Source organism: Pinus tabuliformis, chromosome 7, assembly GCF_031772625.1.
Source record: "Pinus tabuliformis cultivar Carrire ecotype Pingquan chromosome 7, CPIR1, whole genome shotgun sequence".
Classification (NCBI taxonomy): Eukaryota; Viridiplantae; Streptophyta; class Pinopsida; order Pinales; family Pinaceae; genus Pinus; species Pinus tabuliformis.
The window spans coordinates 1,491,963,032-1,492,035,120 of record NC_142293.1 but is presented as its reverse complement, the minus strand read 5'-3'; the positions used below and the strand labels follow the sequence as shown (position 1 = coordinate 1,492,035,120).

The 72,089-nt window shown below is 36.7% G+C and overlaps 1 protein-coding gene across 1 annotated transcript; it reads left to right on the top strand.

Moving 5' to 3' along the window:
• Positions 1-14,034: 14,034 nt before the first annotated feature.
• LOC149253481 (uncharacterized) lies at positions 14,035-38,899 on the top strand. The gene is made up of 6 exons (XM_089454504.1): positions 14,035-15,336; positions 16,655-16,855; positions 36,908-37,825; positions 38,019-38,039; positions 38,214-38,282; positions 38,429-38,899. Exons 1-6 carry the CDS (start codon positions 14,035-14,037, stop codon positions 38,897-38,899), a joined length of 2,982 nt encoding a protein of 993 aa, XP_089310630.1.
• The last annotated feature ends 33,190 nt before the right edge of the window (positions 38,900-72,089 follow it).

Below are 72,089 nucleotides of genomic sequence, written 5' to 3'. Positions count from 1 at the left end.
TTGTGGCCATATTTCAAGCTTTCCCTCATGAAAGTCATGTCATCGCTGTCAAAATGTTTTTCAAAAATCTTCAAGGGATAGCAATTTATGGAATGTGGTATGATAAAAGCAGATAGTTTAAGTTGAAGGCCTACGCTAACGCTAATTGGGCAGGAAATATTGATGACAGAAAGAGCACCTCAGGTGCAACATTATTTTTGGGAAAGTTCTTAGGCTCATCAATTAGCAAGAAAAAGGCCTCCATTTCTTTATCCACTGATAAAGAAGAGTATATTTCAACTACCACTTGTTTCTTGAAAATGATATCAATGAAAGTAGACCTTAAAGGATATTAAGGTAGAGTTGACAGATCCTATTCCAATCATATTTCATAATACAAGTGCCATCAATATCTCTAAGAATCCTGTCATGAATTCTAAGGCAAATCACATCCCTATCAAGTTCCATTTCTTAAGAGAACAAGTTGTAGCCAATGTTGTTAATCTTGAATATGTGGCCACTAAATAAAAACTTGCCTATATGTTTACTAAACCACTGGAAATAGAACCCTTTGAATATTTCAGGCAGCAGATAGGGGTTATGACTCCTCATCCCAAATTACTCAACTATAGTGTGTGTTGGAAGCTACTCAACATACAAGATCAATTGAAGAGTAGGTTGCAGTGGTTTAGGGCAAGTGTTAAAGGGCATCCTTTTCCATTGATGCGAAAGGGGGAGTAGATTACGATGGAGAATAACAATAATGAGGAAGATCATGCCTAGTTTTATGGGGAGCTTATGTTGTTGACATCAATGAAAAAGGGGTATATTGTTCGACAATTAGCACTGTCTCGATGGATTGTGGCATTTGGTCTGTTGGCATTGATGCTAATCAGACTAGCATTGAGGTAGAGAGTTTTCAAGCATTTCTTAGGTAGAATATTGGCTCAAAGCCTATATCGGACCCTCTCCGCTAGAAATTGCACTAAAAGAGCATTCCAAAGGTGCGTTGAAGCCAAAAAATGGCCTCATGGATCAAAAGTTATTGACTGCCAAAGTTAGACCTAAGAAGGTCGTAATATGAGAGCAATATAACAAATCGGGACCTCAAGAGGATATAATATATGAGGTTGGAGTCCATTATAATTCTTTTGAGAAAAAACTTTGATTTGATATCAGAGGCCAGAGCACATCGAGAACCAATATTAGAACCTCAAAGTAGAGCATATATTAGAATATCAAAAGTTTGAGGCCGCTCGAACATCAAAGGTCAGAGCACATCGGGACCTGTTATCAAAACCTCAGAATATCAAGTCCATATGAACATCAGAACCTTGTAAGTCCTTATAAATTGCAATTTTTTGAAAGTGTTGAGGTTTGAGAAGGAGAAGGAATACAAGGGAAATCCTTGAAAAACCAAGAACCTATGGACCCTTTCTCTCCCGTCATAACTCCTATCTAATTGCTTTATATAAAAGTTTTGATCGGATAAAGGGGCACCAATTTGCAATGACACTTAGTTGTGAGAACCCAAAGGCCCAAGGGTGTAGGGAAGACCGAGGACCTAAGTGTTGTGCGATGCCACGTGGGAAGTATTTCAGAGAACCAATGGACCCTTTCTCTATCATCATAAATCCTGTCTAATTTCTTTATATAAAAGTTTTGATCGGATAAAGGGGCACCAATTTGGAATGACACTCAGTTGTGAGAACCCAAAGGCCCAATGGTGTAGGGAAGACCAAGGACCCAAGTGTTGTGCGATGCCACGTGGGAAGTATTTCAGAACTCGTCTATAAATAATTTTAAAGAGAAGTTACATTGAACGGGGCTTCGATGCGTTGGTGCACGGTAAAGGGGACTAATAGAACAAATGGAGTAAACTGAGGCTAGTACCTATGATTTCAAAAATCCACTTTAAATGAAATTTGAAGAAAGTTATGATGCAGGGAGATCCAATGTATGTTAGCATCTAGATGTAGAAACCCCAAAAGAACCATCAATGCAAATGGGGGATATTGTTGGACAGTTAACATTTCCTAGATGACTTGTGGCATTTCGTATGTTGGCATTGATGTCAATTGGACTAGCATTGAGGCAGAGAGTTTGCAACCATTTCTCAGGGATAATATGTGCTGAAAGCCTACATTAGACGCTCTCCACTACGAAGTGCTCTAAAAGATGTTTCCAAAGGCATGTTGAAGTCTACAAATGGCATCGTGGATCAATAGTTATTGACTAGTGAAGTTATACCTAAGAAGGTCGTAATATGAGAGCAAGCTAACCAATCAGGACCTTGAGAGGATAGAATATAGGAGGTTCGAGTCCCTTCTAATTCTTTTCAAAAAAATATTCGATCTAATATCAGGACCTAATATTAGAACCTCAGAGTAGAGGGAATATCAGAATATTGAAAGTTGGAGGCTATCGAAACATTGAAGGACAGAGCACATTAAGACTTGATATCAGAACCTTGGAAGATCGAGTACATTAGAACCTCAGAAGATCATAATTCCTTATAAATTGCAATTTTTTGAAAGTGTCTAGGTTTGAGAAGGATAAGGAATACGACGAAAGTCATTGAAAAAATAAGAACCGATGGATTCTTTCTCTCTCCTCTAATTGAACACATGCAAATAAGTGGTTGGCCCTAAGGAGATAACATAGCAAATGACATTAGTGTGATGTGGTTGCGTGGTGGACACATGGAAGTTTGATTCAATATTTTTGTTGGCCTATAGGGGTAAATCTGGGTGACATGTTTCCCCACTAAGGAGGTGCCACGTGGATTGATGACGACAATAAGACATCATCTCGGAGGTCGACATATTAGAGGTTGGAGTTTTCATAAGTCCTCTAGAATTTTTTTTTAGAAAAGTTTTGATTCAATAAAGGGGCCCCAATTTTGAATGGAACTCGTTCATGAGGACCCAAAGAACTAAGGGCATAGAGAAGACAGAACACCCAAGTGTCGCGTGATGCCATTTGGTATGTATATCAGAGGTTGAAACTTCAGAACTCCTTTGTAAATTATTTTGGACAAAATTTATGATGAAAGGGGATTCGATGCATTCACACATGTTAAAGGGGACTAATAGAACAAACGTCATAGAGCAAGGCTAACACCTAGGATTTCAAAACTCCACTTTAAACCAACTTTGAAGAAAGTTACTATGTAGGGAGCTCTGATGTATGTTGGCGTCTGGACGTAGAAACCAAAAAGGAACCAAAGGTGAGAGCTATACATAGGGATATAGTCCCCTGTCAGGAGCATAAAGGCCCTATCACCTAAGCACTAAGTTAGTGGTCTCAAGCAGCAGACATATGAGAAAGAAAATGAGAAAGGGGCTAAGAACTAAGTGGCTAAAGGCATTGTAATTGTGTGATTACGTAACATTCCTTTAATATAAGTTATTATGAGTTATGGATTTGATACAACAGTAAAGAGTGTTAAAGGATGAATGGGTTAACAACTAGAGAGTAAATTGAAATCTAAGGAGTTGGTTTATGGAGTGAATGGTCATTATCCAATATTGTTGGGTCAACGAAATGAGTACCAAAACATCTAAGAGTAGATAATGGAGTTGGTTTCAAGAAGAAGTAAGGGATCTTTGATCTTGTTTGCATGATTCACAAATTATGGGAAGAACATAGTCATGTGAGAGTAGATTCTAAGCTCTGTTATCAATTTAATAAGCATGGGGAGTCTTTCCAGAGTGTAAATGTGGACTCGGATTACATGATTAGCATGGAGTATCACACTTAGAGTTAGTGAAGCACTCAGGAGCCCATACACTGTTTAATACAGTGACAAAACTAAAGCAGTAGATGCAACAGTAGTATGGAGGTGTCATACAGAAGTACACCTGGGTAGTGTGGAAAGAGACATCAGTTACAATGTTGAGTAGAGGACAACCAAGAAACAATACCTGTGATTTCCATTGAGCAATGGGGGGGAATACAATAGCGTTGTATATGATGAAGAGAGTAGAGGAGAGTGCATGATAGATGTCAAACTAGACCAAGTTGTTGGATTGATGCAGAGTGGTCCAGAGAGACTATGGAACAAAAGGCCAAGAGAATATGCAGTAGTGAGCAAAGGATAGGGTGCTACCGTGTCAGGCCCAGAGAGGTTGTTCTTTGTATATGTATTTGCCTATGTTTTTAGTTTGAAAGTTGCATGAAAGGTAGAATAGTGGCTAGAGAAGATGGTGGCCTACATTCGTAAGAGGTTGGTGCCTCTTGGAAAGTAGGTGCTTTCTATATTAAGGGGGTCAGTGCCTCCTATGAGTGGGTGCTCACAAATAAACTAATGTGATTAAGTAGGTGCTAAATTTACATCATAACAATAATAAAATTGGTGGTTTTGTCCCTTTGGGTTTCCAAGTAAAAATACAGGTGTTAATATTTGTATGTTTCTCATGTGATGGATTGTATGTACATGTGAATGCCTTATATTGGTGTTGATTTGTATTATGTATGAATGCTCTCATAAGTAACAAACAATAGAGGAAATAACTAAACACATACTCATAAAAAGTTTTAAGAACCTCACTATTATTAATTCACCCCCCAACTTAGTAATTCCTTATTTCAACAACATCCTATTCAACTGTGAGATGAAACGAGAACATGTGGAGTCTAGAAAAATGAATGATATTGTGATGAGCCAAGGTTGACATGCTGGAATGCATAGAAAGGCATCCGAAAAATCATATGAGGGGAATTGGTATGGAAAATTTAAAATTAAAAAATGATTCATTTATGCCAATAAAAATTATGATGTTACTCTGTACGAAGAAGAAGGAAATTTGGCCAAGTATGGGTTTATAATAGGGTGTAAACACAATGAAAATACAACCTGTAATTAAAATTTGTGGCACACTTAGGAAGAATCTACTATGAAATGAAGAACCTGGGTAATATGAATGACATATTTAAATTAATGCACTATGAATATTGTTACCTCATTAAACCATAAGAGCATAGCATGGGGAATTTGTTACAAGAGAGATAACACTATGAATTTAACCCTAAACCAAATTTACAAAGAACCGAGAATTTAGAAGCAAGGAAAACCCTAATTTACAAGTAATACCAAACTAATTTCAAAACCCTTTGAATTTAAAAAAAAAACCACCATAACCAAGATTGCAGAGAACACACAATTTAGGAGTATCAAAAGGCATAATTTCCAAGAAAACAACAAACAAATTTACAAAAATAATATGAGTCTTACAAAATCCAACGTCGTAACCAAATTTACAGAGATCTCACAATTTGGCATCATCAAAAACCTTTATTTACAAGCATATAACAAACAAATTTATGAAAATTTACAAAAATGCTCTGAATTTTTATAAAAACCCCATGAGTATTTAGAGAAACCACCGAATGGAATAACATTCCGAGAATATGGGTGGAATGTGTTGACAAACACATAGATAGTGGGTTGGTAGGATTAAAAATCCTACCAGAAAACCATTGACAAAGCCATCAAGTCGTGCCTTTGCATCACTGTTCAACACCCTAACAACTTGCCATACATGACTCCTAACCAAAACCCAATAAAAGTGCAACACAAAACACAAAAGGTGTAAAAAGACCTCAAAATAACATGTAAACAAATAGAATTCCTATGTAAACTTGGAGGTGTAGCGAAATTGCCATCATATTAATCCACTAGAGCACGAAACCTCCATATCCACCTTTGAAGTGAATAAAACCTGTAGAGGGTTGACAACAAAAAAGTTAAGCAAGCACTACTATGCCATGGGTATGAAAAACTAATTTAGAAGAGGCTAAACCATGTGCAACAATAAACTAAACCCTAAACAACCCACAAACTAGTGCTCACAAGAACAAATACATGGCAAGGAAAATGTGGAGTAGCAGCTGAACAAGAAATGGAGGTCGGCCTAACAACTGTCGAGGAGAAGAACATCCACATACCAGCCCCAAACAAAACAAGAATGAACCCCAAACATTGGATGACAGAAACCCTAAGTCACGGACGAGAACGACCCTTTCGACGTAAATCTTTATTACCCACCTACAATAATAGGTGGGAGGCCGAGTCAACCACGTGTTATACAACTGATGTGGCAACTAAGTGGCCTATTGGGATTACGTCCAACAACTAACATCCCTCCCCTAGTTACAATTTAGATTGAAAATTCCAACATCGAATTCCCATTTAAATTCAAAATTCAAGGGAATATCCAATTATTGGGATTTAGAGCTCCGTCTATGAATGGTTGACTACCACTTGTTTTTGGAATTGATGAGATATCAAAGGCTCGTTAAAGCTATGTCTTTGAATGGTTAGGTTCTACTTGTTTTTTGAATGGATGAGATTTTAAAACCTACTTAATTTCACCAATCCTAGTTAATTTCTTTAAAATATATATATATATATATATATATATATATAGAAAATAAGTATATAATTAAAATTTATAATCTTTAAAATTTTATAAATTCATTTATGATAAAAGTTATGTGATTGTTGTAGGTAATATTTAAAATTCATATTTTTTTTTTAAATCTTATTAAGCAAATAAGGCCAAAATTATAATGACCACATTTTATTTTTCTTCACACAAGTAAAGGTGGTAAGATTTTTCCTCAGGAATAATTATATTCACAATAGATAAATCTTTTACAATAAAAATATCTAACTTGAGATTTTCCATATTTTTTTTATCAATAAAATTAATAAAAATATTTAACTTGAGCTTTTTCATATTTTTTTCTCAATAAAAATATTTAACTTGTGATTTTCCATATTTCTTTTCCATATTCTCTTCTAAGAGATTGCACTTACCGGGATGGAAAAAACATCTGCAAGTACAAGTAGCGCTGATACAATTACCGTTAGTGCCAAGGTTTTATGTAATGACGGCCCATCTAAAGGTGAAATTACCACTGTTCCCGCCAATGATATCCACTTGTTGTCACCGGGAGGCATTGAAGCTCACCCTGTTCTACAGTGCCTTGAAACGGCGTTACTTTTTCTTATATGAATGTATAATTTTATAAATGAGATATATAATGAAAACAGTTTTTTAGGGAATGGTATATTTTTTATTTTAGTACATGTGTATAACATATATGTGTGGGGAACGAGAGTGAACGACTATGGAGATATGTAATTTAGGAAAAAAATGATTTATTGGATAGGGGGAATAATGAAAATCTTAATTTTTTTTAATTTAAAATGAAAAATATTTATAGTTTTTTTTAGGAATTTGATCAATAATATTTTTTAAAAAATATTAATAAAATATATATATTATAAATTAAATATTTAAAAATTAAAATTTAAAATATATATATAAGGACTGTTAATAAATTAATTTTTATCTTTGAATATTGTAATCACAATTCACACTTATTAAATTCAAAATTAAAATAAATTATAGAAGAAAATTCGAAATTAAAAAAATTAATACTTACAAATAAAAATCTTCAAACAGAAGTCCCTAATTTAGTTCCAAATCCTCCTTGATATCTTTGACGTGTTGCCTTCCCTTCTTTTCCGAATCGATGAGATTACGAAGCCTGGCTACTTTTTCCTAATAAATGGGGGAGAGCTTTAGTTTTCTTTGATTTTTTTAAATTAAAGAAGCCACGAGAGATATAGGTTTTACTATATTTAAAAAAATAATAAATTAAAATAGATTTATAAAACAAGATAATTATAAATTTATAATAATTTTTTTCATAAAATAAACTAGCAATTGTTCCAAAAGGTACAAATAGAGGCCGATAGGATTATTAAATTGGAATTGTTGAATTTTTTTAGAAGAGATATTGGTTCAATCAGCCTCGTCGCCTACACTGCCACAACTCTTCCCGGTAAACCCTGACAACGATTCTGCTTTTATGAAAAATTAAAATTTACACCAGTAAACGTCACACATATACCTATACAGCTGGATTTTTGATTGATATCTTTGGACATTGAATAATTTAAGGTAAATCTATTCGCTATTATGCATTTGTGAAAAAATGAAAATTTGCACCAGTAAGCATCACAAATATATACAGTTGAATTGTTGATTCATACCTTTGGACATGCTCGATTAATGAATAATTTAGGGTATAATCTATTACGTAAATAAAGGATCAAAGGGGGAAGGGGTGGGGTTTGTGTACTCGATCAAGCCTCTGAGATTCATGGGAGAAACGAAGGAAGAATCCCCGCCCAAAACCTCCTCTGCAATCATCCACTGTACCCTCTCAGTTGGATGAAATTTGTCCCAGTAAACATATTCCTTGGGATCCTTGCAGATTGAGCACCCTGGATCCAACCCACACCCTACATGGCCATTGTATGGACCATCTCCACAGAAAACCTATTGACCCACCCCATACCTCCTAGTCTTCGTCATCCAAAATGAGGTCTAGTCTGCAGCACCCTAGGCCGATGGCCTAGGCTGCCCTGGTTCGAGTCCTCCTGCCGACAGAACCGTCATCGCTCTCTTTTTCACATCCCCCCTCAAGTGAGAAAGGATTCGTAACCCTATATAATCTTATTAATGAATATTATTATATATAATATTATATTAATATTAAGGTTTAATCCTATTCATATTACCAAAAATAATTTAAGAGTCATAAACTAAGCAATATGGGGATTAACAAAAAAAATTATTTAATTAATCTATAAATAAATAAAAATAAATTTTTAGGAAGAAAGCGCAGGAATCTAGCATCTGTTGATACTCCAGCCATCATCTCTATTTAAATTAACAAGTCTTTTTTTTCAATTTCTAAGGCCTCTCTAAATTTACGATAATGCAAATGGTCAATCCTCGCAATGACCATAGCCTCTTCAATGGAGATGTGATGATTGGTTTTTTCTGCATGCTCTACCAAAGTGGAGCGAGACCTTCCATGCCTGATGTCGGCAACATGTTCACAAATCCTTTGGTTAATGGATTGAACGGTCTCACCAATATAAGGAGCTCGACAAGAATAGGGAATGATATAAACGCACTTCTAATCCTTGGGGTTAATCGGGTCCTTAACAAAATGAAGAGAACTTCATATAGTGTTAAGAGGTCTAAAAGAAGAATGAATCTCATGCTTCCTCAAGATCCTAGCAATTTTATTCGTGGTCCCTTGAATAAAGGGAAGATGAACACCGAAAGACCAATCCTTGGGGTCAATCTTACTCTTAGGACCCTTTTTAGCATTTTGAAAAGCCTTAAGACCTTGAGACCTACTATAACCATTCTTATTAAAAACTTCCAGGAGGTCAGTTTTCTCATCTTCAAGGTGATTTTCGTCATAAACTTTGCAACGCCTGCCGAAGTAGCTAAGGTGTTGAGAACGCCTATCTTTTGAGCAGGAAAATGATGGGAGCTAGCATGGAATTAAATTGAATTTAATTATTTTAGAGAGATGTTACAATGTTTAACATTTTGACTTAGTCAAATTAAAATTAAAATATAAAATATAAAATTTTCCAACCCATGGTTTTTCCTTATTATATTTTAACCTATGGTTTTTTCCCATGGTATTTTTCTCTAATGTGAGTTATTTAAAGGTTAATATTTAAACTAATCTAAATTCATTTTAACTCTACATCTACCAAATGCCAAAAAAAATCAAATCAATTTTCACTCTTAAAAAATCAATACCTCAAAAAAAAATCCCTCTTAACACATAATAAACTTACAACTAAAAATAAATCTAAACTAATTTTTAAATTTTAAATTTAAAATTTATATTTCAATTAAATAATAAAAATAAATTAATAATACATTGCATTTAAAAAATAAAAATCCTTAAAAATCTTTGCTTTTCTGAGCTTTTTTCTTTCGATCTTTGATTTTTATGATCTTTTTCGTGCTTTCTTGATTTTTTTTGCATAGAATCTTTTTTGAGCTTTTGTGCTTTCTTGACTTTCCGTGCTTTCTTGATTTTCTATTGTTTTGTTTTCTGGTTTAGATCAACCGTTGTAAGTGTTTCATAAGTGTTTCATCTGATCTAACGGATCAAAGTAAAAGTGTTGACGAAAAGTTGATGCATAGGAAAGGCCTATCGGCCTAATAAAAATCCTCAAAAATCTTTGCTTTTCTGAGCTTTTTTCTTTAGATCTTTGATTTTTATGATCTTTTTCGTGCTTTCTTGATTTTTTTTGCATAGAATCTTTTTTGAGCTTTTGTGCTTTCTTGACTTTCCGTGCTTTCTTGATTTTCTATTGTTTTGTTTTCTGGTTCAGATCAACCGTTGAAAGTGTTTCATCTGATCTAACGGATCAAAGTAAAAGTGTTGACGAAAAGTTGATGCATAGGAAAGGCCTATCGGCCTAATAAAAATCCTCAAAAATCTTTTCTTTTCTGAGCTTTTTTCTTTAGATCTTTGATTTTTATGATCTTTTTCGTGCTTTCTTGATTTTTTTTGCATAGAATCTTTTTTGAGCTTTTGTTCTTTCTTGACTTTCCGTGCTTTCTTGATTTTCTATTGTTTTGTTTTCTAATTCAGATCAACCGTTGAAAGTGTTTCATTTGATCTAACAGATCAAAGTAAAAGTGTTGACGAAAAGTTGATGCATAGGAAAGGCCTATCTGCCTAAATATATTTATAAAAGGAGATAATTATAAATTTATAATAATTCATATCATTATAATTTACAGAATCCAAAATTTTATAAATTCATTTATGTGGATAAAAGTTATGTAGTTGTTGTACGAAAAAAATAATCATATAAGATCCAAGAGTCTAGTTTGGAGTTTGTGTTCAAATTTAATTTAATCAAAAGAGGTTATGCCTAAAAAAATTGGCTGCGGTGATTATAGAGGCCCGTGACTGAGATTGACCTAGCCCCTGCGCTGCCCCGTGCTGGCACTGCGATCGAAAGCTGCGGCTCTTGGCAGCCATGCCCAGTGAAGGGGACGCGGATCCTTCCCCCCTCCCTCCAGAAGTTATTGAATTTCAAAAAATTATTGATGCATACAACAAACGCCCACCATCTGCTCAACAACAGAAATTCGTTAAGGGAAAAGAATGCATTCCCTCGGTTGCCCTCCCTGAGGAAGAAACCTGCTGCTCAGCTCTGAATCTAGCTGATAGAGGGCTCATAGGGCAGTTTACCGGTCTCTGGCCTTCGCCCAAATCTGCAGAAAACTGGATCAAGAGAAAATGGACCCCTCTGATCAAGGAGGGAATTAAATCTTATTTTGTAGGCAAAGGTTTCTTTGTATTTGTCTTTGAATCAGCAGAAGATCGAAGTCTCATTTTCAGGAACGGGCCATACTTCATGGGGCCACAGGGACTATATTTAAACAAATGGTCTCCAGATTTCGACCCGAACCAAGATGTTCCTTCTGCGGTTCCAGTTTGGGTGCGGCTTCCCCATCTTCCCCTGCACTGCTGGAGTCAGAAATCTCTCCAAATCATCGGCAACTCCCTTGGCAAATACATTGATCAGGCCACAAGGAAAGATCAATATTCCTATGCTCGAATATGTGTGGAAGTAGATCTGGAAGAAGGCCTACCCGAAGCAATAAAACTTACTGTGGCAGGATGGTCACATATCCAAGAGCTGGATTACGAGCAGATCCCCTTCAAATGCAGACACTGCCACGACTATCGCCACTTTGCAAAAAATTGCAAGAAAAACATAGAAGATCAGAGCCACCCCCACAAAGGAGATCAATGGACTACAATTCATAAAACGGGTCATGCAAAAGCAACAGGGAAAGTAGCCACAAAAGGGAATGATCAAGGAAAAGCCAGCAAAGAAATTGAAACACAACAGCAACCGAATGAGATCCCAAGCACTGAAGAAGCCTATCCATCAGAACCCCCAGAAATGGATAAGAACAATCCAGCACAGGTCGAAGATCCACAGACAAATAAAGAGTGAGGCGGAGATGCATCGCCCGACTCTCCTCAGGATAGCCCCTCCAGGCTTTCGTATGCAAATATAATAAAGAAGAAAAAATTTCCAGATCCTCCAGACTCCTCAGATGAAGAGACCTATGAGAGACCCTCAAAGAAAGCAGGCAGGAAGACCCACAAAGCAGCCAGGGAGGAGGAGGCAGAGCGACTCTAAATGCAAGGAAGCCAGTCCACAATAGAGATGACTATAGGACGAAATACTAGAGGAAGATCCACCAAGGGAGGAATCCCAAATCCCTCGCCAGGTAAATAATACGTATAGTCTCTTGGAACTGTAGAGGCCTGGGGACCCAACCAAAAATTGAAGTCGTCAAAGATCTGATGAAAATAGAACCCTCAGACATCCTCTTGCTCCAAGAGACCAAAATCGATGGGCAAGCCCTCAAGGATATCAGCAAATCTAAATGGAAGAAGAACGATGGCATAACAGTCAGCTCAAGGGGAACCTCAGGGGGCGTTGCAACTCTCTGGTCGGAAGATCAGTTTCATCTGTCAAACTCCCATGAAACCCAGCACTGGATCTTCATGGAGCTCAAGCATTTAGAAAGTAAGTTAACTATAGCTTTATTCAGTTTATATGTTCCAGTAAATTATGTAGAAAAAAGAGACTGTTGGAATACTGTTTCGGCCTTCTTAGATCAACACTCCCTAAACAACATTGTCCTGGGAGGAGATCTCAACTTAGTCATGAAGCCAAAAGAAAAAAGGGGGGGAAACAGCAGCAGAGATCAGTTGCTCCCATTGGTAGAGGAAATAATGCAGCAGAGGGATCTACTTGATTTTGCCCCGGTGAGAGGAAAATATACTTGGACCAACAACAGATCTGGGTCTGACCACATCGCTGCCCGGCTGGACAGATTTCTGATTCAAAGTTCCCTGCTGATGGAAAAGATTCTCATATCAACAAAAATTCTCCCCAAGCTCTCCTCGGATCACAAGCCAATCCAACTCCTTCTGGCTCCTGAAGAAGATCTTGGCCCCATTCCCTTCAAATTCAGTCCTCTTTGGATTGAAAAAGCAGGGTTCAAGGACACGATCCAATCAGCTTGGAATATCCCCATCAACGGATCCCCAAGTTTTGTTTGGGAGCAAAAATTGAAAGCCACCAAAAAAGCTCTAAAAGAGTGGCTAAGGAAAATCCATAACCCCACCAGCCAGCAGAGAAAACTCGATGTTCAGCAGCTGGAAACCTTGCGAATTGATATGGAAGGGCTCAACATTACCCCGGAAATTTTAAATAAAGAAGCGACCTTCCAAAGAAACATCCACCAATCCTGCAGAAGGGAAGAAGAGCACTGGAGACTTAAATCTTGCAGCCTCTGGCTAAAGGAAGGAGACCGAAATACTACCTTTTTCCACCGACAATACAAAGCCCGCCTATCTCGGAATCATATCACTGATATTAAAAATGATGAAGGGCAGATCTACAATAAATTCAACCAAATAAAAATTGCAGCTGAAAACCATTTCAAAAATCTATATGGCACAAGGCATGAAGGAAGCAAAGAAGACATTGAGGATCTTCTCTCTCATATTCCCCACCTCATCACCCATGAAGACAATCAGGCTTTACTGAAACTAGTTTCTGAAGAAGAAATCATCAAGATTATTTGGGAAATGGAACCAGATAAGGCCCCTGGGCTAGATGGTTTCACAATACATTTCTTCAAAATCTGCTGGGACATCATCAAAATAGACTTGCTGGAAATGATACAAGGTTTCTTTGGGAATGCCAAGATTGGGGGAGGCACCAACTCCACCTTTCTCACTCTGATACCAAAAGAGGCCAACCTAGAAACATTCAGCAGGTTTAGGCCCATCTCCCTATGCAATGCCTCCTATAAAATATTGTCCAAGATTCTGGCAAACAGAATTAAACCCCTTCTGGACAAGCTGATATCCAATGCCCAAGGGGGTTTTGTCAAAGGCAGACATATCTTGGACAATATCATCCAAGTGTAGGAAGCCATCCATTCCAGCAAACAGAGGAAAGAGAAGGGGATGCTGATCAAGCTTGATATGGCTAATGCATTCGATAGAGTCAACCATTCCTTTCTTCTCAAAGTCCTACAATCCTTTGGCTTTCCTCCTCAATTCATCAATCTTATCAAAGCTTGCATCTCATGCCCCTGGATCACCCCCATGGCTAATGGACGCCCAACATCCTTCTTTCAAGCTCAGCGCGGATTAAGGCAAGGCTGTCCACTCTCTCCTTTCTTGTACATTCTCATGGCAGATACTCTTAGCAGGAAGCTGGCTGCGGAAATGAACACAGGAGAACTCCCAGGAATCCGAATCACAAATGATCTAAACCCAATAAATCATCCTTTATTTGCAGATGACTCCATTCTTCTAGGAGGAGCCTCTACTAGAATCGCAGCCAATTTTAATGCTGTTTTAAAATGTTACTATAGAGCTTCAGGAGCCGTTATAAATAACAGAAAGAGCTCAATCTTCGGATGGAATGTGAGCCAACATAATCTCAATAACATAGCCCGGATCCTTGGATTTGAGTGCTTCGCACAATGGGACAGCATCAAATATCTCGGCTTGCCCCTTACAACCGGAGTCAATAACAGATCTTTGTGGCATGACATCATAAGCAAAATTAAAGACAAGATCACTTCCTGGGGAGGTTATTGGCTAACCAAGGGAGGAAAAATTATCCTTCTTAAATCCGTCTTATCTGCTCTTCCCATTTATCAAGCCTCCTTTCTTCTGGCCCCGAAACACATTACGGATCAGATCTCCTGTCTTCTACGAGACTTTCTCTGGAAAGGAGGCAGAGGGAATCACAATAAAATTCATATGGCAAACTCGGAACTAGTCAAGCAGCCAACTCTCGATGGTGGGCTCCAGATCAGAGATCCTGATGTCTCTAATCTGCTACTTGGATGCAAGCTTCTGTGGAAAATATACTCAGATCCTTCACATCGGGTCAGTGAAATGTTCATCTCAAAATATGCGCAGGGGATCTCCCTCAGGCATCTGTCAGCAAATAATACTTCAGCAGGCACTCTCACCTGGAATCTCTGCAGGAAAAGCATAAGCAGTTTCAGTAAACATCTATACCGCATCCCGGGCAATGGGGAGAAGACCCTTCTCTGGAAAGACCGCATCATGAACAGCCCTCCTCTCAACTCCCATGCAGAAATCCGGGACATCAGAAACTGGCTTCAAGATGCAGGAATAAGAAAGTTGAATGATATCTCTGAGTGGGACAGCAAAGGAAATTGGATCGAATGGGTGATCCCTCCAGTGCCAGCGCAGTTTCATCATCAAACTGAAATTCTCAAATCGCTGCTCTTAAATGCAACACTGATACACTGCAATATCGCTGACAGATGGGGGTGGGGTGAAACTGGGTTTTATATGCCATCCTTGGGTTACTCTACCCTGCAGATCAAAAAAGAAAGACTGAGAACGCCATCGTTCTGGAAACAGGTATGGAGTGCCAAGGGACTTCCCAAAGTCAATTTCTTCTTTTGGACCCTCTTTTAGCTACCTATACCAATAGGTTTCATATTTCATGATTGGCTATGAAAGGACCAAATATGCTCTGCTTTCATAACCCAAAGATCACATATTTTCAAGAGAATCCAATCTATGTATATAGCTAGGTATGGACTTAAGATTTTGATGGATGGTCCAACAGTCTAATCTGGATCATTCCATGGTTTAAATTTGCAGTTGTAGAATAGAGAAGAAAGTTTGTCCAAACTGTTTAATCTTGGCAGACAAGTAGTTCAGGTAGAGAAGAAAAGGCTCCCAACAGCTTAATCTGGGACCTTGGAAGAGATAAGGGTAGAAGTAGATAGAAATAACAAAGAAAAAGCCAAAGAAAAGAAAAGGCAAGTAAAGGGTCTGCAAGTCCAAGTGCACCCTCCAAGAAGAAGTAAAAAATGTTAGGCAAATACTGGGGTAAGTAGTTGGGGTTTGCAGAAAGGTTATCTTTATCATTACAGATGTGTGAACTGTGTTTTCCAAGGCAAAGTTTATCAATTGACAAGGTGTTCACCCTCATCAAGTTACAACAAGGAGCATGACTAACCTCCCTCTCCCCCTTCATTCCATTGTTAACATCCCCTTATCAGCTGAGATTCATGGAGGAAGATCATGGTTTCATGGTGGTTCTTGTTCACTCAAAAGCCACATTTCTTGTCTAAAAAACTTTTCATTTTGATCTACTCTCTAAACTAAGTAAGTTTCAAACAAACTTAGTGGTATTCCCCTCACTTACCCTCCTCATCCATATTAACCTCTAATTCTATTATGTAACTCCCCTATTTTCACCTTTCCCCTACTAACGATAACACCATGGTGTATAAACCCCAAATCTTATATAAATACCCACCCCCTTGGCATTATAGCCAATAAGTCCTATGTTAGGGATCAAATGACATCTGGTCATTTTGATAAGCCTAAGCCAAACCCTCTTTCCCCTTTTTTAAAATCCATTTTCTCACTTTTGGCCCCCATTTACGCATAAAACCTATAAAACCTTGTTTCTACCTTTACCCGCTCAAAATTGCTAAAAATACATCAAAACACACTTGTTCCCCCTTACCTAAAGTTCAAAGATCGGGCGCATAGTCAAAAAAATTTCACGAAAAACCCATAAGTCCAATGTTCTCCGCTCATGCACATATGCCGAAAATAATCATTAAATAATCCCCGCCCCCCCCACCATATCCGTTGACTATTTCGTTCTCCCGACAGCCGTCCGATTAAAAGATTGAAGATCCAATGGCTCTATTCGCAGTGGAGTTGTTCCGACGTCCGCTGTTTACCCGCCTTATTCCCCGGTCACATCAGTTCCCCGATAGCCGTTGGATCGAGCCCTCCAGATCCGACGGTCAGCATCAATATCGGAGCAGGTCTCACGTCCGACGGATATCGTCCGATATCCGTAAAATGGTTACGTCATTCGGCTGCCACGCGTCCTCGCCACAGTTCGTCGGAGGTACGTCTGACATATTCCCCCCCGTACCATAAGCGGTGCGATATGAAATCGCTGGCTGTTTCCGGTTTCGGCTTTTCCGCCTATGCTACGTCACCTCCGCGTCATCCCACGTCACTGCCACCATGTCGTCGCGTCAACCCTTGTGCCCGACCACCTGCCGACCTGGCATGCCACTTCACCATCCCCGTGGACCAATCAGAGCCCACCACCTCACCTATGACGTCATCCGACCCTGACCCCACCAATGACGTCATGCTGACGTCATCACAGAAAAGGCGCCAAATTGTCAAAAAGTCTATATTATGGCCGTAAAACATGTTTTTACGTTCTTTTCGCTAATTTTTCTGCTACATGCTCTTCACGTCCGACTTACCGCCAACCTGCTAAATCAACCAGGAGACCTCCAGAGCGCCAATCCTGCCTGCTCATACAACCTCTGCTCGTTGTTTTACCAGGTATTTTTCGTCATTTATCCTCCGTACGCCTGGAATTCTCTATAAATCACTCAAGAAGCTTCAAAGACGGTAAAACTTACAAATTCACCAGTGAATTCCTCTACAGAGCCTCTAATTTTCAACTACCACCTCGAAAACTACCAGCCGAGCCTTGTTTTACCTACATTTTATTGAAAAACTAAGTTCTGTCTACGCAATCGCGGCAGACTCATTCAAACCAAATTTAACCACTGAGAGAGACAAGGAAAGGCCAAACATTGGTCCTAGTTGCACTATAAATAGTATTTCAACTGCTATTTCCTAGAACCACTCTCTGTTCCTGATAATTTCACCTCCCTGGTACAGAGGCATTCCTCTGCAATGTCTTGCTCAATCAAAATCACTTTGCACTTGATTCAAAATCCCCCTGTGCAATGGAGACACCTGTAGTGCTAAATGTTCAACCTCTGAATGGCCCTCAAAAGAACTTGAAATGGCAAACCTTGGTAGATATGGATTACCAAATTACAGAAGAGAAGCTTATGAGCAGCAAATTCCACATTCATCTGTTGAATGAGTTGAAAGCCAAGCATGAAAATGGGACAGATATATTGGGCTTATGGGACTCTTTCCTCCCTATTTTCAAACTCCCTCACGTCAACCAGTTCCCTGAACTAATCCACCTCTGTGCTGAACAATATGATGTTTCTCAGAGAGCTGTTGTTGACCCATCTGGTTCTGTACTTTTCTATGTTACCCCTCAAGCTATCAGAGATATGCTTTGCTTCAACCCTTAGAAGAAGTTGGTTCCTTTATCACTGGTAAACCCGATAAAACAAGGGGATAAACTCACAGATGCTCAAATTGTCAAATTTAATCAATTATACATCAAAACTAAGATTGTGATGGGCCCTCCAATTCTTCATGTATATCTCAATGAGCTGGGCAGAGACCTTGCAGATATGATTTCTCCCATCTTGGGATGTAGTTCAATTGAGCATATTGATGCAACTGTGCTAGTAATGATGCTTATGTTTGCTCCTGGAAAGTCACCAATCTGCTATGACTATGCCACCTACATATCAGACAAGATTCATGAGCAATTGATGAACTTAAGGAGAGATAGGATGTTCAGATACACCTCCTACATTTACCATTTGATCTTGTACCATCAACATGAGAGGTTTCACTTTTCAATCAAAAGAATGGATGCCCAAGGCAATCCCAGATCAGTGGTCTACTGGTCATCCGTCTTCCACATTAGACCTGAGTCTCCATACACTTAATGTGAATTCATGGATCTGTTCATCCATCCAGCTATGGCAATGCTGATGAGCTCACCTCCTCCAAGACTCACTGATGATATGCAAAGGATTCTTCAGCTGTCCAAAGCTTATAGCATTGTGGATTGGTACTTCTACCAAAACCACACTGTCATCAGGATATATGGGTGTGATCTACCTCCTTTCAAACTACCCAAGTATGTGCCTATGAGGCTATTTGCCCTAGAGTACTTTAGGCAATTTGGCAGAGTTGATGTGCTTCACTTTTCAGGAAAAGGTAAAAAAGCACAGTTGAAGGTCAAAAGCCAACTTGGCCATTTTATCTATAATGAGAGGGAGCAAGGATGGAGGGAAGCAGAGAGAATGCTTCAGGCCCTTGGCTTGCAAACCCGTTTCCTATGGGTTCCCTATGACCCTAATCATTTCATATCTTCAAGGAGGCTCAAATATAAGTTATCTGCCTATGATCACCATAATATCCCTCACATTGAAAAGTATGCAAACCAAGACAAATGGAGGAGAGGGACCTTAGAAGAGCCCTTGTCACAAGAAGAGCTGAACAAGAGGGCACTAAGGAATATAAAGAAGATGGCTGACCTTGAGCTTTGTTCACAGGTATTAACACTTCCAAGCACACAAACGGGAGCAGCTGAATCCTCCTCGACTGCCAGGCAGCAAACTACCAAGGACACTGAGAATATATCCATCAAAGGCAAAGAAAAGGAAATGGAGATAGAGCAGACACATCAAGAGAAGGAGCAGTCACCTCCAGTGACTCAAGAGCAAACAGATAAAGGAGGGCAGCAGCGGGCAGAGCAACAACAGCAACAAAATTTGTAGGAAGAAGAAGGGAAACATGACAGACAGCAGCCCTTACAGCAGGAGAGAGTAATTGATACTCCAACTTCTACTGAGCAACAGGCTCAGAACATAGAGCCTCCTAGGCCAGAAATCACCACTGATCCCTCGGTCCTCCAAACTCCTCAAAAGGAGGACTTAAGCAGAAAAAGGGATAGAGAAACTCCCCTGACTTCATCTATTAACGAGGGAGAAAAAAGACAAAGATTGAATTATTTTTCAGAGGATGATATAGCTATCAGACAAGCATTGGGCATGGGCCCACCCAGCAGAGAAGCTTCAGCAAGTTCCTACCAGCAGGAACAGGACAGGGCTATGGGAGGGGAGGTCAGCTCCTCCAGCCAACAAAAAGAAGGACAAGTAGGCATTAAACAGCAATTTATAGACATCAAAAGGAAGAATGAGCCTATCAAAATACAGTTGTACAATCATCTACTAAACATGGCTCCCACCAATCAGCAGAGACTTATGTCTGCTTTTGATATAGGGGAAGGCAAGATGATCATGAGTCATTTTATGCCTACAGCACTGCAGCCCCAATCTGCCTCAGATTACCTCAGGACCAACCTGGAGGTCATGGCCAAAGACATACACCCAATGGACAAAATTGAACTGCATAAACAGACTGGTGAGATGGTGTATGCCTCTTTAGCAGATGAAACATTGGAAAATTATAAGCTAAAGAGCAGCCTCAATGCCACAGCCTCTCAACTGGAATTGGAGAAGGCATCATCCCAGGCGAAGGACAACAGAATAAGGTCCCTTGAAGACATAATCATTGAGATTGGGCATGATCCCAAAGATATTTCAGGGATACAGGAAATCTTGAAGTTGAGGGATGCTGACATGGCTGCCATGAGAAAGAAAATCAAGATCCCAGCTACCATTCACCCTCAGACAGATGAGGTAGCCCAACAAAGACACGAGAAGGACACCACAGATTTATTGATCTCCATTTATAAACAGCTGGTTCAAGCACAGGAGAAGTTGGGAGAATCAGAGGCTGCAAAGGCAGCATTACAGGCATCTCTGAAACAAAGAGAAGAAGGGCAGACTTCTCAGCCTCCTCCTCAGATCATCAATCTGGAGGAAACTGCTCCTATCACTGCCCCACCTCCTCAACCGACCGAACAAACAGCAACATCTACTTCAGCAGCGCCAACAACTACAGAGCAGGCCCAAAGCCTAGATATGCAAAAGCTGAAGAACGAAATCCAAGTCCTGGAAGCTCAAACATTGGAGCTCAATTCAGCCAAAGAATCTTTGGCTAAAATTAATGATAGATATGATAAATCCAAACAGACTGTGGCAGAGAAGGACAGGGAGGTGAAAGCCCTCAAAAACAAAATAAAGGAGCTAGAGAATGAGCTCAAGTTAGATAAAGTGGTGGCCGAACTGAAAATAGTGCTATGGGCTAACATTGGCCAGTCTATCAATGAGCAATGGCCATATATTGAAACTATCCATGAGCAACTAGAGCTCATCCCAAAGGCACAGAGGGAGATTCACAGATAAAGAGCTCAATTGAGCAATATGCCTGAAGTGGCCACCAGAATGATCAATGTACTTAACCACAGAACAAGTTCCCCGTTAGCTACCATGGGAATTACAAACAGAACTGACACTATCCAAATGGTCAAAAGGGTTCTCACACTGAGAAACTTTGTGCAGACCTTGGAGAGAAGAACCTAGGATATGCAGACTGAGGTGAACAAGTTTTTAGAAAAGTTTCAAGTGCTAGAAAGCAGAGGACTCCCTGGCTTACTGAAAAACGCAGGGAGATTGTTCACAAATGACCAGTATGCTAAAAGGGTCAATACATTTGCCACTAGCCAGATCAATGATAAGCCCAGCACCTCAGAGGAAATAGGGCCAGCCTCTTTACAACAGAGTCGAGAATCTGTTTTTTATAAAGAATGAGATCAATCACCTGTTTGGGGTGGCTCCCAATTTCTTCAAATACACAGAGGCAGAGGAGACAATGGATGCTATTCTCAGGCATCAACTCCCTACGCAAGAATGGTGGACAAATGCAATACAGAAGATTTTGTAAACAGGGAGTCACTTAACAATTTTGTTTCTTAAAGAGTATCAGTTGTCATGCAGAGCACAGTTCAACAAAATCAGCATGCATTATGAATTAAAGCTGAGCCAACTCAGCAGATGGATTGGCCAACAAAGCAGAAATAGAAGACTACAGGTGGCAGGGCCGAGAAAATACAGCGCAGCAAGAAATAAAGACACATCATTCAGCGTTAAAGTAAAACGGCTCAACCGACTCAATGACCTCCAAAGGTCAAATTACCCTCTGACAGACATAAAGAGCATTTATGCTGCATTCAAAGTGCAATAACTTCTTTTCCTACTTTCTGTACGCATTTATGAAGATATTTTCTCTCTCAGATGACTCAATACCTGAGATATTTTGTATAAGCATTGCTATAAAGCCCCCTTCACATGAGCTTGCAAGGGTTGTTGTTGATTTCTCCTAAAGAAATTCTTATGCTGTAATCCTTTCTGAAGTCTAATAAAGAAAGTGATGGAATTTCTCGGATTTCTGAAGTGTCGAATGCGTCTTGGTGTCTGTTGATGACTGCTGGATTCCTGTGTATTTCACCATACAATAAGTCTCTGTACCTCTCTCTGTTAATTAGTTGTTTTGTTAAAAATCCATATATGTTATCTGATTTTCAATACGAAGCAACAAGGAAAAAGAATAACTTTCAGGATTTATTCACTGAGTACCCTGAGTTCAATCTGTGTTGTTTATAAATGTTTTCTTCAGCTGTAATCTAGATAAGTGTAATTCTTAATTGCTGCACTTTCGGAATACACCTTTCACAGTGGCCTTTGTCACAGGAATTCAAGTTATGATCCTGTGCAATGTGCTCACCTTCACCTCACCAACTTAATAGAAAATTCTTAATTTCTTTCTATTAGTTGACATACATCACCATCTAAGCTAATTTTGTTTGTCTAAGATACACAATAGGCCCTGCAGTTTGAACACCACCAATCCTGCATATCAAGTCATTTCATAACCCCTAGACTCCATTGCCCAATGGTATTTCACTATCTAAACACTATATCATAAGACCTGAAAGAAATCCTTCAACCAAAACATAAACCAAAACCTGAGCATAATAGCTAGCCTAAAATACCATCATAACAAAGACAAATCATAAAGAGAGAGCCCTCTCTGATTACAGTTTGGCTAGAAATTGTGATCCAAAGATTGGTTAGTGGTTACCCCGGCCGTATTCCCTTGGGAGTCATAGGGAACAACCTGGGTGTTAACATAATTGGCGACTCCACTGGGGAGTGCTTGAGATTTTTAATTACTATATATCTTCCATATAGCTACTATCAATCCTGAAATAAGTCAAGAGGCCTTTAATCTGTTTCTGTATTACATCAACAGTTTCAAGGAGGAGCTTGTTTTGGGAATCTTCATCTTAGCTCTGAGAATATATAACCATTCCAAAATCTTCATCCAGACCCTTCAAATATAAAAATTTCCCACAAAATCCTAAAAAAAAGTTAGAAACTGGCTCCTAAGAAAAATCCTCGGCATACTAGAGCTAATCCTGACCCAAATCCACCCATCATTGTTGATAATCCAAATACCATCCCTAGAAACATCAGGAAGCAACAAAGGCAGGATCAGCCTGCTATTTTGACCTCAGTTACAGACTTTCCTAACCTTTCTACTCCACTTAAAATCCTCTTTCGGTCTGTTCCAAGTTCCCCTAGTTCACCATCTACATCGCAAGGTTCTCCTCCCCCATCTTCATCCACTGCACATATCCCCTTGAACCACACTAAAAGTTCAGCTACACCTGTTACCCCTGTGGTACCCATTGTTCCTATTATCCCAGCAGCACCTATTAATACACTCAACCCTCCTAATATGGCAAATAGATATGCACCATTGCAGCTACCTGCTAATCCTGCAGCTCTACCCCAGGATTATCAAACCAAAATCACATATTTTGACTCCACTGGCCCTTACTCTGCTATTCAACATGCTAAGAGGATGCAAGATCACTTTGAAAACTATGAAATAGATGATGACAGTGTGAGGATGAGAATTTTTGTCCAAAGCCTGACAGGTGATGTTAGAACCTGGTTCAGGTCGATTGCTGCAAATACTATCACGACCCCTGATGAGCTTTATCAGGCCTTTACTACCAGATGGGAGAAGAAGAAAGATCCCCTGCACATACTTGGTGAATATGAAACAATCAAGAGAGGTCCTCAAGAGACCATTATGGAGTATTGTGCTAGATTCAACAATGTGTACAATGCAATACCACAAAACCTAAGACCTCCTCCTGATTTGGCCTTGTACAAATTCCCTGATGGATTTGATTCTGACATGGCATATCAGTTGAAGGAAAGAGAACCTGAGACCCTTGAAGACGCCCAGAAGGCTGCTGTCACAGTAGAAGCAAACCTGATTGCCAAAAGAAACAGGGCAAGGTTAGAAAAGAGAAGCATATACAAGGAAGAACCCACAACCTTTGATCAAAAGCTTGATGCCATACTCAATAGCATGAAAAGATTGGGTGATAGGGTGGAGTCAGTTGAAAGAAAAGAATCATGGGAAGCACCACAAAACAATCCTCCTAGGAATCCAAATTTTAGGAGAAATCCAAACCCGAACGTTGGCAGGGCAAACCCTGATCCAGAAATCAGACCCCCTTTTCAAGAAAATTATGCAGAAACTTCCACATCAGCAGAGCCCAATGAAGATCCTGAGATTAATTTAATAGGGCTAGATGGTGAAAGTCAAGTTTTCTTAAGACAATAAGATCATGAGGATGAGGAAATCAAACTATTCCAAACTAAATCAGGTGAATCCTTTGACTTTAAACAAGGCTATGACACTGCTGTTTATGAAGTCCATAAACAGTACAAGCTAAGGAGCAGAACTGTGAATGTCAACCAGCCTGAAAAGAAAAAGGATAATCAGCAGCCTGAAAGAGTTATAGTCACAGAACCTAATGACCAACCAAACTTACCTACAGAAGAAGTGATTGTTGAAGAAATCACTGAGCCACTGTCTTTAAGACAGCAGTCTCTGGACACTTCATCTTCTCATCCTAATTTAAATGTTACTCCTCAAGAGATGAGTAAAAAGGATAAATCCCAAAGACAAAACAAAAATCAAGAAGAAGATGTAATGAACAAGGAAAGAACTATCACCTATAACCCCAAAACCCAATCTGAAAAACCTTTTGATCTTGAAACAGAAATTAGCAAAATAAAAATAGCTATTCCTCTCTTGGAATTAGCCAAGCATGACAGCTATAAATTGCAAATCAAAAGGTCCCTACAACTCACTAGCAACAAAGATGATGTCAATGTACTGGATGACACCCCAGAACTCCTGTTTGGCCCAGAAGTGGATGGAAAAACAGTAGTCACAGGGGTACTGCCTTTTTATGTCAGTTTACATATTCATGAAAAAATACTACATAATGCAATGTTTGACTCAGGTGCCTCTCACAATCTTATGCCAAAAGCAGTCATGGAGAGATTGAATTTAGACATAACAAGACCATACAAGGATCTGTTTTCCTTTGACTCCAGCCAAGTCAAGTGTCTAGGTCTCATAAAGGACTTATGTGTCTCTCTAGTTCAATACCCAAACAAGACAATCCTAATGGATGTGGTAGTTGTTGATATCCCACCTAAGTATGGAATGATGTTATCAAGATCATGGGGAGCCAAACTCCAAGGTTCCCTACAATTAGACATGTCATATGCTACCATCTCTGTGTTTGGGCAACCAAAAAGACTGTATAGAGAAACACTAATGAAGTACATGGTCAGCAGCGAAGAAAAACCTCAAAAATTTCCTATATATGCTGTCCATTCAGACATAGACTCATACATTCTCTTCAATGATACAACCACTCCCTCAAAAGGTGAAGTTGAAACCAAGATATTCATACAGGAGGAAGATGCAAATAGGAGTAGTATCACTCATGAAACAACAGTCAATCAAACATTTGATAGTGCTGCTTCCTTAATTGTCAAGAACATCCAATTAAATGATGAGACTGTCCTAGAAGACAAGCTAGAGAAAAAACCACAATTGTTACTTACATTACCAGCCCATGAACAGATCATAAAACCTCCTCCCCAATAAGATATTCTATGGTTCCTTGAATTTGATGGCTCGGTCAACAAATTAGGGGCCTGGAGTTTGGGTACACAATAAAGAAAATAGTCATGCAGAAGGCAGAGCCTATAGATTGAATTTCAGATGTACTAATAACATGGCAGAATATGAAGCTCTTTTACTAGGACTCAAGTTGGCAAAATTCTTACAAGCTGCCAGGGTTTCAATCATGGGAGATTCAGATTTAGTTATCCAACAAGTGAAAGGAAACTTTGTCACCAATGACAAAAGACTAAGGACTTATAGGTCTGCTGTTGCTGAGGTACTAAACTTTTTCTCTGAATTCCAAATTACTAAAATTCCCAGAACCCAAAATCTACATGCTCATAGTTTAGCCACCTTTGCAAGTACCTGCAAGTTTCCCTTTGAGCCCCACCATTGTTTTACAGCTGAGGTAAAACACAGACCCTCCATACCAAACAACATCAATGATTGGCAAGTATTTGAGGATGACAAGCAAATAAACCATTTTTTAACTCTACAGCAAGAATTTGCAGGATTAAATATTGACAGTGAGACAGCATGTCAATCACAAATACTTGAGTCAGCATGTCAATCACAAATACTTGAGACAGCAAGTCAATCACAAATATTTAATGGAGCAAGTCCATCACAAATACAGTTTCAACAGACTGCTCAGCCAATATCACCTAGGACTGCAAAGAAAATGCTGAATCCAACTATTTTCAATATAGAAAACATCCAGCAAATTCAACAAGTTGACTGGGAAGAGGGAGTGTCCAATGCTGAAACTGAGATCATTGAGCTAAAGGACAATTTTCTACCAACAGGCCTAACCCCACTAGAAGACATTTTTGATTCAAATGATATTCCCAGAAAACCAAAAATGCAGCCCCTGAATGCAGCCATTGAAGAGTGCAACATAGGTACAATTGACAAACCCAAGATAATTAAATTATCTGCTTGCTTACCTCCTGACCAAAAGCCAAAATACATTGACCTCTTCAAAGAGTTCCGGGATGTTTTTGCATGGAGCTATGAGGACCTAAAGTCCGATGACACCTCTGTAATCCAACACACTATCCCTCTCAAACCTGATCAAAAGCCCTTTAAACAAAAACTGAGGAGAATCAATCCTATGCTTCTCCCAGCAATGGAACAAGAGGTACATAAAATGTTCAAAGCAGGTATCATAGCACCAATCAGATTCTCTGAATGGATTTCCAACTTAGTCCCTACAAGAAAGAAGACAGGTGAGATCAGGCTGTGTGTGGACTTAAGGAATCTAAACCAAGTATCCTTAAAAGATAACTACCCCTTACCCAAGATGGATCACATTCTTCAAAGGGTAGTAGGGGCCTCAAGGATCTCATTACTGGATGGATTTTCCAGTTTCAACCAGATCTTAGTTCACCCTGATGATCAGGACAAAACAGCATTTACAACCCCATGGGGAACTTTCAAATATGTAAAGATGCCTTTTGGCTTGAAAAATGCAGGGGAAACATTTCAAAGAGCAATGGACATTGCTTTTGCAAAGGAGATTCATGACTTTTTAGTCATTTATCTAGATGACCTAACACCTTTCTCAAAATCAGACCAAGAACATATAAAACATCTAAGACAGATCTTCCTAAAATGCAGAAAATATGGAATCTCCTTGAACCCTAAGAAATCCCTCTTTGGTTTAGAAGAAGGAAAGCTCTTAGGACACATCATCTCAAAAGATGGCATTAGAATTGACCCAGATAGGATACAAGCTATCCTGCAAATGCCTCACCCTAGGAATGTCAAAGAATTACAAGGATTCTTGGGAAAAATCAATTTCTTGAGAAGGTTTATCCCAAACCTAGCAGAGCTAACCAAATTATTAAATAACATGCTGAAAAAGGATTCAAAAGTGAAGTGGACTGTTGAAGCCAATCAAGCATTTGAAGGTATAAAATTGGCCCTCACCCAAACCCCAGTCTTAACCAACCCTCAGTTTGACAGAGAATTTATCATTTTCTCTTTTCCTTCCCAACATACTATTGCAGCTGTTTTATTACAAAAGGATGACCAAGGAAATGAGAAGCCAATTGCTTTCTTTAGCAAAGCTCTCAGAGATGCACCTTTGAAGTATCAAATCATGGAAAAACAAGCTTATGCTTTAGTCAAAGCAATCAAAGACTTTAGGATTTATATCCTTTATTCCCATGTCAAAGCATATGTGCCGAGTCCTATTGTTAAAGACATTCTCACCCAAGAAAATTTAGAAGGCAGAAGAGGAAAATGGATTGCCAGCATCTTGGAATTTGACATTGAGATAAAACCTACAAAACTAATAAAAGGGCAAGGCTTGGCCAAATTAATGACAGAAACAAATTTTCAAGCTTTAGACATCAATCAACTGGACAGTGAAACAGAGCTGGCGACTCCAAAGATCAATGTAGCCTTTGAACAATCCCCCTGGTACTCTGATATCTGTTATGTGTTACAAAACCTGTGTGCTCCCCCAGGACTGTCCAAAACTAAGTGTAGGTTCTTAAAAATGAAAACATCAAGATTTTGTGTGATGGATGGCAATTTGCTTTGGAAAAACCATGAAGGTATATTGCTGCACTGTTTAATTGAAAATGAGATTAACAATATCATGCAAGAGTTTCATGCAGGAGACTGTGGTGGACACTTGTACTGGAAGTCCACTGTGGATAAGATACTGAGGGCTGGTTACTACTGGCCCACCATGTTCTCTGATGTCAAGAAATTCACTACCTCATGTCATAAATGTCAAGTCTTTGAGGGAAAGAGACAACTGCTGCCACTTCCCTTGAGGCCTATTGCAACAGAGAGACCTTTTCAACAATGGGGCCTAGACTTCATTGGTGAAATTCACACCTCATCTTCAGGCCAACATAGATGGATTTTAACCGCCACAGACTATTTCACTAAGTGGATTGAAGCTGTTCCATGCAGGCAAGCCAATGATTCCACTATCATTCAGTTCTTGGAGAACAATATTCTGGCTAGATTTGGATGCCCTGACAAGATAATAACAGACAATGCTAGTGCTTTCAAATCCAAGAAAATGGTGAACTTTTGTCACAAATTTCACATTACTTTAGGCCATTCTACTGCATACTATCCCCAAGGCAATGGCCTTGCTGAGTCATCTAACAAAAGTCTGATAAACATCATAAAGAAGGTACTAGAAGAGAACAAAAAGAATTGGCATAAGAAGCTAGTAAATGCTCTATGGGCAGATAGACTAACAACCAAGAGATCAATTGGGACCAGCCCATATGAATTGGTTTATGGATTGGAAGCCAAGTTTCCACCATCACTAGGAGTGCCTGTTATGAAGCTTCTTCAAGAAAGCCAAGCAGAACCAAATGATATGCAAAGAAGGATAAATCAAATCATATGTCTGCATCAAACCAGAGATCAAGTTTTCAGCAGAGTTCAGGTATTACAAGAAAAACTAAAGAAGGCCTTTGACAGAAGAACCAAAGCAGAAGATTTTAATGTTGGTGATAAAGTCCTCAAGTGGGATGCAAGAAGAGAAGAGAAAGGAAAACATGGAAAATTTGATTCCTTATGGAGAGGACCATTTGCTGTCCAAGCAGTACAAGGTAACAACACTTATTTCCTAAAAAGTCTTAGTGAAACTGACTTGGATGAAGGTCCTGTGAATGGCAGGATGCTGAAGCACTATTTTGAATACCACCCCTAAGTGCAGCATGAGCTTCCATTGTACATACCCAAATGTATATATTACTTTCTGTTTAAAATTTGTAAAATGCAGTTTCTCAAGTGTTATTAGTTGGTCAGCAAAAGGAAAAAAAAAAAATCAGAGGTTTACCAAGAAGAAAAGCACACAAGTTGGGCACTTCAAAGCAGCAAAACTTTAAGTTCATAAAAGCAGTAAAAGGCCAAGGCATTCTGACCTGCTGTTCTTGGTATTTCAAATGAAAAACCATCCCCATGTGGAGCCACTGTTAGCTACCTATACCAATAGGTTTCATATTTCATGATTGGCTATGAAAGGACCAAATATGCTCTGCTTTGATAACCCAAAGATCACATATTTTCAAGAGAATCCAATCTATGTATATAGCTAGGTATGGACTTAAGATTTTGATGGATGGTCCAACAGTCTAATCTGGATCATTCCATGGTTTAAATTTGCAGTTGTAGAATAGAGAAGAAAGTCTGTCCAAACTGTTTAATCTTGGCAGACAAGTAGTTCAGGTAGAGAAGAAAAGGCTCCCAACAGCTTAATCTGGGACCTTGGAAGAGATAAGGGTAGAAGTAGATAGAAATAACAAAGAAACAGCCAAAGAAAAGAAAAGGCAAGTAAAGGGTCTGCAAGTCCAAGTGCACCCTCCAAGAAGAAGTAAAAAATGTTAGGCAAATACTGGGGTAAGTAGTTGGGGGTTGCAGAAAGGTTATCTTTATCATTACAGATGTGCGAACTGTGTTTTCCAAGGCAAAGTTTATCAATTGACAAGGTGTTCACCCTCATCAAGTTACAACAAGGAGCATGACTAACCTCCCTCTCCCCCTTCATTCCATTGTTAACATCCCCTTATCAGCTGAGATTCATGGAGGAAGATCATGGTTTCATGGTGGTTCTTGTTCACTCAAAAGCCACATTTCTTGTCTAAAAATCTTTTCATTTTGATCTACTCTCTAAACTAAGTAAGTTTCAAACAAACTTAGCGGTATTCCCCTCACTTACCCTCCTCATCCATATTAACCTCTAATTCTATTATGTAACTCCCCTATTTTCACCTTTCCCCTACTAACGATAACACCATGGTGTATAAACCCCAAATCTTATATAAATACCCACCCCCTTGGCATTATAGCCAATAAGTCCTATGTTAGGGATCAAATGACATCTGGTCATTTTGATAAGCCTAAGCCAAACCCTCTTTCCCCTTTTTTAAAATCCATTTTCTCACTTTTGGCCCCCATTTACACATAAAACCTATAAAACCTTGTTTCTACCTTTACCCGCTCAAAATTGCTAAAAATACATCAAAACACACTTGTTTCCCCTTACCTAAAGTTCAAAGATCGGGCGCATAGTCCCAAAAATTTCACGAAAAACCCATAAGTCCAATGTTCTCCGCTCATGCACATATGCCGAAAATAATCATTAAATAATCCCCGCCCCCCCCCACCATATCCGTTGACTATTTCGTTCTCCCGACAGCCGTCGGATTAAAAGATTGAAGATCCAACGGCTCTATTCGCAGCGGAGTTGTTCCGACGTCCGCTGTTTACCCGCCTGATTCCCCGGTCACATTAGTTCCCCGATAGCCGTTGGATCGAGCCCTCCAGATCCGACGGTCAGCATCAATATCGGAGCAGGTCTCACGTCCGACGGATATCGTCCGATATCCGTAAAATGGTTACATCATTTGGCTACCACGCGTCCTCACCACAGTTCGTCAGAGGTACGTCTGACAGATTCCCCCCGTACCATAAGCGGTGCGATATGAAACCGCTGGTTGTTTCCGGTTTCGGATTTTCCGCCTATGCTACGTCACCTCCGCGTCATCCCACGTCACTGCCACCATGTCGTCACGTCAACCCTTGCGCCCGACCACCTACCGACCTGGCATGCCACTTCACCATCCCCGTGGACCAATCAGAGCCCGCCACCTCACCTATGAAGTCATCCGACCCTGACCCCACCAATGACGTCATGCTGACGACATCACAGAAAAGGTGCCAAATTGTCAAGAAGTCTATATTATGGCCGTAAAACATGTTTTTACGTTCTTTTCGCTCATTTTTCTGCTACATGCTGTTCACGTCCGACTTACCGCCAACCTGCTAAATCAACCAGGAGACCTCCAGAGCGCCAGTCCTGCCTGCTCATACAACCTCTGCTCGCTGTTTTACCAGGTATTTTTCGTCATTTATCCTCCGTACGCCTGGAATTCTCTATAACTCACTCAAGAAGCTTCAAAAACGGTAAAACTTATAAATTCACCGGTGAATTCCTCTACAGAGCCTCTAATTTTCAACTACCACCTCGAAAACTACCATCCGAGCCTTGTTTTACCTACATTTTATTGAAAAACTAAGTTCTGTCTGCGCAATCGCGGCAGACTCATTCAAACCAAATTCAACCACTGAGAGAGACAAGGAAAGGCCAAACATTGGTCCTAGTTGCACTATAAATAGTATTTCAACTGATATTTCCTAGAACCACTCTCTGTTCCTGATAATTTCACCTCCCTGGTACAGAGGCATTCCTCTGCACTGTCTTGCTCAATCAAAATCACTTTGCACTTGATTCAAAATCCCCCTGTGCAATGGAGACACCTGTAGTGCTAAATGTTCAACCTCTGAATGCCCCTCAAAAGAACTTGAAATGGAAAACCTTGGCAGATATGGATTACCAAATTACAGAAGAGAAGCTTATGAGCAGCAAATTCCACATTCATCTGTTGAATGAGTTGAAAGCCATGCATGAAAATGGGACAGATATATTGGGCTTATGGGACTCTTTCCTCCCTATTTTCAAACTCCCTCAGGTCAACCAGTTCCTTGAACTAATCCACCTCTGTGCTGAACAATATGATGTTTCTCAGAGAGCTGTTGTTGACCCATCTGGTTCTGTACTTTTCTATGTTACCCCTCAAGCTATCAGAGATATGCTTTGCTTCAACCCTCAGAAGAAGTTGGTTCCTTTATCACTGGTAAACCTGATAAAACAAGGGGATAAACTCACAGATGCTCAGATTGTCAAATTTAATCAATTATACATCAAAACTAAGATTGTGATGGGCCCTCCAATTCTTCATGTATATCTCAATGAGCTGGGCAGAGACCTTGCAGATATGATTTCTCCCATCTTGGGATATAGTTCAATTGAGCATATTGATGCAACTGTGCTAGTAATGATGCTTATGTTTGCTCCTGGCAAGTCACCAATCTGCTATGACTATGCCACCTACATATCAGACAAGATTCATGAGCAATTGATGAACTTAAGGAGAGATAGGATGTTCAGATACACCTCCTACATTCACCATTTGATCTTGTACCATCAACATGAGAGGTTTCACTTTTCAATCAAAAGAATGGATGCCAAAGGCAATCCCAGATCAGTGGTCTACTGCTCATCCGTCTTCCACATTAGACCTGAGTCTCCATACACTTACTGTGAATTCATGGATCTGTTCATCCATCCAGCTATGGCAATGCTGATGAGCTCACCTCCTCCAAGACTCACTGATGATATGCAAAGGATTCTTCAGCTGTCCAAAGCTTATAGCATTGGGGATTCGTACTTCTACCAAAACCACACTGTCATCAGGATATATGGGTGTGATCTACCTCCTTTCAAACTACCCAAGTATGTGCCTATGAGGCTATTTGCCCTAGAGTACTTTAGGAAATTTGGCAGAGTTGATGTGCTTCACTTTTCAGGAAAAGGTAAAAAAGCACAGTTGAAGGTCAAAAGCCAACTTGGCCATTTTATCTATAATGAGAGGGAGAAAGGATGGAGGGAAGCAGAGAGAATACTTGAGGCCCTTGGCCTGCAAACTATTTTCCTATGGGTTCCCTATGACCCTAATCATTTCATATCTTCAAGGAGGCTCAAATAAAAGTTATCTGCCTATGATCACCATAATATCCCTCACATTGAAAAGTATGCAAACCAAGACAAATGGAGGAGAGGGACCTTAGAAGAGCCCTTGTCACAAGAAGAGCTGAACAAGAGGGCACTAAGGAATCTAAAGAAGATGGCTGACCTTGAGATTTGTTCACAGGTATTCACACTTCCAAGCACACAAATGGGAGCAGCTGAATCCTCCTCGACTGCCAGGCAGCAAACTACCAAGGACACTGAGAATATATCCAGCAAAGGCAAAGAAAAGGAAATGGAGATAGAGCAGACACATCAAGAGAAGGAGCAGTCACCTCCAGTGACTCAAGAGCAAACAGATAAAGGAGGGCAGCAGCAGGTAGAGCAACAACAACAACAAGATTTGCAGGAAGAAGAAGGGCAACATGATAGACAACAGCCCTTACTGCAGGAGAGAGTAATTGATACTCCAACTTCTACTAAGCAACAGGCTCAGAACATAGAGCCTCCTAGGCCAGAAATCACCACTGATCCCTCGGTCCTCCAAACTCCTCAAAAGGAGGACTTAAGCAGAAAAAGGGATAGAGAAACTCCCTTGACTTCATCTATTAACCAGGGAGAAAAAAGACAAAGATTGAATGATTTTTCAGAGGATGATATAGCTATCAGACAAGCATTGGGCATGGGCCCACCTAGCAGAGAAGCTTCAGCAAGTTCCTACCAGCAGGAACATGACAGGGCTATGGGAGGGGAGTTCAGCTCCTCCAGCCAGCAAAAAGAAGGACAAGTAGGCATTAAACAACAATTTATAGACATCAAAAGGAAGAATGAGCCTATCAAAATACAGCTGTACAATCATCTACTAAACATGGCTCCCACCAATCAGCAGAGACTTATGTCTGCTTTTGATATAGGGGAAGGCAAGATGATCATGAGTCATTTTATGCCTACAGCACTGCAGCCCCAATCTGCCTCAGATTACCTCAGGACCAACCTGGAGGTCATGGCCAAAGACATACACCCAATGGACAAAATTGAACTGCATAAACAGACTGGTGAGATGGTGTATGCCTCCTTAGCAGATGAAACATTGGAAAATTATAAGCTAAAGAGCAGCCTCAATGCCACAACCTCTCAACTGGAATTGGAGAAGGCATCATCCCAGACGAAGGACAACAGAATAAGGTCCTTTGAAGACATAATCATTGAGATTGGGCATGATCCCAAAGATATTTCAGGGATACAGGAATTCTTGAAGTTGAGGGATGCTGACATGGCTGCCATGAGAAAGAAAATCAAGATCCCAGCTACCATTCACCCTCAGACAGATGAGGTAGCCCAACAAAGACACGAGAAGGACACCACAGATTTATTGATCTCCATTTATAAACAGCTGGTTCAAGCACAGGAGAAGTTGGGAGAATCAGAGGCTGCAAAGGCAGCATTACAGGCATCTCTGAAACAAAGAGAAGAAGGGCAGACTTCTCAGCCTCCTCCTCAGATCATCAATCTGGAGGAAACTGCTCCTATCACTGCCCCACCTCCTCAACCGACCGAACAAACAGCAACATCTATTCAGCAGCGCCAACAACTACAGAGCAGGCCCAAAGCCTAGATATGCAAAAGCTGAAGAACGAAATCCAAGTCCTGGAAGCTCAAACATTGGAGCTCAATTCAGCCAAAGAATCTTTGGCTAAAATTAATGATAGATATGATAAATCCAAACAGACTGTGGCAGAGAAGGACAGGGAGGTGAAAGCCCTCAAAAACAAAATAAAAGAGCTAGAGAATGAGCTCAAGTTAGATAAAGTGGTGGCCGAACTAAAAATAGTGCTATGGGCTAACATTGGCCAGTCTATCAATGAGCAATGGCCATATATTGAAACTATCCATGAGAAACTAGAGCTCATCCCAAAGGCACAGAGGGAGATTCACAGATAAAGAGCTCAATTGAGCAATATGCCTGAAGTGGCCACCAGAATGATCAATGTACTTAACCACAGAACAAGTTCCCAGTTAGCTGCCATGGGAATTACAAACAGAACTGACACTATCCAAATGGTCAAAAGGGTTCTCACACTAAGAAACTTTGTGCAGACCTTGGAGAGAAGAACCAGGATATGCAGACTGAGGTGAACAAGTTTTTAGAAAAGTTTCAAGTGCTAGAAAGCAGAGGACTCCCTGGCTTACTGAATAGCGCAGGGAGATTGTTCACAAATGACCAGTATGCTAAAAGGGTCAATACATTTGCCACTAGCCAGATCAATGATAAGCCCAACACCTCAGAGGAAACAGGGCCAGCCTCTTTACAACAGAGTCGAGAATCTGTTTTTTATAAAGAATGAGATCAATCACCTGTTTGGGGTGGCTCCCAATTTCTTCAAATACACAGAGGCAGAGGAGACAATGGATGCTATTCTCAGGCATCAACTCCCTACGCAAGAATGGTGGACAAATGCAAAACAGAAGATTTTGTAAACAGGGAGTCACTTAACAATTTTGTTTCTTAAAGAGTATCAGTTGTCATGCAGAGCACAGTTCAACAAAATCAGCATGCATTATGAATTAAATTTGAGCCAACTCAGCAGATGGATCGGCCAACAAAGCAGAAATAGAAGACTACAGGTGGCAGGGCCGAGAAAATACAGCGCAGCAAGAAATAAAGACGCATCATTCAGCGTTAAAGTAAAATGGCTCAACCGACTCAATGACCTCCAAAGGTCAAATTACCCTCTGACACACATAAAGAGCATTTATGCTGCATTCAAAGTGCAATAACTTCTTTTCCTACTTTCTGTACGCATTTATGAAGATATTTTCTCTCTCAGATGACTCAATACCTGAGATATTTTGTATAAGCATTGCTATAAAGCCCCCTTCACATGAGCTTGCAAGCGTTGTTGTTGATTTCTCCTAAAGAAATTCTTATGCTGTAATCCTTTCTGAAGTCTAATAAAGAAAGTGATGGAATTTCTCGGATTTCTGAAGTGTCGAATGCGTCCTGGTGTCTGTTGATGACTGTTGGATTCCTGTGTATTTCACCATACAGTAAGTCTCTGTACCTCTCTCTGTTAATTAGTTGTTTTGTTAAAAATCCATATATGTTATCTGATTTTCAATACTAAGCAACAAGGAAAAAGAATAACTTTCAGGATTTATTCACTGAGTACCCTGAGTTCAATCTATGTTGTTTATAAATGTTTTCTTCAGCTGTAATCTAGATAAGTGTAATTCTTAATTACTGCACTTTCGGAATACACCTTTCACAGTGGCCTTTGTCACAGGAATTCAAGTTATGCTCCTGTGCAGTGTGCTCACCTTCACCTCACCAACTTAATAGAAAATTCTTAATTGCTTTCTATTAGTTGACATACATCACCATCTAAGCTAATTTTGTTTGTCTAAGATACACAATAGGCCCTGCAGTTTGAACACCACCAATCCTACATATCAAGTCATTTCATAACCCCCAGACTCCATTTCCCAATGGTATTTCACTATCTAAACACTATATCATAAGACCTGAAAGAAATCCTTCAACCAAAACATAAACCAAAACCTGAGCATAATAGCTAGCCTAAAATACCATCATAACAAAGACAAATCATAAAGAGAGAGCCCTCTCTGATTACAGTTTGGCTAGAAACTGTGATCCAAAGATTGGTTAGTGGTTACCCCGGCCGTATTCCCTTGGGAGTCATAGGGAACAACCTGGGTGTTAACACCCTCATTCAGAATAAACAGCTCACTGGGGACAAATTGGCAAAACGAAACTTTGTTGGGCCACATAGATGTGCATTGTGCAGGAACTCAGGAGAAACAGCCTCCCACCTGTTCATTGACTGTGTTTTTGCCAAAGAAGTATGGACATTAACCCTTCTTGGTCTGCCCGTTTCCCCGCCCCATCACAGCTCCATTGCTGTTCTCTTTTCTGAATGGATTCATCACTATCCTCATCCCATTCCAAATAAATCCTTGTGGATTCACATATGGCTTTCCATTCCTAAATTTGTAAGCTGGGAAATTTGGCTGGCCCGGAATGATTTAATTTTCAATAATTCCCCTCGCTCTCCTGCTAAATCCGCCTCAATTGCTAAAGCCCTCCTCATAGAATCAGTCCTCCAGCACTCCCATTTCTCTGACTCCTCCCTTCTCCCCTCTGAAAAGGCTTGGCTGAACCTCCACAGCCCTCATCCCTCTTGCAAAGCCCTCTCCCTTCCCCCTCCCCTCCCCTCTCCTTCATGGAAAATTAGAGAATCTGAAGTAGCTTTCCAGAACTGGTGGAAGAAGCAAAACACAACTTCAATCTTCTTTGACGGAGCCTCCAAAGTAAATCCGGGGGCTGCGGGAGCTGGTGGAGTCATATACTTTGCAGACAATCTCAGTAAGGTCCATTTCTGCTGGGGGCTTGGCATTTCCACAAACAATCAGGCAGAGCTTCTCACCCTCACAAAAGCCTGCCAAATAGTGCGGGATAAAGGCATCAAAGACTGGCAAGCATTCGGAGACTCTGAAATCCTCATTAGGAAGATCAATTCAGATGACCAGTTCAGCAATGCAATCCTCAATAAGTCTCTGAATAGGCTGAAGCTAATCCTGCAAGACTTCACCTCCTACAAAATTTATCACATCCTCAAAAGTTTGAATAAGGAGGTAGATGAAATGGCAAACAAAGGTTGCCTATTAGAACGAGGAACTCTAAACTACAATGGTAACAGCGCTAAGTCACATATCATAACTTAGCTAAAGGCCAGATTAGAATAAGAAGTAGAAAGCAAGGATCATACCACACTGAACAAGCATGAGAGGAACAAGACTGATATGTTCGGCACATCATCTGATACAGGGCTCAGCAAGAGGTGTACAGGTAAAATTTGGGGAACTTACTCCTTAGCAAATATATTCTCACAGGGAAGTAGCAGCTGGAAAAAGATGGAGGCTTGGAATTTTCTACATAAAATCAGATCTATCAATAGCCGGATCATGGTTAATGCAAATGATAGAACTTTACTGATAGAAAGAGGTTCATTCCTGTTTGTAGACTCTGCGGAGCATGGGCAGTACACCCCCGAGAGGGTTTCCCATCATATACTATAACCCTGTCTGCCAAGTATGTTGCCATTATAAAATCATGCTCAACAACAAAAGCTGTCTTCTTGGCATGAAGAATAAATCGCTGTATGACCTTCGCTGCCACAATACGCTGTTCAGAATCTAAGTACGCAATTGGTTCATCAATGAGATAAATATCTGCAGGCTGCACAAAGATGTGAAGTCTTTGTCAAATTACAGTTACCGGTCGTAGAAAATTCCAAGGCATATGCATCTCACCTAAATAATCAGTTGGACTTTGTCATGTTACTGCACTCAGAAAAGGAACGGTTGGAGGACTATACAAACGAATATTGCTGGACAGGGCTCTGCCGACGCCATTGGGCTCGTTTGGAGGGTTCCAGCCTACAGTGGACAGCAAACCAATACGTGCCAAGATCTTCAGTGGTTTCAGATAAATCCTCGGCAATCCTTGTTCCTATGACGGAAATGCGCAGAGTCCTGAGAGGTGTCGTTGCTCAGGCTTGTGGTTCCAGACAAAGCCACGAAAATCCTTGTCCCCAAGCCGGAAAATGTGCAGAGGAGAGGTGTCAGTCTTCAAGCTTGCAGAACCCCCTAAGGCAGGAAAATAGAAAGGAATGCTATGTAAAACTGGGGCGTTTAGACCTTGGTTAAACCAGATTTTTCTAATAAAAGATATCCGTTACTGTTAAAAAAAAAAAGTTATGTAGTTGTTGTAACTATTATTTGAAAGTCTTATTTTCTTAAAAAAATTACTAGCTAAATTTCAAATAAAAAATAGAGTACTTTTCATTTTTCTTCACAAAAATAATTTGTATTTTTTTTTTGTATGACCAATTACATTTTTATGACTAAATCTTTTATGATTTTCTATCCATTTTTCCTCCTTGTTATTAGTCTTTTCCTTGTGAGGGACTATAGCATTTGGCTACGGGTGGTTGAGTTGCATTGACTCTACATTATCTGATAGTGCTTTTGCAATTTTAACCAATGTTTCAAGAAAATGCTTAATATTTCTATTGTTACATAAATTCAAAAATAATGAGTAAATGTTATTTCTAATTTCCTATTCACCTCGGAAGATCTTGTGGGAGATAATTCCTTTAGCTGGGGAGATTTTATTTTGGATTTTTTCGAGTACCTTACAATTCATTTTAAAATTAAAATAGTTTTTTTTGGAGTGACCATTTCCTTGGTAAGTGCTCTCACACTCAATCTTATCTTAGTGCTTTGTGCAATGATGCAAGAATTGATGCAGTTGTAGGACACTATTACATTAGGTCTTTGCTTGATGCGGGTGCAAGTTGTTGCAAGTTGTTTTGATAGGCCCCCCAAGGGGGGTGAACATATGTCGAATTAATATTATTATGTTTCTTTATGTGGAGAACGAAGTATGTGATGGAGAACTAGGGTCATGTGATGGAGAACTACGGTCCTTTGCATAGATGAGGGTGCCCTAACAATGACTACATTACAGAGGGAGCTAGTATCATTTTTTTAACAATTATCATAATCGTTCAACTATAAAAGCTACTCTTATTATGAAATATTAAATAATTCGTGTTTAAAATATATGTGACGTGACATTGTTACGTTAGTGCTCTGCTCAATGATGCAAGAATTGATGCGGTTGATAAATTACCGAAATCACAAATTGACATCTTAGTTATGAAACGACATTTAACTACTGTTAATTTTAATGGTACCCATTAACCAATGGTTCTCGTCAATATGACTAGTACTAATTTGCCCCTTCTTTGAACATAAAAGTTTCTTGGGAAATCCGTTACTTTAAATCATAAAAATTTTACTTAAATTCAAAATTGGCATAGTCCAATTGATACTATTGCATTTCATGATTGATGTGTCTTACATGTTTTATAAACTGATATCCAGATACCATTTTATTAATATCGTGGATCGCATTCTATTTTCATTAATTAAAGCTCTTTTTCCAATAAAGAAAACTATTTTCTATAATTATTCACTGAACCAATGTGTATTCAACACATTTACTATGTAGACATGCCTTTCAATTGGTCAACGTTTACCTTGCTGAAGTAATTTTAGATTCTACATGCTAATTAATGACCTGGATACCTTGTTTCATTTTTCTCATTATCTAAATATTAAATGAACTTTGTTCATTGAATTAAGTAAATTAAGTAATAGTTTATAATTTCGTATGGTTTCTGCCATTTTGTGTTCAGCTCAAAAATAGCATTTCAAAACTATTATAAGTTTTCCTACACAACAAAATTTTCATTTGTAAACTTTGCAACAGTCTAAGAAAACATTAAGCATTTGGAACAATTTCAAGATCATTACATTACCAAAATCCATTTTTCTCAGAAATCACCATAAAACTATAATTGAATAATACTCTCCATTTCCATGTTTCATTTTCATATAGGCACAACATAATAGAAATAAGTATCAAACTATTTAGTCAAGAAATAACCTTCGAAATAGATTGAATCTAGTGTCAAAAATGCACATTACCATAATTTCACCTGCAGCCTAATATCTAATACGTAAATTATACTTCCTCCACTTATCTTCTATTTATGACCGACGTGTCTCATTGATGACATGTAGATACAAACTATAGATCACCAACACCATACCAAACAACATCTGTAGTCGAGACCACTCTTTCAAAAGAACTATGTATTTTTAAATTCACACATCATTTATAATAAAATAAGTGTGTATTGACTTGATGAACAAATATTAGTATGACTACTAAGTATTAATTAGTTATTCAATGCTAAGTGTGTTTCCATGTTTTCACATGTTCGTAAACATTACCATTTGAGAGACTTTTTGCATATAACACATTTGTCCTTTCTTACATGCTATAGTAATATATGTTTCCAATAATTTATATGTTAGTTGTTATCATTATAATAATTATGTAATAAAATATGTTATAAACACTTATACTGTATTTTACAAATAATAGGTATAATATGTAACATTAAATTTGATAAATGAAAATTGATATTGTATATTAATAATAAAGTGATTGTTAAGGATTCAATGTTAGCTTCGCAACTCTCTACTCGTGTGTTCCAAGAAAATATCTATAAAATCCTTTACTGTGGAATGCGAAGGTCTACACAATGAGACCCTGAAAGCTTCCTCCACACTTCTACACATCCATCTAAATTTAGCAAGATAACCATAAACAAAACTTGTGCTCAATAATCCAATTCTCTCTCCACTTACTCAATTTACTACTAATATTTGGGAATGTAGAGATATACATTATCTATAATTAAAATATTGTAAAGATAAAATATACATTATTCAATACTAAAATATTAGCATTTTTTTTTATATATAATTAAAATATTAGCAATAATATCGTATGGGTTCACCACTTGGCTCGGTGTTATTGTGAACAACAAATATGGATTATTTAATACTAAAATAGTACCAATAAAAGCCTTCATTGAGGAGCTTAGAGGTATGTACAATGAAAGCTTCAAAGCTTCCACTACAGAATGAACTTTTTTTGCACTTTTTCACATGTGCATAATTTCATAAATATAACCATAAACAAACCTTTATCATCCAATTAGAAAGTAGAAATGAAATTTACTAAAAATTTGAGTTTTTTTAATATATGGAAAAATATGAATATTGAGTATTTTTCTTGAAACTTTGGTTAAAATTGCAAAACCATAGAAATAATTCAAAACTAACGCAACTTGACCATGAAGAAAAACTAAATTCTTTCAACACTTTGTATGTCAACTATTATCATTACAATAATTACACAATAAAATACGTTATAAAAAATAATGTTATACACACAAATAATGAGTGCAATATTTGATATCAAATTCTATAAATAAAAATTGATATTGTATATTGGCTATGAAGTGGTTGTGCAGCATTATATATTATCTTCAAATTTTTCTACACCTAGTCTCTACACTCACGCATGTGCTTTGAGAAAAATATACAAAAGTATTTAGTTCAGAGTGCATAAATCCACACTATGAAAGATTGAAAGCTTCCTACGCACTTCCGCACATGTGCCTAATTTCAACAAGATAACCATAAAAAAATATTGTGTTCAATGATCCAAACATTGATGTGGTTGGAGGTTCTTTGCATTTCAAAATATTCAACCTTTATTCAATTGACTAGTGATATTTAGGAATACAAAGATTTGCATTATTTATAAATAAAATATTGCAAAGATCAAATATAGATTATTTAATACTAAAATATTAGCAATAAAATCATTATTTATTATTAAAAAATTACCAATAACATCGTATGTGTGCACTTGTTACACAAAAATATCGTCACCATGATTATTTACAGTCAGTATGGGTCTATCATCACTTGTACTGTCCTCCTAAGCAAGTCTCAAACCTCAGCTCTTCAAGTCAAGCTTTGAAAATGGGAGAAAGACATTGAAAATCAACAAAGCTCTGGTTCCGCACTTTCTCTCACTCTAGGCTGTGGTCCTGCACCCCCTGTTCACAAAAACTGCGGACCTGCCCGCTCTGTCCCTAAAGGAGTGGGTGCAGACCCGTGTGAAAGTCAAAGAGGTGCAAGTTTATTCTAAAAAACTCACTTTGGGTTAATTCTAGATGATTCTAGAAGGAATTTTGACGTGGATTGGTCGCTCTTAGGTGGTTCATGCATCCCAAAAGAGAAGGAGCTCATCCATTGATGAGAGGAGCTATCCCTTTGAAGGAGGGCTTTATCCCTTTGAAGGAGGACCTAGTAACCTCCCTCCATTGCACTATAAATTAAGGCATTGGGCTGGTTGCTAGGGAGGTTAGAAGCTGAACATTTTTGAGGGTAAATATTGGTGGAATTAAGACTTCCTAGTTAAGCTTGAGAGGAGAGATCACATACCTTTTTGGCTTCATTGGGAAGAGAGTGAAACTTGTCAAAGTAGAGGATAAACTTCTTGTTGGACCCTGGGAGGAGCTTGTACAGCATCAAGGCACAGGTTGTAAAGTTCTTCTTTGATTTGAATTAATACAATCAGATTCATTTTTTTCAACAAATTGTCTTATGTCATTTGTTTCATGAACTCCTTGATCTTCATGTTAAATATGTTTTATAATATTGGCTTTTGAGGTGCTATTTAATTTGTTTGCTTGTTTGTGTTTGCAAATTCGCAACGAGGGAGATCGTTTGGATCAAAGGAGCGAGGTTTCCACAAACTTGCATTGGACCCAAGGTAGGCCTAAATCACTTGTTTGCCTTTTTTTATAGATGCATATTTAGGGAAAGATAGTTTTTGATTGGCTTTCTTGTCATTATATATCTTGTCATGAAGGTCTATCTTGTCCGCAAGATCGACTCATTCCATGTGACAGCACCATTCGAGTGTCCTTTACATAGATGGGGGTGGTTTGACCCTGCCACTACTCTCGTCAATGATATGAAAATTGATGATTTTATAGGTTCTTTACAGAAGCTTGTGTGTAGGTGTGTATATTACTACAATATTAGTAACAAAAGTGTTTAGTGCAAATATCCACACCATGAAATTTTGCAATCTTCCTCTGCTCAAAGGACTTTCTCCGCACTTCTGCACATATGCCTAATTTTAGAAAAATATCCATAAACAAAGCTTCTGCTCAAAGATACAAAAATTGATGCACTTGCTAAGTAAGTGATACCTCTATACTCTAACAAAATAATCTGGAGTGCTTTATTAGCAAAAGTGAACATGGAGATAAGCATTATCTATGACTAAAATATTACAAATAATATTTTACAGTTCCAATGCTTGCTTCAGTGTTATTGGGAACAACAAGTATACATTATTTATTAATAGAATATTAGCAATAAAATAAATGAATGACCAAAGGGCATTTTTGAGTCTGGAAGTAGTTGCGTAGACAAAGATATGCAAAGGTTCTTGTGCATGTGTGATAGTTATATAGAGAACAAATTCATATTCAAAATGAGAGGTGAAAAAATTGAGTGAATGAGGGAAGTTCAAGGGAATCCTTTAATTGTAATGCATTTTCAACTCTTTTGGAGTTAGTGCATGTGAAATTTGATATTAGTAGTTTGTGTGCAAGGGCAATGCATATTTTATTATTAATAGATTCTACGAAATGTAGTGGTTTGCACAATGAAAGATTTAGAGTACATATGTATTTACGTTCTTTATTCTTTAGAGATCTTAGTCTTTAATAGATATCGGTAATCATTTTGTAGGTCTCCACACCCTACACTAAAGGATTTTATTGTTAATATTTTAGTATTAAAACATAATCCATATTTTCTATTTGCAATAATATTGTTTATACTTATTTATTGATAATATTTTAATTGTAAATAATGCATATCTTCATATTTCCAAATATATTTTTGTTTATGGTAATATTTGTGAGATTAGGCACATATGAGGAATTTCTAACCCACATGATATAATTGGTAATATTTTGGTGATCAATTGTCAATTAAGTAAATGTTATGGGGAGTGTGCTCAAAATTTTGGATAAAATCACATCAATTTTCACGTCGTTGAGTAAAAGCTTGATTTTTGGTTATCTTTATGAAATTAGGAACATGTACGAAAGTACAAAGAAATTCAATCGTGTGGAGAAAGATTTGAAGTGTTCATTGTGTGGGTCTCTGCACTCAACACTAAAGGATTTTATTGCAATTATTTTAGTATCAAATAATCCATATTTTTTTCTGCAATAATATTGAGCCAATTTGTCTACTCATATGATATTATTTCTAGTATTTTAATTATAAATAATGCATATGACTATATCTTTTAATATCAGTAGCCAATTTAGTAAATTTTATCCACACCGCCTTTGTCCCCACTCCCTAACTTCTTGAGCCTATCCAAAGAAACTAAAACCGTACCAATTCTCACATCATTGAATAAAATCTTTGTTTGTGCTTATGTTTATCAAATTAGGCAAGCGAAGCTTTAAGCCTTCATCGTACATATGTGCGAACTGTACATCAAAGCCTTTGTTTGAGTGTAGAGAATGAGTTAAGAAAAGTCTGAAGTTAATATAAAATGTCACACAAACACTTGATAGCCAATATAGAATATCAATTTTCATTCATGAAATTTAATATTGCATATTGCACTCATTATTTGTGTGGAATTTGTGTGGAATAAGGAAATCACAGAGGGACCTTTTAACTGTAATGTATTTTGTGTGAAAGAGTACAAGAGTAGCTATCTACAAAAGTGGCTGGAGCTTTCACTATGAAGAAACCTTCATGCAAAGAGAATCAATTAAACAGTGGTAGTATGCATTATTTACAATTAAAATATTATCAAATTCCTTCCCACAATGAAATTTCTCTGCACTTCTACACATCTACCTAATTTTAGAAACATAACCATAAACAAAGATTCTACTTAATGAAATGCGGAAGTGCAAGGATCAGCACAAAGAAAGGTTTTTCCACATAATGGACCTCCTGCACACATCCCAAAAGACTCTAAACAAAGAGATGTTCATAAATATGAACATAATCGTTATTTACAATTAAAATATTATCAATAATATCATATACAACAACCACTTACTAAATTATTAGTAATACAATCCTTTAATGCCAAAATATTATCAATTAATAACAAATTCCAATATCAATGGCTACCCAAAAGGCGTTATTTACTAATAAGTAGATATCTACAGAAGTGGCCAGAGCTTTCAATGTGCGGAAAGCTTCATGCAAAGAGAATAACACAATAAGATATAGAATAAAAAAAAACAAGTGAACCACACATACCTGATACAAATATCATAAAAGATGTATATAATTTCCAAACTAGATGTTGTGCATAATTCTTATGCTCACAAGCAAAATGCATAGTTCTCAGAACATGATATCAATTACAGCAACTATGAGGAAAACCATTCATAATGAGCCCCTTCCGTGCCCCCCCCCAACAAAGAATTTTGAACTTTGCCAATTGAATTGGAAGTATTCATGCCAAAAAGGAATACATGATCAACACCTAGCCAATGAAACTATCAACATGTTACTTACTAAAATTACATTGCAATATATTTATAACACTTAAACCTCTTGATTTCTGATTCTTATGCTAATGAGGAAAACACACATTTCTTAGAACAAAATATCGCTTCTGACAACAATGAGAAAAACCATTCGAACGAGTCCCTTGAGAGCTATGAACTAGATCAATATGAATGCCAAAAAATAATGCAAGATCAACAATTGATAAATGCAACAACCAACACATTACTTGTAGAAATTATGGCACAAAAGCTTCATAAAACTTATACACTTTGATTTATGATTTGTGCTGGAGAACGAGTATACACAACAAAAAACACAAAATTTATATGATAGAGTTCCACACCTCCACATTCACTCGACCCCGCATAGTTTTCTGACACACTTTCCTTCTGCATAGTACTGATTTTTAAACAATCAAAGCCGCTTAATATCAATCACATATTTATTTAATTTCCTACATTTCTATGATTCAATGTATGATGATTTCATATTTATTTAATTTCCTACATTTCTATGATTCAATGTAGATATGTGTACATGATCTATTTTGTCTAACACAAGTCGCATGAAAAGTAGTTACACGTGGTCATTATACATGGAAATGTGAAATGTAGAGTTAGAAGACACTGATAACTTCGTTAATTAAGCAAGTAATTTTAAGTACATAACATAAATGGATAGGAAATTTTCTCTTCGCACAATGCATTTAGAAGATGCAAATATTGTTCGAGCTTTTGTTTCTTTACATGAGCTTTTATGTCTAAATTCGATGTTCCATAAAATGACATCTTTGAATTTCAACTAGGCTTTAATGGAATCTCTAAATATCACATGAAAACTAGAAAATAGTGAACATAAAGAGATGCGGTATTATGTTTCTTAAGTTTTGAGATGTTGTTCAAGCCCAATTGGATGTTGACTATGTATTTTGCAACATGTCGTAGATATGAACTAAAGTCAATGCTTCAACGATTATGGCTTTCCCTTTCTGTCAAGCTCCCATATGATACAAAGTGAATGAGTCTTTGGACATGTTGTTAAAGCTCAATTGAAACTTGAGGATGTATTTTGCAATAAATCATAAATCTAGAAAATAGGCAATGCTCCAATGAAAATAGTTTTCACTCTTTGCAAAGTGAAATCTATCTACACAAGCATTTGTTAATAGACGGATAGAGACACAACTCCTTTATATGCAAGGGGGAGAATTTATCTGGTTATGTTTTAAACTCTTTTTGATTTAAAGCTTTTTCATATATAAGTATGCAAAATAATAGTTTCACAAAACAAATTAATTTATCAAAGGTTATGCTCTCAACTACTGCATGGTTGATAAAGAAGCTTTCATTATGCACAATCAAGAATGTTCTGAAGACATGGTGTGTGTGGGAGAATAGAGATGCAAAAGAAACACACATTGCTAATACATTTATTTTTCATTTGCACAATCTAGCATAAGAAAAATTGTAACTAAAGTTTCAAGAGTGAAAAATGATGAGTGAATAGATTAATAGGAAAAAAAGAAAAATGATAAATTTACAACACGTCCCTATATAGATCGTTATCTACATAGAATGTTATCCACATTTTTAATCATCCTAATGCCTTCGATGCAATATTGACGATGTAAAATCATTTTCCTTTGTTAAAATCATATAAAGTGACAAATAGAGTGAATGTAAGCAATCTGATGGAAAATGTTGTTGAGAAATGACAACAATAAATTCTAGTTTGAATTTGTCCTTCAATTTAAACTATGAATTAAAATAGAATTCTATTCTCATAGAAACTTATAAATAGTGAATTAAATTTAATTAAATTAATTAGCCTAGGAATTTCGAGTTGGAAGTATTTTATAAGTCATGTATATGTTCTCCTTGAGTTTTAATGGTCTAGGATGAGTTTAATTATGAGTTATAATTAGATAACTTAGTTTACTCAGTTAAGTTCAATAAAATTAGTTCCAAACCGTTTGTGGAACTAATAGAGATCTAATAGTCAGTTGGTGCACTAGTCCATCCACAAGTGTCACTCTAGTTAGCTGAAGATTCCCTCATCAAAAACTCATGCATGTCGATTATGAGAAATACCTACTTGAGACTAGAGAGCAGGGATAGTGTACTATTAGTTGTATGATTTAATGAGTTGTATGGATCGTGCATGCAATTATAGAAGGACCTATGTACTGATTGTGAAGTTTTGGAAGCATGAATTCACTTTAAATATAGGATATTCATCCTCGGAATTACACAAGAGATTAGGGGCTTGGAGAGCTACAAAATTCGCTAAGTTTTGGCTAAGAGCTTTCTTGTGAGCTGTGAGAGTTGAGCATACATGTGTAGAATGTTTCTCGTGAAAACAAGCTTTGTATCTTCACTCATATTTATGATATATGCAATATAGATAGTGGGGTTTTGAGCAGTGGATTTCCCCAGATACATATTGTGATATGTGTCATTGATTTATCTTCTCCTTGTTCATATTGTTTTCATCAATATATTAGCTTCCGATACATGAAAGAAAAAGTAGATTATTTTTCTGTGCTTTAGTAAATTGCATGAGCTTCTGAATCTATAATAAATTATACATGGTATTAGAGCTAAATACAATATACTAGAGGATATTTCACTGTTTTTTGAATTCAGGGTTACATGTGAAATTTGAATTTGAAATACATACTTCAAGATTGAAAAATCATGTTCTATGGTTTACGGCTTGAGTATGGCTTCGAAGGAAGCTCAAATTTAATATCCTTGAGGGACAAAATGGAGGATGTGCTAGACAATAATGGCTTGAAGTAATTTGTTGATCAAGAAATTCCTAAGCCTGTAGTAGCAGATGCACAAAATTTGGCCAAATGGAAGAAGCGTATGGCGAACGTGAACCAGATAATCCTTGAGGGAGTTCGATGCCACATTGTCTCGAGTCTCCATGGGAGGGAAACTCGGTATGCTATGTGTGTTAGGATAGTCCGACACATAGGATATAGTTAATTTCAACTTGGTCTACTATAGAGTTAGGTTAGAGTTAGGTAAAGTGTGTTTCTTTACCGTTGTACATTTTGTAACTTACAATCCGACGGTCACGATATGTAGTGATCCGACGGTTCACTCTCACCTCGGTATTACCGACACTTGATCCGTGGCTTAACACCCGATTGGTCCATGAGTTCTATTTAAAGCGCATGGAGGGTCATTGTTCGGGTAATCCGTGCATGAGAGAAGCTTATGTAAATTTTCATTCTTTGATTAATAAATTACCTGTAGTACCCACGTTGGGACAGGCCGTGGACTGTTTCCCTCCTTGCACTCCGAGGGTTTTAACCACGTCAAAAATACTGGTGTATTGATTTGAGATCTGGTTGTGAGCGGTGTCCTTTTGGTATTCTTTCTGTGGAACTTACCCTGTAAATTCCTACATGGTATCAGAGCTATTTGAGGGGCGCGTCCATTGGTGATGCAAATCTGAAGCCGGTAGAACTGCATGCGGCTGTCATTTCCTAGATCTGTTGTTTCTGACTGCTTTCGAGCCGAGAGGACTGCTCTGTTGCGTTCGGAGCATCTGTTCCAGTGAGGAACCCCTTTCGTTTCATGCGAAAAGGTTTCCGGTAGCCCTAGCTGCGTCATTTTTCAGATCGGGAGGTATACAGTGTTTTTTTTGCAGTTTACTCTTAATTTCTCTCTGCTTATTTCGGTCTCAGTTTATTTAGCCTTTTTTTTTAACCGGATCTATACCTTTCATTTCTGCGTATGCTCTTTGCCTTGCGACTCTGTGCGATCTGAGTAAATCAGAAACAGAAAGGAAGGATTTTTCTCATGCGTATGCTCTTTTCCCTGCACCTTAGTGTGATCTCGGAAAATCAGAAACATTGAGAAAAATATTTAGTTTTTGGGCTAAAGCTAACCTTGAGATTTTTTTTTTTAAATTTCTAGTTTTTTGGCTAAAGCTAACTTCGAGCCGCAAGGTTCGTTTTTCTTTGCATATTCGTGTTGGGTTTTGTGTTTTGTGTTTTGTAGGGAAAAAGAGCTTTCTCAAGGCAAGCACGCAAACCGAGGCCCCCCCCCCCCCCCCCCCTCTCTCTCTCTCTCTCTCTCAAATTTTTTGTATAGATCAATTGGTTCAAAGATATTTTTAGAGAGTAGAGGTCTTGGGTTCAAGTCTCCATTTTGTGGGGGCGGATTTTTTCATTCCCGCACATTCGCGCACTTTGCCGGCAACGTCAACAAGTTGTTTTTCAAAAAGCCATAACTTCTTCATCCGGAAGCCTTTTTCAGAGCCGTTTTTTTTAAAACCGCCTATTTGTTCGAGATCTATCCGTTGGTACACTTACTTTCAGCATCTTCAGCTTCAGTTTTTTAAAAAAAAATGGAAAGTCCATGCCAAGTCATTCTTGACAGCACTAACTACTTCCAATGGGTAGAATACATGGAAGATTTACTTAGAAGTAAAGGTCTCTTTAGAATAGCCACAAACCAAGAGAAGAAACCAACAGATGAAGACAAGGCGGCAAAATGGGAAAATAGACAAGATCAAGCACGTGGTTTTATAGGGATGTCTATTTCTCCTGATCTTAGATTCCACATTGCAGGACTTGAGACTCCTCATGAAGCATTAGAAAAACTTGCCAAAGTTTTTGGGATTAAAAATGAAATTAGATCCCATCAACTTGAAAATGAGCTGCTTACTTTGGATCCTAATAATTTTTCCTGCATTGAAGATTTCTTGTCCAAATTCAAGACCCTTAGATATCTCTTGGAAGGTGTTAAAGTTAAGAAAGATGATGGTAACCTTATTTATTCCATCCTTACTAAGTTAGGACCAGCCTACTCTGTATTTGTTTCCACTTTCCATTCTACAAGGGAAGCTTTCATTTGTCAAGGACAAGACTACAAGGCCCCTTCCTTTGACTCCTTTTGTGATTCCTTAATAAGAGAACAAGAAAAACTCTTACACCTTGGTCTTCTTAATCTTGGAAACTCTTCCACGAAAGCATTAGCCGCCCAGCAGCACCCAAATTCAAAGAATCCTAAGAAGTCATATCCTCAAAAGAATGGTCCTAAACCATCTCAGCCTCAAAATGAAAGATCATTTCAGCAAAATGATAAGACCAATAAAAACAAATGGAAGAAGACTGATAGACATTGTAACTTTTGTAATCGAGATGGCCACTTAGAATCTAAATGCTTTAAGAAGATGGAAGCCTTGGAAGCCGCAATGAAGAAACATAACATCCATCTGGAGCCTACTTCAACTTCAACTTCCGGAACGACACTTTCTGCATGTCATCGTCAATCATCTCAGTCTGGTTATGCATTAAATGTATCTTCTTCTTCTTCTCATTCTCATGAGTGGCTCATTGATTCTGGAGCCTCTTGTCACATGGCCAAAAACCAAGCCATGTTTTCTTCTTTAAATGATTGTAACACCAAAAATATATATATTGGTGATGATAGATCTCTTAATGTTGTAGGGACTGGAACTGTTCATCTAGACAATGGTCAGTTCAATGATGTATTATGTGTTCCAAACTTATCCTGCAACCTTCTATCTGTCTATCAGATAACTCATTCAGGTGAAGGTAAAATTGTTGAATTTTCACCTCATGATGTTGTAATCAAGGATCTAAAAGATCCTAAACAGATTCTAGCTACTGGTCTTGCTGATGATTCAAAAAGGTTGTATAAGTTTCACAACTTTGGGTCATCCCATCTTCCCTCAGTATTTGTTGCTCATAATGATGAAGTGAGCAAACTTTGGCATGAGCGGTTTGGTCACTTAAACTATCGCTCCCTTCAGCATCTATGTAAAGAAAATATGGTGACAGGTCTTCCTATGGTATCTTGCAAAGATGGTGTTTGTTCCGGATGTGTACTCGGAAAACATCATCGGGACAGTTTTGACAAACGTGCCTCTTGGCACGCCTCAGCCCCTTTACAGCTTGTGCACAATGATTTATGTGGTCCTCTTCCTGTTGCTTCATTCTCTGGCTGCAAGTACTTCTTAACTTTCATTGATGATTTCTCCAGACGCACTTGGGTATACTTAAAACTCAAGAGCGAAGTATTTACCACTTTTTTGGCCTTCAAAGCATTTGTTGAAAAACAATATGGACATCAAATTCTTAAGCTAAGAACTGATAATGGTGGAGAATATGTTAAAAACGCATTCATCAACTTTTGCACCGAAAATGGAATTCAAATGCAACATACTGTTCCATACACTCCACAACAAAATGGTGTAGCTGAAAGGAAAAATCGCACCTTAAAGGAAATGGCTAATTGTATGCTGCAATCTAAAGGACTCAGTCTTAGTTTTTGGGCCGAAGCAATTAATTGCGCAAATTATATAATCAATCGCACTCCCACTAAGGTTCTAGAGAATATCACTCCAGAAGAAGCTTGGAGTTCCATTAAACCAGATGTAAGTCACTTTCGTGTGTTTGGAAGTGAAGCATAGGCCCATATTCCAGATGAAAAGCATAAAGCTTTAGAACCTAAGAGTGAGAAATGTACTTTTGTTGGATACTCTGAAGATGTAAAAGGTTATAGACTTATTCCATTTAAGTCCAAAAATGTTATCATTAGAAGAGATGTAAAATTTGATGAAAATAAATCGGCCTGCGAGCCTAGTCCGGCGGATGTGCCACCTCTTCCTATCTCTTCTATCTTTGAAAACATTTCTTCTTCTGATGATGAAAGCGAGGATGATAATCCTCCCCCACCTTCTCAGGATCCTCAACTTCCAAGATGGGTCTGTGGTACTTGGGATGCAGCAGGTGATCTTGCCGGTGATCCTACAGATCAGCGACGTACACGTTCTCAGTTTGAAAGAGCCTCTTCTTTACTGGCTCAAGCTCCAGTGGTATCAGATCCTGACACTTTTGCAGAAGCTTCCGGCCATCCACATTGGGAAGTAGCTATGAATGAAGAATATCATTCATTGATGACAAATGATACATGGGATCTTGTTCCTCTACCAAAGGGACGCAAACTTGTTAGATGCAAATGGGTTTACAGAACCAAGTATGGACCAGATGGGAAAGTTGATAAACATAAAGCTTGTCTAGTTGCTAAGGGCTTTTCACAGGTTGAAGGCATTGACTACACTGAAACCTTCTCTCCTGTTGCCATAATGAACTCTATCCGCCTTGTTCTTTCCCTTGCTGCCTCTTTAAAATGGGAAGTCCATCAAATGGATGTTAAATCTGCCTTCTTGCATGGGGACTTGCAGGAAGAAATCTATATGGAACAACCCATTGGCTTCATACAAACAGACTCCAGCCTTGTTTGTCGACTTAAGAAATCCCTTTATGGCCTCAAGCAAGCGCCTCGGGCTTGGTATGCCAAAATGGATAGCTTTCTTTTAGAATCTGGCTTTTCTAGGTGTCATTCTGACAATACTGTCTACACCAAGAAAGTGCGCAACTCTCTTATCATCCTTGTTCTTTATGTTGATGATCTTATTCTTACTGGTAGTGATCCCAACCTTATAAACCATGTGAAGTCCAGCCTTAAAAAGAAATTTGAAATGACAGACTTAGGACACTTACACTATTTTCTCGGTCTTCAAGTCTTGCAATCCCAAGAGGGTATTTTCCTTTCCCAGTCCAAGTATGCTTGTGATATTCTTCGTCATTTTCACATGGAAGACTGTAAGACAGCCCCTTCTCCCTTTCAGTCTGGAGTCAAACTTTCAGTCTCTTGTACTTCTCCTGAAGTTGATGCTACCTTATACCGTCAACTTGTCGGAAAACTCTTGTATTTAACCCATACTCGTCCTGATCTTTCCTTTGCTGTTGGCCTTGTTGCTCGTTTTATGCAAAATCCCCGTGAAAGTCATTGGAAAGCAGCTAAAAGAATACTTCGTTATGTTCGAGGTAAAATACAATTTGGGATTCATTACAGTGCCAAAGCAGCTCCTCTGTTAGTTGGTTTCACTGATTCTGATTGGGCTGGTGACCCTGATGATCGGAAGTCTACTGCCAGTTATGTCTTCACTCTTGGTTCAGGACCTATCACATGGGCTTGTAAGAAATAGGCTGCCATTTCTCTTTCGTCAGCAGAAGCAGTGTACCGTGGTGCCGTGGAAGCTAGTAAGGAAGCCTTGTGGCTTTGTCAGATCCTATCAGAGTTTGGCTTTGAGCAGCAGCATCCAACCACACTTTGGTGTGATAATCAAAGTGCCATTCAGCTATGCAAAGATCCAATCCAGCATCAGCGCAGCAAACACATTGAACTACACATGCACTTCATCAGAAAGCTCATTCATGACCATGTTCTTGAAGTGCAATATTGTCCAACAGATGATCAGGTTGCAGACATCTTCACAAAGGCTCTCACAGAGGCGAAGTTCACTAAACTTCGATATATGCTTGGAGTTCAGGAAGTTGTCACTAAGGGGGGATAGGCTCTAGTGCCTCCTTCCTTCTCCTATTGTGTCATATTTGTAAATCCTTCAATCCTATCCCAAGTTGTTCTTAAGGGGGGATGTTAGGATAGTCCGACACATAGGATATAGTTAAGTTCAACTTGGTCTACTATAGAGTTAGGTTAGAGTTAGGTAAAGTGTGTTTCTTTACCGTTGTACATTTTGTAACTTACAATCCAACGGTCACGATATGTAGTGATCCGACGGTTCACTCTCACCTCGGTATTACCGACACTTGATCCGTGGCTTGACACCCGATTGGTCCATGAGTTCTATTTAAAGCGCATGGAGGGTCATCGTTCGGGTAATCCGTGCATGAGAGAAGCTTATGTAAATTTTCATTCTTTGATTAATAAATTGCCTGTAGTACCCACGTTGGGACAGGTCGTGGACTGTTTCCCTCCTTGCACTCTGAGGGTTTTAACCACGTCAAAAATACTGGTGTATTGATTTGAGATCTGGTTGTGAGCGGTGTCCTTTTGGTATTCTTTCTGTGGAACTTACCTTGTAAATTCCTACAATGTGTAAAGTGTTTATTCGGTAGAGGACAAACTTGTTGAGAACAACACTTTCGTCAACACCTATTAAAAATAAACATGTATAATTCAAACTTAAAATTATATTCTTTCATTTCAGGAAAACCAAAATGATTCAGTAAATGATTCTAAAATAACTATAATAATGAATATTTTACATACCAATTACTTCTTGAACACCAGTAGTTTGAGGCTTTTCTGCATCTATAATATCACATGCACGTTCTTGATCCCAAAATTGTGCACTATCTTCAAAATATTTAACAAGGAATTTACATAGGAAGAAAAATGCTTCATTTAGTACATACTCTTTAGCCATGAAACCCTCTGGATGTTTCTTTTTCTGGACATATCCTTTTAAGGTTTTCATGTATCTCTCAAACAAAAACATCCATCTCATTGAAGTTATACCTGCCATTTCAATGTCATCAACTAGATGTATAAGTAAATGGATCTGTAGGTCCATGAAACTTGTAGGGAGATCATTTTCAAATACATATACAATTTTTGTGATTTCCTTCTTCCATCATGGCAATTCAGACTCATCGATCTCTTTAGAGGTTACCCACCTAATTAGGTATTGTCATTAAGTTAGTATGAAATTTTAGTGACATTTAGAATGATATATAATATATCATTGTATCATATAGAGGAACATTTCATACCACATAAAACCTTGTAAATATCAAGCTACCATATACTTAGTAAGGCATGAATCCCATCTTATTGCTAGTGGCATGATATGCTATCAAACCAAATTATTATAGTTCATTAGTATTGATTTATCAAAATATATCAAAATAATTTTTAGTAATTAAATGATAAGAATAACAATTAATTGATGTTAATACCTTCATAAAATTGTGATAACCATGTGTTTTGAATCCTGTGATATGTCCCTCTACCGTAAAAGCTTCATTCGATGATGATCCATATCTAGTCGGTGTTCTTAGAACGAATCACATTTCTTAGTTGATCTAACTCTTTCATTTTTAGTATCCATGGAGCTTCTGCATATGATTGATTTTCCTTACTTGGCCACAAATGTCTTCTATCAAATTTGGTACGTGAAAGAGCAATATCGCTCCTTGATGATAAAGTGTCTTTATCTCTGCTAGATATATGTCAAAAAATAGAATCAAGGACATTTTTGAAAACATACATAGGATCTAATAAATGAGAATATTAATAGATCCTTCCAATAAGGGAGATCATAAAATATGGATTTCCTTTTCATTCCTTTTAGCATTTCAACCATAACTTATTCTGGTTCCTTAATTGAATTATCATGACGAAAAAAATGGTTCTAAGGTTTTGATTCATCATCTGCATACATTTTAAGCCAATCAGCTGGACCCATAACCTTGGCAGGATATTTATTTTTATTTTTTCCATCAAATTGATTCTTTAGGTGGTTTCTAAAATTATGGTCAAGTGGTAGAAAAACCCTGTTGTTTGCATAAATAACTTTGTGTAGATCTTTAGAATATCGCCCCTCAAATTATTTTTCACACCTTGGACATGCAAAAATCCCTTTTGATTGTAGCCCTATAATCAATAACTAGCTTACGTAAGAAAACAATAATAATGTAATACTTATATACAACTTGAATTGAAAATAAATTATGATGTACTACGAATATGCAAATTATTTGATCTCTTACCAGAACAAACACCAAGTCCTGGTAAATCATGAATTTTCCAACATAGTATGCCATAAAACGTGAAGGACATATTCGATGGAGAATGTGATATGCCATACATTCTTTTGCCTTTCCATAATAATTGCACTCATCAATAAAAGGTGCAATGTAAACATCCATTTTTTTCACTTCATCTTTTCTTGGAACAATGAGAGTTAGCATAAGGTGTTCCCTTCTAACACTTATCCATGGGGGAATATTGTATATTATTAGTCCAACTGCCCAAACACTATAATTTGAACTTAGAAAAGAGAAATGGCAAAATCCATCCATTGCAAGTCCTAACCTAATACTGCGAGGTTCATCTTTGAATTTTCTTGGCTAGTTTTCCTCTATATGTTTCATTACTTTGGAGTCCACAAGAATTTGCATGAATCCATATTTACTCGTATTCTTTGCATGCCAATCCATCAATTGTGCAAGAGATTTACAACGAAACATCTGTTAAAGCCTAAGAATAATTGGCATGTGTCGTAAAACCTTATTTGGAAATGTAGAACCTTGTACATCCATACAATATCTTTTCTATTTTAAAACATGTCGTTCTTCATTATCTTTATATCCATATCTATATAATATGCAATGATTTTTACATGCATGAATTTGATTATATTAAATCCCCAACTTGACTAACAATTGACGTGCTTCTATACAAGTTGATGGCAACACATTATCTTCAGGGAATATTTTATCCTTTAGAGCCTTGTAAGTTTTTTTTCAAACCCACATGTTAGAAATGTCATTTAAAATGTTGTTTATATACCATAATGTAAAATCCACCTCAAATTAAATTAAATGAAGTTAGTACTTATACTCTAATTGAGGACACAAATTGAGAGTGCAAAACTAGAAAAATACTTCAAAATACCTTAATAAGGTAGTGAAGCTCTTGTGTGACCAACCAAATAATGATTTGATTTTCAATAATATTAATGTGCATGAAAACTTGGATCTTCTACTTGCACTGATTTGAACACCATTGTCTTTACTGCTTGCTTAATTGATTCATTGATGTTGATATCATCATAATTATGTTGGTGGTAATTTCCCTCTATATCAACATCATCATTATTATGCATAGGATCATCACCCTCATCATTGTTTCCATCCCCAAAGAAACTTGTGAGCATTTCATTCAATCCTTCTTCATGCATTACATTTCCATCAACATCTCTACTCTGAGTAGTGGATGGCATGTCTTTTGACTTAGTTAGCGGAGAATCCACAGTAAAAACCATTTTTCTTCAACGTTTCAAAAGATATAAACCACATATGTCTTAAATCCAGGATGGCATGTCATCAATGTATGCTAATTTCATCAGTTCCTCAAATTGTTCACATGGTAGTGCTCTCTTCAAAGCTTCTCTTCTTCTCCTAGTATGGTTTAAAGGATGAATTGGATCATCTTGTTGAATTCTTAATGGTCTAGTTGGATCTTGATCATTAGTAGGTGTATCATCAACATTGTTTACCTATAATTCAATGCAACCAATATTTAATGTCAGATAGCAATTACTGTATAAAACATGGATTCATTCCAAAGATATATGCAATAAATTACTCAACCAAACAATATTATACATATATACAATAAATTAAAAATATTATTTTTGAACACATTATTTTAAAAACAGGCCACTTCAATTTCATATTCTTAGATTTTCTACCTTAGAAACATCCAAAAACAACAATTGTCTTAAATTATTCATTCATGCATGTAGTATCATCATGACCAACCTCTTGTTCATTGTGTTGATTTTCTATTGCATTTAAAAACTCTATTGTCATATCCTCTTCCCCCCATTTCATTTTGCGTGATTTAATTATACGGCATAGGCCATGTCCATATGGAGGCATTTGTATTGGTCTGTCAAAATGATTAAACTCCTTATTTTTTCTAATTCCATTGCCAACCTAAAATAATTGATACATGCATTATTTTTTCCAAGGTTAGAGATTAGACTATATAGTGTACTTATATTGTCCATTAATTTCTAGTTGAACTTATTTATAACACCCATAAAGTATAACAATTGTATCAAAGTATTCATTCCACGTATTATCAACATGACTAACCTCTTTTTCATTGCCACCAATTTCTTTTATATTTGCAGACTCAATTGTCATATCTTCTTCCAATCACTTTCTCATGCAATGTGCTTTAACAGTATGGGGTCCGCCCTCATGTACATATTTGTGTTGTTTTAGAGTAAAAGGGTTCAACTTCGTATTTGTTTCAAACACATTTTCCACCTAAAATAATCAACGACATGCATTATTTTTTTCAATTTTGAATAATAAACTATATAAATTACTAGGTTTAGGAAAACAAGGATCAGAAACTAAATTTCATTTTATTGTATTTCATAAATTAATGTAATATTTAAGTACCTGATGCCCTAAATCATGTTGTGTGTCTTCATTGGAAATAAATTTATTTGTCCCCGTTGCCTCTCCTAGCACATGCAATACACAACAATTATCGCAATTTTTATTAAAGTCATCTATGGAATTGTTATAGTCTTATTTATTATTCCACTCTTTTAACCATTCTAATTTTCATGTTAGCTATTTGCATTTTAAATTATGAAATTATCCACCATTGTTGTGACATTGTTATGATAATGGCTGAACCCGAGTTGAAGTCTTAACTTTTCATGCAGATCTACACTTCTGATTATTAGGGTCATATCTATTAAATTTTGGATACTAGTTTTAATGTGGATATCAAGTTTCTTATCTAGTTTGAATACATTAGGAACACAACGGTACTAGACTCTCATGAAATGGTTTGAATTCTATGGAGATCTCAATATTTAATGAACATTAGATGTTTAACATATTATAATACCATGTCATACATGTGAAGCATATTTAATATATGTTAGATGATCTAAATTACACCTTTGCATTAATATTAATACAAAAATGATAGTTTTTTCTTATTGGAAAAGAACACTATAGAATTTCCAATCCAAGTCAATAATGACTAAAATAATTATTTCATAAATCAATAAATCCTAAAATGATGCCTAAGCGATCTATTCCTCTCAAAGAGACATGAGTAAAGTATAAATGGTACAACTATGGAGACTACAATGTAAACAACACACGTTCAAACCTTTACAGGGGTAGAGCCTCTATGCACATTGTGCATGAGGGAAGGTGTTTGATATCTTATAGTTGGTTTCCATTCATCACCAAATTGGATTAGGTTATGAATGGATTGGAAAAGCAACCCTTATTTTTTCCTTCCAGTTTTTGGGAAATCTCAAGTTCAACTTGTTCTAGTAGATGGTTTCAAAGATGTTTGCTAGGGCTTTTCAACAAGGTCACTAGATCCCACTACAACATATATACTTTAGATTTGTTGAAAAGTAAAATGCCTACATAGCACCGAATAGATAATTAATGACTACCTAGAGAACTTAGACTAAATTAATCATGGAAGTAAAAACTACAACCAAATTAATAATGAAAGTGAAACTACAGTTGAAAAAAACATACACTTGGTAATATACTACAATTCATCCTCGCCCAATCCAATGTTGATGAATAATATGTTAAATCTTTAATGAAACTCATGAAAAATAATAAGAAGGTTATTGATATAAGAGTGCATGAACTCGGTTAATGTATATTTGTTAATTGGAGATAATGAATATCCAAAGTTTATGAATAATATGTTAAATATTTAATGAGACTCATGAAAGATAATAAGCATGTTTATCCATATAGGAATGCATTCACTTTCTTAATGTGTATTTTTTAATTAGAGATGATGAATATGTATATATATATATATATATATATATATATATATATATATATATATATATATGTATTTTCTTGGGATTATTGTAATTTCAAGAAATAAATATACATGGCCAATAAACAAGTTTTTTTTTTGGCTTGCCCTAACTATGTTGGAACCTATAGCCCTCATTCCCATGTTCAATGCACTGACCATAGATCATTCACTCGAGATATTAGCTCTAGAAAACCACTATTTTGAATACGAAAAAAGGCGGAAGGAGGGGAATTGTGAGGATAACCAGAAAAAGACACGGTGGGAATGAAAAAGGGCCAACGCTTGATCCTATTGGTCTCACTCCCATGTTAAATGTGTTGATCATATATATTTCATGCTAGAAAACATTGATTCACTCCAAAAGACCCTGATTTCGAATAGGAAAAAATGCAGAAGGAGGGGAATTAGGAGGATAACTAGAAATAGATGCGGTGGGAACAAAAAAGGGCCAACGCTGGAATCTATGGATCTCGCTGCCATTTTCAATATGTTGTCCATAGATAATTCACTGTGGAAAAACCCTGATTTGGAATATGAAAAAAGGTGGAAGGAGGGGACTTGGGAGGATAACCAAAAATAGAAAAAGACGTGATGGGAACGAAAAAGGGCTAGCAATACCAGATCATCGATAGATTGAAGCTATCGGTGGCAAGAGAGAAGGAAGGTGCCATGTCAGGGAGGTAGTGGGACAAATTTGTGTGGCTTAGAAAGATGCATCACAGAGGTTAGTTGATCCATCTAAACTTACCCTCACCAACTTTGACATTATCTGCACTGTTTATACACATTATGTGAACAACTGATGGAATCCCGTAAACCTTCTGTGCATAGAGTTATTTTTCAGTATTGTTAATGAATGGATTACTATAAGCCCTGACTTTATATTGCTAGGTTAGCATAATTTTATACTAGGGAAGAGGAATTGTAGACACTTTGTTAGCTAGCAACTTCTAGCAGAGGAAATTTTTGATTATCTGAGACAATTATTGTATCCTTTAACATTGGAAAATACCTTGGAACCTTTTGCCTCCCATTAGACATAGTTTCCAATTGGCTCTTTAGGGTTATTAACTGCACTGAGGGTGGAAAATCAAAAAATTTATCCAAGAAAAGATAAGGATGGTTGCAAGTAGATCTAACATGCAGAAGCTTAACTTCATTAATGAGTAACCAACTATTTTTTCAAGTCAACCAACTTGCAAATAGATCCAACATTTGGTATGCCCAAACTAATTTAGCAAGATGATTGTTTACCGTTTCCAATCTTGGAAAAAAAATGGGTGAAGAGGAGCCCTATAAAACTATATAACCAGTTAAGCTAGAGGTTGATTTCCTCTAAGTGAAAAAATGATTCAAATCTATTAATTTCTCAAAAGTAGATGAAAGCATTTGAAATTTCCAAACTAGTGATAAAGATGCCTCAATAAATAAATGATGCCTTTAAGAAAAGGAACAAGAGCAACTTACACAAATAAAAAAATGGATTTGGAATTGCAATAGAGCAAGATACAAACTATAAGAAAATGTAATGCTCAAAATAAATCAAAATAGTTCACAAGACTCATCTAGGTATTTCGCATGTGACGTTTAGAGCATATGAACTACAATGCATGAAATGAAAGAAAATAAGAGAATTAAAATGAAAGAAATTAGTGTTCATTTAATCTACTTAGTGTTAAGTGACAAAAACAAACCACTCAATCACTCACATGGAGACCTTCCGCAAATGAGGAAGAGTGGGATGCCAAGAGGGAAAGGTCACCGAGCTCCCAAGAATAAGTGCCTCTGTATTATATTGGTTCCCTCTTATGAAATGAGATATGGAAAGGAAGTTGCTTTTCTAGGAAGTTTACAAATGATCCCTCAAAAGGGAGAGATATCTCGTTCCAATAGTTAGAAGTGATTAAAAAATCAAACTAGATGTTAATTGGAAATAGTTACAAAGTTTGTTTTGATCTTTCACTCAGTGATAAGATCAAAACCCAAAAAAACTTAGAACTCCCTTTATGGATGAGAAGAGAAGTGTAAATGAGTTACAAAATAGCGAATCCATGAAGAATCCTTGGAATGTAGAACCACTCTAGAAGGTACAATGAAAGGGTCTAATAGTTAAAGAGTTTTCTTGTCCTTGTTGTCCAAATCCACAAATGTTCTTTCCCTTTCAAAATCTTCCCCAAAATCATCTCAAAATGAAGTTTTAGGTCTTCTAGTACAACTGCCAGATATCAATCCAAAAGAGAGCAAATATGGCCACTCAAATGCAACGAAAATCAGTTTTCTTAGGTAGAGGAAATCTGCGAGGAAGCCAGTTCCTTGCTGCCCAATATTAGTCCAAAAGAGGAGATACAAATAACCTTTAGGAGACACTTGATACCTACAAAAAAGCTTAGCAAAATCCAATGTGAAAGAGGCCAAGCGTACTTGGGCACCCACTAGGTTAGTGATCAGACTAGATTAGAAAAAAATAACAAATTAACTATACTAAAACTAGAATAAAACTCTACCCTATCACAGCCAATAAATTGTGGGTTAAACCAAATCTTCTTGACTAATTTGTGGCCTTTAGGTCAGCCACTAAATAGCTGTGAAATAGCTTAAATTTTTAATGAATCCATAAATAAGGTAACCAAGAGAAAAAATTTAGAATTTTGAGGGAAGAATTTCTTAGATTCAATGTTCTCCTTCTGGATGTCTTTAGCTACCCCTAATGATGGCAAGATCATGACTTCATTAGCTCTTGAAGGTTGGCTGATATAACCAACAATTTCCCCAAACCTTAAATCTTTCAAAAGTAGTCTATGTTTCAGTTAAGATAATTGGATCCAACAATTAATAAACTCAAGGAATAGAGTTGCAAAAGAGAAAAAAATAAATTCTATTATTCACAAACACACAATTACATCTATTCAAATTTGGACAACTATTAGAGGATAGTCAAATACATTTCTACCTCTTCCCAGGAAATACTGCCCCTATTTGGACCTTGCTCGACCAAAAGAAATGCAACAAAACTAATTAAAAAAAACACAAATAGACCTTGCATCAAGAAAAGATCACCAACATCATGCCAATATAGAAGCTTCAAATACATTTCCTTATTATCATGTGCAATTATAAAATCACAACATATAACCAAGCATTAGCTTCCCAACCATGAGAGAATGAGAGCTCTGTGGGTTTATTTATGAATATTTGGGAGAAATCCCAATGAAGAAGTGATCCAAAAAGTTGCATAGCAGTGGAAATCCTAATGAGGGTTGAATTCTCCATGTGGCACAAGGGCTTCCCAAGTGTGAAGTCAAACTGTTGTAGAATCTCCTCTGCTGGTAGTGTATTCTTCTTTAGATATGTGCATTGGCATAGATGCTAGCCACATATGAGATGAGTGTAGAGAATGGGAGACAAACTCCCTCGAAACCTGTGCTTAACTGATGGGAATAATCCTCCAATAAATGACATATGTACATGCCTGTGCGTGGAGGATATTGGCTGGCCTGCGTAGGGTGTAATAGATGGTCGCTAGCTATGTGTTAACACATGGCTGGGTGAGGGGAGTTAACTCCCATTTTTACTTCCCTTTGACTACCAGCATTCAACTTGATGGACTCGACCCTCTTTCTAACTGACGATGGACCACATTTGGTGGGATTTGGTCACCCCAAGCTGTTGTAGCAAGCTCAAATTCGCCCCTCCACTTGGCATTAAGATTTGGCACTCTTATTTGGTTCTACAAGTCATCATTAACATAGTATTTGAGTTCACTTTATTTTTCCACATCATTTCCACTTGGTGACATATTTATTTTGTCCACCATTTATTAATTTTTTCAATTTTGGTCACCACTTTATACCACTAAAATAGGAAAGATGGATTTTCAAGGGCTAGAAGTCATCTTTTGACACTCAAAGTGGACACTAGAATAATTTTGGGGTGGAGAGCATATTTTTTAAGTACTTATAAGCCCCAAAGACCCAACATCTTTTAGGCTCACTTATTTTTTAAAAATGAACAATTTAATTAACAATCCCATTCTACGGGAATTTTTAATAAATTAGAAAATCCTATCAAAACCTAATCAAATTTCATGACACTTTAGATATGTTCTAGAATGATAATATACATCGACTCTAGGCATTAGGATGGACCCAGGGCTCAATCATCAAAGCTGCCACTCCAGCTTTGCAGGTAGGTGATTGAAAAAACTGAGTTAATTATTCATTGTTGAAAAGAAATTAGCTAGGTGAAAAAACACTCTAGAATGTACTCACTCAACGATAGAGTCGCAAGTTGTCTAGTCCTTCTATAAAGGTCATCATACTAGTGTCATTTAATACAATTTCCCACATGGTTGTTGAATTTGACGGAAAAGAATAGAGAGGACAGAGAAAAGGTCAACGGGTGCCTGTTGACTCCTAGTCTTCTGAAAAAAATGATGAGTTCCTTGTACATTAGGTGATGGGGTCTTCAGGTTCTGCCTGGTGCAGCCTAGTAGATAGCACTCTTCAAGGTTTATCTTATCACCACAAGGGAGGCTTCCCTGAACAAGAATCTTGCTATATATCCCAATGGCGATAACCATAAAAGGAAGTAAAGTTTCTATGTGTATCTTATACTGCCTATGAAGGCAACACTTGGCTCTATCAATTACTGCAAATTTCTCAACAAGACATATGCCAGGTGCTTTCCTTATATCATCTCTTCATACATTCAACAATATATCTCATAGGAAAACTACTTGGAAACCTAAGTGACAAAACCAAGATTTTATTATGTTGTAATTCCAAGTGATAAGGTACAATCTATTCGCATGTGAAATGCATGTAATAACTTTGCAAACAACTAATTTAAGTTTCAACTTGAAATAACAACATTTTAGAACCAACTCTTGAATGTATTGATGCATTTATTTTCTTGAATCAGAAAGAGTAATCATTGAAACTATTCACAGATTGCAACTATTATGAAAAGACCCTGATCCTAGTGGGTTGAAGCATGAAATAGAGAATTAATTCTAAGTGACAATTCTTTAAATATTTTACAATCCGTGAATGGCTAAAGGTTGACAAAGACCATTAATGATAACAATCACACTTCATTTGAATTAAAGAAAAAGTATTTTAGGTCTTTCAAGTATTTCCAGACATACTATGGGATTGCCACTTTTGGTTGTGAATGAGAAAAATAAATAGTATGTCAAATATTGCTATGAAAACCTAGATTTGTATTTTCTTTGTTGAAGTGGGCATACACTGTGAAGAATAACTTATGCACACCATTTTATCAACCATTTAGAATGCAGTTCTACTCATCTATTCATGCCCAAGATAATGAGACATTTCAGTGCTAAAACACACATAACATGGTTATAATGCACATAAGAACATCTAGAATACATTGCCAAGCATTACAGTCTCTTTATTTCTCACAAACACACACATGGAACTTTGTTTCAAGCAAATCAATACAAACTACTACACAAGTGTGAGTTTATAACAATGTAAACTTTGAAACGGGAACTGTAAACTCAAAACGGGAACTGTAGCCAAAAAACCCCTTAAAAACATCAAAATAAGTGCTAAAAATGAAAAGTGTTGATGCTGGAATAAAACCCTTTTTTTTAGGGTAAATTTTGAACATGTTTTAAAAATGGCGGTGAAAACCAATTTTTTGTGAAAAATTGTCCAAAAAACACCCTCAAAACAAAAAGTGTTAACGTTGGGATAAGACTTTTTTTTTTCCTTTCTTTCAAGCGTAATATTTCAACATTTCGAAATAATAGAGTAAAATATTTTATCATGACCCTGAAGAAAATTAAAATTTCAAACAAATAATGAAGACATAAAATATAATTAAAAATAAAAAATTAAAATAATGAAAAAACACAAAACAAAAAAGGTTTAAAAATTAACAAAACTTAAATTAAAGAATATACTAAAAACAAAGAAAAAAAAAAACCCAAAAAAAAATATATCGATAAAAAAATGTAAAAAAAAAAACTAAATTAAAAAACTAAAAAAACTTGTAAACCATAAAAAATTAGGAAAAAAAAAAAGACAAAATTATATATATATATATATATATATATATATATATATATATATATATATATATATATATATATATATATATATATATATATATATATATATATATAGTAAATAAAAATAGACAAAAAAAAAACATTAAAAAAACTAGTAAAAGAAAAATAAAAAATTAACAAAAGTAAAAATAAAAAAAAAGGCAAAAAAATTTAAAAATATGTCTTTTCAAATTACTTTTTTATTTAAAAAAAAAAAAAAATTTTTAAACAATTGTTTTTTTGTTTAAAAAATTATATATTAAATTGTTTTTAAAGAATGGTTAAACAATTTTTATTTTTTTATTATTTAAAAAAATACTTATTAGAAAATGTTTAATTTTTTTTAAACAAGTTTTTTTTTTATTTAAAATAAAACTTTTAAAACTTTTTTATTTAAAAAAAAATAAATTAAAAATTAAAAATAAAAAAACAAAATTGTGCCCTCTCGGCCACCTACGGTGGCGTGGAGGAGCGATTCCCGAGAATCGCCCCTCCGCCCTCCCGGCCGCCTGCGGTGGGTTGGCCCCTAGCGTAGGTCCTGCACGCAGGCCTCCGCTCGGGGTCGCGCCACCGTGGGCAGCCGAGAGGGCACAATTTTTTTTTTTTTAAATAAAAACTTTTAAGAAATTTTTTTCTAAAACAATTACTTTTTTATAATAATTTTTTTTTTAAACAAAAAACTTTCAAAATTTTCGTTTTAAATTAAAAAAAATAAAATTAACAACTTGTTTAAAAAAAAATAAACATTTCCTAATAATTTTTTTTTAAATAATAAAAAAAAAACAAAATTATTTCAAAATTATTTTAAATTTGTTTAATATATATATTTTTTAAACAGAAAAACAATTTGTTTAAAAATAATTTAAATTTTTAATTTTTTTTAATATGTTTAATCAATTTTGTTTTTTATTTTTTAAATAGAAAAATATATGATTCTTTAAAAATTTAATTTTTAATTTTAAATACATGTTTTTTATTTTTATTTTTTTATTTTTTTTATTTTAAAAGAGACATATTTTAAAAAAATTTATATTTTTTTGGGCTTTTTTTTTTTTTGAATTTCAGTTTTTTTTTTGTTTTTTTAAATGTTTTTAAAGTTAATTTTACTAGTTTTTTATTTTTATTTTTGTTAATTTTTATTTATTTTTAATCTAGTTTGTTTTTATTTATTTATATCTTGTTTTTGTTAATGTCTTTTTTAATTTTTCTATTTTGACTTAATTAATTTTATATATATATATTTTTTTAAATTATGTTTTTTTGTTTTTTTTTCCAAATTCTTTTATGGTTTATGAGATAATCTTTTTTTACTAACACTTTTTTTTGTCTTTTTTTATATATATATTTTATATGAGTTTCTTGAAGTAATCAACATTTGAAAAAATAAAAATAAAATTGCCTAAAAATTCGTTAAGTAACGATAATTTAAAAAAAAAATGGACAGAATAAATTTTAAAGTGTGAAAAATAAGTCCTCTAAAAAGAAAAGGTATGTTGTATAACATGTTGCGTCAACACGATTCAAAATTAGCATAAAAATCACTAACATTTAAAAAAAATATTTATGTTTGATACATAAGAATATTTAAATTGTCAAAAATATGCTCCAAAAAATAAGTATTGTATTTTGCATCACCACTTTTCAAAATCAGGTTGTGTTTTTACTACCTCTATGAAACGCTACGAAACGGGTAATCGTATTTGTTATTTAAAGTGCCAAAAACTATGCTCTAAAAAATACATGTGCGTTCTCCATCACCCCTTTTCAAAATCAGGTCACTTTTTTGCTATCTCTACGAAACAAGTAACAATATCTATTGTTGTTTCAAAGTTTACATTGTTTTATTTTCAAAAACTTTGGAAACAAACTTTGCACAACAGTAATATATCTGTTATAGCAACCCAAATAAAGGTTGTGTATGTGTTGCTTTAAATGTGCAGTGAGGCATCCTCCCAGCAAACCTGTGATTCAAGATATTCATTGATGTCAAGCAACCCAACATGTTTTCACCTCAGAAATGCAAACCAGTAGCCATTTTCTAATGTATATGGAAAGCTGGAAATTTTCCTTAGTAGCAGAAACCCCTTTAAATATCCAAATTGAACCAAGCTTTGCCACCACTGAAACTTAGAGGGCATTTTCCTTGGAAATACAAAGCCCTTTAAATATCCACATTGAACCAAGCCTCATAGCCTGTTAAACACAGAGTGGAAATCTCAGATTTATGGCTAAAAGATAAAAATATACTAGTGCCTTATGCTAGCTTGGCATCCTGAATAGAGGCATTTTTAAGTGTATTGGATCATTTGAAGCAAGCCCACAATTAAATCTTGAAGGCAGTAACAATGCCCACGATTGTGAGATCAAGAATAAGGCTTTGAAGTAGCCTACAACGATCATGAAAGACAAAGTTATGTAGTCCTTAAGTTGGGGAAGAGTCAACAAAAAATGAGATGATAGGTTGCTTTGGTGACAGTGGTGACTATTCTAGTAGTTCCTGCTTGGCTTGGCCCTTATGGATTAGATATTTTTTCATTAAATTGAAAGAGAACTATCATTAGCTCCACTATTCTCTCCTACTAGCCATTGATCACTTTGTAATTCATCAAGAAGCTGCAAAACAAAAGGCTATGAAGGTAGTCCATGACACTATTGAAAATAATTAAAGTACCCTTCCTGTTACAATCATTAGGTTGTAGCCACCACTTCCATTGGTGCTGCAATAAAGAGGGCTCATAGAAAGAAGAAGAGGAAGGAATGTCTGTTTAAAGATGATTCTTCCAGTGATTTCTTGTTGACATTTATGGATTAGTTTAGAAAATTGCCTGTTGAGTTATTTTAATTTGACATAATAGGTTGGCTAGAAAAATAATAGGTTGTCTAGCTAAATGTAAAATTTCACAATAGACAGTAGAGGGAGCTAAATATGTAGTGTTTATAACAAATTGATATCTCTTATATGTTTCTACAATTTCGATGAGTTTTACCTTGAATTCAAATGAATAAAACAGTACTATCCAATCTACTTTTCATAGAAGCTAATTGGTAGCTGTATGACCAGAGTTACAATAACCACTTTTGGACTCTCCTTGTGACAAGGAAGCGATAGAATTTCTATGAAGTGGAGTTTACTTGGAGTTATTTCGTTAAAAGAGAAAAACTATGAATAGGAAAATTCCTACTAAAATAACTATGTCACAATCTTTGCAATTGTTTTTATGGAAAAATTCAATGCATGCCTCATTTCTTTCCATCTTGTCATCCATATGCCTAAGCCAAAGTCTAAAACCTGCCATTGCCATAAGTTTCCTAAAAGACTGAATCAATATAGACATTGGTTGAAATTATACTTCCCCTTAAATATGTAAAATAAATGATTTCAAAATATTTAATAACTTCTTTATTCCAAAGGTTCAACCTATTGATATTAATTTCTCTTGGGATTATTACCTTATTCATAATGCCTAAGATGACCATTGAACCCCCATGGAACTTGATGCTTGAGTTCTAAAAAAATTGTTGACCAATTCCTAAAGCCAACTTTTTTTCTATGTTTTTGGAGTTGATTCAATCTTCCAAGCAAACTCAGTTACTGGTCATCCTCGTTGGTAGACAATGAAACTCTTACACGCGTATCCACCTGTTACCTCTCGCTTCCCCAACGTAGGTTTCATCACCTTACTAAGTATTCAATTATTTGTCTAAATCTTAGTGATTTGGCTTAGGTGTGAAAAATGATTTATGGTTATAATACGATTTGGCCTTCCTCGTTGAGCACTGGAAAGCCAATCTGAACTGGGTATTGGTATAAACTTTTAAATAGGACACATAAAAGATGTCATGTACTATAAGCTATCGAAATTATGAAACTCCAAAACTACTCAATTCTACAATTTGTATCCAAATATGAAACTTCTTGTAAGGAGGCCATCTAACTTATGAAACTCTTCACTTACAATAAATAAAATACTTTATATATTTATTGAAGTCATATAGATGCCTATTTGACCTATTGAAAATTTTTATCCTCCACATATCTAATAGTATAGAATTAGCGAAACTAGCCTTCAGAGATGACATGACAATATATTGTAAAACAAAAGAACAATACAACAAATCTACAATGCCTCTCCACATAAGAAATTTCAAACTAAAATGCTACTTAAATTAATCTTGGACCATAATGAAAACTACGATGAGAAATATCTACCTTCATATTTGGAAAATTACTAATATGCTAAAGTGTGGTGTTATGTTTTCTATGTTTCCAGAAGATCAATATGTGTTCATTGTTGTATTTTAGAATCTAGACAAGCCATACAAAAACATGTTGAACGCTAGTTATTTAGTCCTAATGTTTTTGTAGAAGCATTTGAGTCAGTGCCAAGGATTAGAAATAGATAGAAACAAAATGATATTCTAGGGCTTTTACTTTTACTCATGCAACCCTTGTTTGCTTCAAGAGTTGTTCATGACTGATTTGGAGATGCTGAAATTGAAGTTTAACTGAAGGTTTTTATAGGAGGTAAGCCCCCGTGAGAGAGGGATTCTAAAGAAAAGACACGATTTTATTACTATCATCCAAATCATAGCAAGAAATTGTAGAATTACAAGAACCAATCAAGTTTCAGAAGTTTTATATCTTTGGATACAATAAGCCTCAATAATTTAGGCCTCTCCTTGGTTGTTATTTACTCCTACCTCCTAATTCATCCCCTTTACGCTTGTAGAAGATGTCAGGTCTTGACAATACAAACTTATTTTATAATATTACAATGGGAAAAAAGAAATCAGATCATAGTACTGATTACCAGCTTAGTGAAGGTGTTGAAGTGGCCAGCCTTCTATTTATAGAAACATGTTTGGATTTAATAAGAAGAGAATAGTTGCTAATGAAGGATCATGCTTGCCAATTACTATAAACTATTAATGGTAGTTTGGATTGTAAATATCTTTTAGTCTTCTTTCCTAACAAAGTTCTAGATATTTAATTCCTTTCTTAATTTGAGCAAATGATTAACTTTATTATGTGCAAGAATGAATGTTGACAAAAATAAATCAACTCTGCAACAAGGGGAGGGAGAATATCCTTCAAATGCACTTGTTGGTAGATGTTTAGGAACTTCTACAAGTGCACGAGGGAAATCAATTTATATGGAAAGTGGAAGTGGTGTATCAAGAGGTAGTGATGCAGCAATTGCAACACCTTCCATAAAAAATCATATGGGAAGGGTACAATGTTTATATATTCATCAACAGGACTTAGATTCTTCAC

Coding starts and splice junctions, on each gene's coding strand:
- LOC149253481 (XM_089454504.1), top strand. CDS start 14,035: ATGGCTAATGGACGCCCAACATCCTTCTTTCAAGCTCAGCGCGGATTA. Junction 15,337..16,654: donor CGCCATCGTTCTGGAAACAG/GTATGGAGTGCC, acceptor CTCTATTCGCAG/TGGAGTTGTTCCGACGTCCG. Junction 38,040..38,213: donor GCTCAGCAAGAGGTGTACAG/GTAAAATTTGGG, acceptor TCCTGTTTGTAG/ACTCTGCGGAGCATGGGCAG.